The sequence below is a fragment of the Megalops cyprinoides genome, chromosome 22, assembly GCF_013368585.1.
Source record: "Megalops cyprinoides isolate fMegCyp1 chromosome 22, fMegCyp1.pri, whole genome shotgun sequence".
Lineage (NCBI taxonomy): Eukaryota > Metazoa > Chordata > Actinopteri > Elopiformes > Megalopidae > Megalops > Megalops cyprinoides.
Window position 1 is genome coordinate 24,725,222 of NC_050604.1, and position 72,089 is coordinate 24,797,310.

Consider the following 72,089-nt stretch of genomic DNA (forward strand, 5'->3'; position numbering starts at 1 on the left):
TTTCTCAAACGTCAGGTGGCTGGCTTTAGCTACCAAGCGCACTGCACCGTGTGCTAACAGGATTTCAGCGAACCTACTGGATGCGCAATTGTTCATGAACAATGTATGGATTAGTAGTTACTGGTGTTTGTGATCTCAACAGGGTTCTCAACAATGGTTTCATTCTACTGGCACCAGTGCTATATCGGTTAGCTAACATATATAGTCTTGTTGTGAAATAACGTTCACATAACTCTAGAAAGCTTAAATCAGCGCGTGGATTTACTTTACTGTAATGGTAAAATAGAAAACATTAAAACAGCATTTCGTGAAACCGTCGCAACACTTCTGAGCGCTACCATTATCTGTCTGAAATGCAGCTGACAGTTGTCTAAACTACTCCTTGGCGAGGAGAACTGGCCGTTCTGTCAGAGGTTTACCTGGACCTAAAAATATCCAGTCTTAACTGGTGATCTCAGGTTGATCACCTGAAATGACCGTCTATCTATAGTAACAGAGGAAGTTAACTCGCCTTTGGAGGTTTTTTAAAAAGGGGCGGGGGTGTTTCCAACGCTGACAGGTGCTTGTCTGATGAGTGGTCGATGTGAGTGGTGACGTCACAGGGCATCCTTATAATTGGTAACCACATCAAACGTGCATAATTGTAGGGTACTTTCACAAGAAGGTCCTTTTCAAGTGATTTGCATCCAGGTGCACTTTCAAAACGGTAAAAAATATTTTCTAATTTGCAAGTACTGCGTCCCTTGTTTCACCTGCTTGTTGCTGCAAGCACACCTGAGTTCTGTTGGTATTTTGCTCCAGCTGATCAGTCACAAGTGGTTCACTTGCTGTTTACCTGCGGTGGATATTTGGTGGAGAATATACAAATATTATGATGGATACAGACATCCTCGAAGCTGTATTCTTACTTTCCCTGTGTAATTCGGTGCTTTCGCTGGCAGGATTCAGTAGAAATGGAACACACTGGTAATGGTGTGAGGATCAGTGGAAGCCATTCTCATTTGTGAGTCATTTCTAAAAGCACATCGGCAAAATGTGAGATGTCTGAAGGCAAGGAGAAACTGTCCCTTCATGTGATGTTATGTGTACAGTTTGGCACCCTTTTTAAGACATTTTTGAGTGTGTGCCTTAACTTGGTACTGTCAACACAAACACTCAGTTCAGTTCCCCCACGTTGTCATAGAGGGCTGTAGTGCCTTCAGGATTACTCTACCCTGGTTCTGGAGAACTATGGTGTCTGTAGGGCTACTGTGCCTGCAGGGCCTCAGTCTCTGCAGGGCTGCTTTGCTCTGGTCTTGGAGGGCAACAAAGTGTGCAGGACTACCCTACCCTGGTCCTTCCAGACTGCAGTGTCTGCAGACTCTTCTTCTTAGCCAGGCACTAAAACGACCTGCTTCTGTTGGTGGTTTATGGCCAGCTGCAGCTGACTGGCCGTATCTTTGAACAGAGCCTTTGTGTGAGTGAGCGTCACATGTACAAAGACTGAGGAGACACTCCTGGCAGGGAAATATATGCAAACAAACCGCCACATTTGTTTCTTTGTAAACCTCTGCATTTCTGTAAACAACCACTAGAGGGAGCAGTATGTCCCAGATGTGTTTCAGCTTGGCATACTGTTTGATGAGTGGTCTAAGGTCAGACGAAGTAACAGATCAGCATTTCCCTCAGTATGTTTGTATGCTTTCCTGTTTATACCCAAGAATGGCAGTGATGGCAGCACTAAGCAAAACTCTGCATCACATCCCATTTTCAACATTTTCTTCACTATACTTCTAAATCAGTGCGGTGGTATCAGAGATGGTTATATAAGAAGGTCAGGGCTAAGGCGGCTGGTGATGAAGGCGGCTGTTCTGTGTGATACGCTGTCTTAGACTTTAAAACGAAGATGGAGACAAGCCTGATGACAAACTGAAGAGACTTAAATTATGAAGTTTGAGAGAGTGTGAACAGATGTCTTATTTCAGAACAAAACACCAACACTTCCTGTTCTGGGCATGTTTAATCATTGCCTCTTTTGTGTGGAAGGGCACTTAATGTTACACAGACTTCTGAAAGAAAAACTTTATTTTTTTTGCCAAGGGTTACAAATTTTACAAGATATTCATTTTGCGTTCAGGAGGTAAGCGCATATATTATATAAAAAGGGAGAATAGTACTTTAAGAATACTTCATAAAAGAGAGCCATCACAGATCAACCAGCTGATCTTACCACTCCAACGTAATTGGTTTTCATCTTCAGCTTTACCAATGTTTATGGTACAGTATATGGATAGGATATAGTGGGTACAGTAAATCCATATGGTTTAATGATCAGTGCATCCGCTCATGATCTGGGAAACAACTGTGCAGCATAAACCTCTACAGCTGAAGATAGGCTGAGAGCCACATAGTCCTTGCATTACGTCACATTTGCTGTGCAGACGCTCTTATACAGAGCGACTTGCACGTCTTACCACTTTTAAACCCCTCTATACAGCTGTGCATTTACTGAGGCAGTCCTGAGGGTGACGAGCTCTGCACTATACCCCATTGCCACACGGCTCCCCTATGGTGTCTGTAGACACATGCAGTTTAGATCTCAATCTGTTCCTCAAAAATGCCCTCTTCTTTTCCTGTTACCCTTTTCTATTGGCCATTGACACAAAACAGTCCTGGAAAGAACAGTATTTAAAAAAAGTAGCACAGAAGTGGCGTTAGTTATTTTCATTCTAGGAGTGGCTGCTCGTGTCCAAGCCGCTCAAAGAGAATGCATTCATTTTGAACGCCTTTCTTTTGGAATGTTGCGTAAAAGCATTGGCATTTGGTTATGCATTTCCAGTAATCACGCAAAGCCTCATTTTCCATAAAAATATAAGAAGTATAACCAATTCAAGCATTAAACATTGCAATGGAAAATGTTGGCTGAATTAGACTAGTTACAGAGCTTTTCCTTCTTTCTATGCAGTCTAAAAATCAGTTGCAAATACTGTTAGGCCTCGATGTTTTCAGGTTGAGATCCATTACAGTGTATTTGTACTAACATTTCCAAGGCTGACACCCCCTGCAGGTCATTTAGTATCCATTTTCTGTTACTGTTCTTAGTACAGTAACCCCATGTGTATTAGCACGCAAAACAATTCATGATGAATGAAATGTATGCATGTATGTATGTATGTATGCATGTATGCATGTATGTATGTTTGACAAGCCAACAGAGACGATGCATTTCACAGAAATTTCAATAGAAATTTTACACATTTGATTTTTTTTTTGTAAATTAAAATGTACTTTTTTAAATTCAAGTTTTTGAAATATTTTTTTCCAAAAATGCAAAATGCATCATTTTATTCCAAAGTCCTGGAGGTGCTTCATGACTACACTGTGCTTTTTTTTTTCAGGGGCAAAAACACTGCCACCTTGAATGGTACGGTAAGCTGTTCTCAGTTTTCACACTTCAGTCTGATTTACCGGGTCCAGTTCTGTTGTCTTCCACATCGCTCTGCGCTCTACCGTCTCACAACCCAGGCTGTGTCTTTCTGTGAGTAAAACGCATGGATACATCTATCACCCTGTGTCGGCCCACGAGAACAGGAGAAGGGCCAATCAAATGCCTCCCATGGCGGCACAGAGGCAGAGGATTGTGGGTAAGTAGCAGGTAGCCATTGAGTACAGAATCAGACTTCATTCGCTGTTACTCCGAGTGGGCTATGCCTGTGAAAAGAGACCGCTGGATTAATGGAGAAACAGAGATCAAAGTGACTCACCTGTGTATGGATGTCCCTCTACTAGTTGGTACCCTCTGTGTTATACATATACCTGTCCATGTAATATAGCATTCTGGTCAATGTTGCTTACATTAATTACTGCACGTAAAGTTCAATCTTACAGCACCAACGAAACTTGAATTGTTTTCTTGTTAACCATAATACATTTTTACTGGAGAAAGTGTCATTTGTCAGAATTACTGGGGAAAAAGAGAGGCTTTCATGCTTTCCAGTATGTGGTCATCATATGAGAGTGTGGTTTCTTTTTTCAGCCTTACACATTAATAATGTTTTTTTTTTACTTTCTAAATGTTTCATAGACGTAATGCTGAACATTGTTGAGGCCATTAAATATTCATATACATTTTTAAAGGAAAAAAGCAGGACTGCATCAACACCTGGGCAGATCTTATTACCACCAGCAGCCCTTTGAGTGTCTTTGACGTAAAGTGACATATCTGAATTGACTGGCCAAAAATACTGACTCAAGCAAATGGTCAATACAGACCTTCCAGATCCAAGCAATCCTTCTCCAGCCCTAAGTCTCATTCTCTATGGCCATTGCTGGATTACTTGTACCTAAAGCACAAAACAACAAAATCAAAAATACAGAAAATGCAGAAACATAATCCACATGATCAAATGGAGTTTTGACATTAGATAAGCTGCTGGTTTAGAGAGATATGACCCCAACGGAATGACTACTGTTGCCCTTTAAAGGTGATCATTTAATGCTCAGACATATTACCCATAATGCCCCTGTCATACCACACACACCACATGCTACACCGCAGTGATTCAGCATGTTTTTGGTGAACAGAGGCGACTATGTTCACTTTGATTTCTGTTTATCTTGTTTGCCATGGCGACCCAGTGGTAGTGCCGTAAATTTCAGCATTTAATCAGATGGTGTTCGATATCCCCGCTGCCCCGAGGCAACATGTTTTTCAGAAGAGAGGGATGCATTATTAACATGATCAACATGAGCAGGGCTGGTTTCTGAATAAAATATGACTTGTGAGGCTTTTACAAATAGCCGTATGAATAATTTGTCACATGAGAGCACAGCGTGTCTGTAATGACTTGTTTGGTGACACTATGTCAGCGGCCAAAGATGACATGCCCAAACAACACCTCTGCAGATCAGATGGGCTCTCAATCTAACCTTAGCTATGAGTTAATACATTTATTAACAGACACTCTAATCGAGAGCGATTTACGTTACATACATTTTACATGTTATTCACCCATGCACGTTGTACATGGATATTCACAGAGGTAACTCAGGTAAAATACCTTGCTCAAGGGTTCAACAGCAGTGCCCCATCAGCGAATATAACCTGGGCATTAGTCCAGCTCCTTAACCATAATGTCGCACAACCACATGGGAAGGTATTCATTTTTTTCAGGAAACAACAACTAGCAGCTCTGAACAAGTACACACTGTAACTTCCTCTCGGCTTCCTGAGCTCACAGGGAGAGATCACAGACTTACAATGCTGGTGAGGAAAGAGAAGCACTTGTTGAATTGTATTACTTGAAGTTAAGGGGCATTAACACACATGACAATTGGATTAAATCTGGGTCTGACTGTGTAAGATTTGTCTGTGACAGATGACTGTGACAGATTCTTGATAATGTCCCAGAGGCGTCAGCAGCAGTCATAGATATGCAACTCTATAGCATATCAATGCTTCAGGACTGCGTCTATTTACGGCATTGCGTAGCACTCAACGCAATCCACTCGGCAGTCTGGGCACTTTCTGTCCCTCAACAACTGACCTGGGATCAGCTTACCGACCCTAGTTCTAAACCCAAACCGTTTCAGAGTGAAAGGGGGACACTGATCCAAGATCAGTGAAGCCCTGCTCACCGTGCTGATCCTTCTGACTGGTCGCCTCGCTGAGCAGCTGAGTCTGGGACTCCCTCAGGGGTCTGGCAGGAAACTGGTGGGCTTCTCCCGTGCTGTGGACCGCAATCTGCTGTTATACACACTTACAGCCAGGAGAGGGCGCTCAATCTAATCTAATCTTTTTGTCCTTAAATTAAGTGGTGAATTTCAGATAGTGTTATGTTATTTTTTCCCCACCATTACCCCTCATCATGAACTCAAAGTTCATTGAAACTGAAAAAGAATTTTGTACATAAAAACTCCTCTACATTTTTTAAGAAAAAAGAGCCAAGACAAACTGGATTCAATTCCTTGTGTGTCACTCTTAAGGGCTTGGAGACACACACACACACACACACACACACACACACACACACACACACAGACAGACAGACAGACGCCTTTTTATCACAGTGCCTGCACATCACACACTGCAGCAGACTGGAGCCGTTTCTGAGTGAGAATGAGATTGAGCTCCTGGCAGAAGGTTTATTTCTGAGACCGCAAACTGACCTGTTGACCATGCAGTTGGTTCCGACTGACATGTTTGGCTGCTCAGGGTCCTGGTTGACCAGGCAGGTCGGGAAGGAGCAGCCATCTCCCAGACTGCACAGACCGTAGAAGGGGAGCGCTCTTTAGCATTTTATACTGTCTTACTCCAAGACGATATTCCAAAGCAACACACAGAAAAACCTACTGTTCCAAAATATACCTGGAATGTATTTGGGACCCACAACAATGCACATGAAATGTGTTAACAATCGGTAATTGGTCATGGTTACATACATCCTGACATAAACAGCTTGTTCAGAATCAAACACTCTGTGCGAGGTTGTATTTTGAATGCGGAGATCCCAAGAAAGAAAGCCTCAATGTTCTGCTGGTATTCCATTTTATAAAAGAACACTGGTCATACCTGTTTGGTGTGCTTAGGTAAATTAACTTGTGTTGCATGCAATTTAAATTAAGAGGTTAGACTTCACTCACCAGAATACTCACCAGATACTTCTGAAACTATGAGCACTTACTCATTGCAAGCAACTGGCATACTCATACACTGAATAACACATAATTCACAGACTTAAACAACAGTCATCTATGTGAAATATTTTCTCAGAATCTGCTGACAAAGGGTCAATAAAACTCTGAGACAAGGAAAGGAAACCCAACCGGTAAACCCCCCCACCCCCCCACCCATAACTGCCACGTGTTCTTTCATGCCTCACCTGGAGAAGACGGGCAGGGGCCAGAAGATCTTCTCGTCCCCGAACACCTGGCGGATGTTCTTGCTGAGCCCCAGACTGAAGCCGTTCTTGTCCTGGCCGTGCCGGAAGGCCGGAGCTCGGAACGCCTCTGAAAACAGGAAACGCCAACATCACAAACCCTCTCAGGGGTGTGTCAGACAGGACGGCTTTTCATTGGTCAGATAGACACGTGGCGCTCATCAGGACGGCCTTTCATTGGTCAGATAAGCACAGAGACACGTGGTGCTCATCAGGATGGCCTTTCATTGGTCAGATAGACACGTGGCGCTCATCAGGACGGCCTTTCATTGGTCAGATAAACACAGAGACACGTGGCGCTCATCAGGACGGCCTTTCATTGGTCAGATAAACACAGAGACACGTGGCGCTCATCAGGACGGCCTTTCATTGGTCAGATAGACACGTGGCGCTCATCAGGACGGCCTTTCATTGGCCAGATAAAGACACAGAGACACGTGGCGCTCATCGTTCTGTTCTCCCCCCCTTTCCACCCAAAGTGAGCTCCCTGTGACTGCCGCCCTAACAACCATCCAGGCACTGTTATTCCCCCAGGAAAAAAACATTACTGAAAGGGAAAAATATAAAAATCTAAAACACAAGGAGTGTTTCTAACTGAACAAATATCTAACTAATGTACAAATATGCAGCCTGTCTTACATCAAACAGATATCAATGATCTTCATAGCAATGTACATAATATTGCCTATACATCGTATAATATATTATAAAATTGCTTATCATGGAGAACAAAGATTCCGTTGACATTTTGCATTTTACAGAGTGGGGCTAGATGGAGTGGGAGGAGGGGAGGGATTGAGGCAGATATCTAATTCCAGAGGAGACAGCCACAAAAGTGGAGTTTTGGTCTGGTGCTCAGGTTTTACCCTTTTACACCCGCTTAAGGGCTAGGGGGAGGTGTCCTGCTGGCTCTGTTCAAACAGGAGAAAGATCCTAGCTTCTGCACACTTGTGTGTGAGGTGACCTGGGAACATTGAGGCAGCTCCCTAAAACCCAGTGCAGCTTCACTTTGCATCAGGAACCAATTGGCTGTCTGTTTTGGGGGAAGAATTTAACTGTGACACCAGTGAAGAAGAGAACTGCCCAAAGCTGTGACACTTTGCAGTTGACAGAGAGGCCGTGCTACTCTCGTGTCTCACAGAACCAACAAGTCAGAGTTAATTAATATGTAGGGGAACCAAAACAAAAGGCTAAGAGTGTGAGTGATGTAAAGATGTAGGGAGAGAGAGTGATAGTTAGGGGGAGATAAATAGACAGAGAAACTAAAGCAGGCCTCACCCAGAGTAGATCTGTTCTTACACACCAGCCAGCAGTGGTACCCGAACAGTGAGAAGAGACTGACGGAGAACATGGCGGCCGCGAAGAACAGAAACAGGATGTGGAACTTGGCCTGGGTGTCAGGCAGGCCATTCTGAGGAGAGGAGAGGAGAGCACACACACACCACACACATACACACACACACACACACACACACACCACACACACACACACACACACACACACACACACACACACACACACACACACACACACACACACACATACACACGCATACACACACACACACACACACACCACACACACATACACACACATACACACACACACACACATACACACATACACACACACACACACCACACCACACACACACACTGAGTGTCTGTCACTGAAAAGATCTTACATGGCTAATGCAAGCTGTGGCTAAGTTCCAGGACTGTATGCAGATAAATGCTCATAAATAATCTCCCCATCAAATCTACAACAAACCAGTTAAATACTCCAGTCTCACTCACTCTTCAAGGCATCATTCATAATAACGCTTATCATAGATTCGAAAGCAGTTTAGACTGTAAAATACACTCATTTTAAATCCAGACTATAGTGATGCTCCTAGTGGCAGCTACATATTTATCTGTGTATTGAAACACTAGAGCTACATCTATTACCTTGCACTATTTAATTATCTACTAAGCATTCTACGCTGCACAGTGTAGGAATCCTAAAGACTACAGAACGCGACACTGCACTTCTCCACAAAGGACATACTGTAGTCAAAGGTTCTGGATTTGGCAAGAGGGGAAGGTAGGCTTTATTCAAACCGGGTTTTATGTTTTCACCTCTGTGCTGCCTGGTATTCAAAAACACAATGGTTCATTCATGAATATTGAGGGGTGTGGTCCTTTTGAGGGACAGCTGTTATTTAGAGCTGTGGGCTGGTGAGGAAAGTATCCTGATCCCCTGATCCCAAATATCCTGATGAACAAAAATCTTTCTTTGAATACTTTTATGAATGTGGGTGGCAGTGTAGCACAGTAGTAAGGAGCAGGATCTGTAACCAAAAGGTTGCTGATTCGATTTCCCGCTGGGGCACTGCTGTTATACCCTTGGGCAAGGTACTTAATCTACAATTGCCTCAGTAAATATCCAGCTGTATAAATGGATACCATGTAAAAATTGTCACATATGTGAATTGCTGGATAAGACTGTCTTGCTAAATGACAATAACGTAATGTAATGTAATTGTTAATATTGGTAAGAACTGTTGGTAATCATGAGTGAGAGTGATTAAAGGGAGACTGGAATGACACAAAATGCATATTTCTTACCCCTCAGGCCCACTCAAGAACTTCATTACCCAAAATCCACCATTTTTAAAAATCAGTCATTAAGTTCTACATTCCCCTCTTGATCCTCACCCACTTTGTGGCAGCTAATCAGTGCTCATGGGAAACAGGCATGCTGAACTAGCCTAGAATTGTTTCTAATCAATCAGTGGTCACAATGCAAAATGCCACTGATTGGCTGAGAGTCCTACCAAGTATTTTCTAAGCTGTTTGTGTATTATACCGCCGGCCTGACAGGAAAATAAAGACATTACACAAGATGATGTCATTGAAGGAAGTTCAAATAACCTCACAGAAGCTTCCAAGCAAAGGTGATTTAAGATGAGCCCTTCCGTCTGCCCCCTCTCCCACATTTGACTGAGGTTCCATTATCATCACATGACCACCGACACTCGATCTGTCTTACGGCAGAAAGCGGACTTACGGTCCAGAAGCGGATGAAGTATCTTGTGTCTGTGGCGGTAATGAAGATGCAGTACAGGAGAGAATAGGCCAGAAAGAGCACGAAAAACTTGTAGTTGGAGAAGCCCACGCAGTTGTTCACCCTGAGGAGATACAAAGTGGAGTCAGGAGAGTGGGTGCACCCACAACCCATCTGTCTCCCGCCCGGCCGACAGCTCGCCCCATCCGCCCCACAGCTAGAGCCCCGCCCGGCTGACACCTGAAGCCCCGCCCAGCTGACACCTGCAGCTGTGCCCAGCCGACAGCTAAAGCCCCACCCAGCCGACAGCTACAGCCCCGCCCGGCCGACAGCTAAAGCCCCACCCAGCCGACAACGACAGCCCTGCCCGGCCGACAGCTAAAGCCCCGCCCAGCCGACACCTGCAGCCCTGCCCAGCCGATAACTCGCCCCATCCAAGCCACTGCATGCTCTGCCCGCCTTTCGTATCTCAGACATTGTTACTGCATACATAGCTTAACACAAGGAAACTACAGTAAATATACTTCATACATATGCAACCAGACCAGATTTGATGATGAAGAGAGAATTTTATACATACCAAGGGCAATGGTGGTCCATTTTTAATATGCACCTGTGAAGCACAGAGGATATGAAGGAGTTAATCAGGTCTGTTTTATTGCTGATAATTTATTATGAGAGATACTATGCTGTTTAAGGCACTATACTATCACATTTTACCACCAGTATCGTGTCCTTTTTCATATGTAATACAGGAAAAGCAACCAAGAGTTATGAAACAAATACGTGTCAGTGGCAGTTTGAGAGGTGTAATGCTTTTAACAGTAGAGCCAACTTAAATGCGCAAGGACAAATGGACCTCATACTTATCACACACAGAGCAGTGGTGGCAACGGTCGGGTTTAAGGAGCTGGCAGCGATCACAATAACGGATACCTGCAAGAACAGTGGTGTGTCACAGCGCAAGCAGCAAATCAATCAATCAATCAATCAAGCAAGCAATTAATCAACTAAACAACAAGCCAATTACTTAATCAATGAATTAATAATTCAACCAACTAACAAACTAATCCATCAATCAACCAACCATCCAGCCAGCCAGTCAGTCATTCAATAAATTAACAAAGCAAGCAATCAATCAGTCAACAAATCAATCAATCAAATACTGGATTGTCCCTCACTAGAAACATCACTCAGTCCTTTAGATATAACATGGATTTTACCATCAGCAATATACTCCTCATGGCAGATATGTTTAAAATAAGTAATGCACGTACGCCTACACCAACATAAATAGAGCTGTCCCTGTTGAGAAGGTCTAGGCAGTTCTGTATAATAACTACACAATAGCAGTTTAATCAGTGCAACCCATAATCACCTCAGTAAATATTCAGCTGTATAAATAGATAAAACTGTAACGTATATATAAGTCACTCTGGATAAGAGCATCTGCTAAATGATAATAATGTCATGTAAATGTAATAAGCAGAGCTGTCCCTAATGAGAAGGCCTGGCAGCTCTGTAAAATGATTTCTGCAGCAGTTTAATCAGTGAGGGGTGAGTGAGAGGAGCTCACCTCCGGACAGGGTCCTGGTGTAGATGGGCAGGTCTTTGGCGATTCTCTTCAGGACCTCCTGGTGGGCCTCTCCTCGGCCCTCCTGCTCCAGCAGCTCTCTGTCCGCGTAGGACAGGTGAAACTGCAGGCGCAGAGAGGAGAGCCATGAGCAGCAGCTCAGCGCATCTCATTCCAAACACACCTGCAGACAACACTGCCGTCTCCCAGAGTCTCCTCCCGGCTCTCCCCAAAGCCCGCTCCTCCGAGAGCCTCTGAGCGTGAGCGAAGGAACGTTCTTGGGATGTGTTTTGAACGTTGCTTTGATGTTCCCAGCGGGGAAAGGCAAGCCTGAGGCCATCTGTCAGTCATCGGTCCATAGATCCTTACTGTTTGATTACTGCTCCCCTTTCTAAGCCTGTTAACCCCCTGCTGCATGGCTGTTTTTGTCTGTGTGTCTTTCTGCTTATGTATGTGTTCATGAGTGTTAATCACCATGTTAGCTATAGTGCATGATGATATTAACAATGTTGCTGGTCGTACCTGAGACACCAGAATGACATTAATTAATAAGCTGACTGCTCTGTAGAGACCCATTCCTATTTCCACTGCAGAGTAACTGGCAGACAGCCAGCACCCTGGAGATCAGCTGTGGAATTCCACTCCACTTTTGCACAGTGGCGTGTGTAATACCACTGTTGTAACACACTGAACATGACGTGGGTTGCAGTTTAAAATGACACTGAATATTAGATTAGCATTAGGTCTAAATCAAGCGTAACATCCGCAAAGCTAAAACATGACAGGGGGTCTTGCAATCTAACCACCAATGTGCTTCATTTCCACACTATGTTTATATCCATGCTTACAAATCATCAAGAGTTCTGACCACTGAAATTAATTTCAAACTTAATTAGAACACTGTGGAAGGATTAAGTGCACTAACAAAGTTCCTTAAATCCATTAATTAATTTTACGCAAGTCCAGCTCCACAGCAGATAGGTTGCTAGATAAGTCCCCCCATCATGTTATCCCCAGGAGACGTGTAATGATCTCTGTAGGGGGTAATTACACAGAGGATTCCCGTGGCTGTATATGTGTGTGTTTCTGCTTATGCATGTGTGTGTGTTTCTGCTTGTGTGTGTACCTGTGAGTGTGTGTGTGTATGTGTTTCTGCTTATGTGTGTGTGTGTGTTTCTGCTTGTGTGTGTACCTGTGAGAGTGTGTGTGAGTGTGTGTGTGTTTGTCTTTCTGCTTATGAATGTGTGCATGAGTGTCAATCAGCACATCCAGCTGCTGTCAGCTGCATGATAATATTAACAGTGGGGGCAGTGGTACCTAAGCCACCAGTCCGATATTAATTCATTAACTAATAAACTAATTAATAAATTAACTGCATTTTCCTGCGCCTGTTCTGCACTGTCAGCGCGTGCTCTGACCTCTTTCAGGGGGTTCATCGGCTCCGTGAAGATGGTCTGCCAGTAGGCCCACACAAACAGGACGAAGATCACATGATATACCACCAGGCAAGTGACTACAATACAAAAAAACAGGCACACAGTAAGAGATGGCATTTCCAGCGGCTTTCATCATCATCACAAGACACACGGTCGGCTCTGGCTTTATTTGCCAAAGAAACTGTGGAGGTTATGTACTTATTTATTTTCCTGGCGATTTAAAACAAAAAGTAATTTGATGCACGACACCTTTCCCGTTGCTGCAGGATGCTTGGAGGCCTTGTATATTATTCTCTTAGTGTCCTCAGGGACAGAAAAGCAATTTTGGATTGATCTTATTAACAGTGCAGACTCTGCACTAATCTGATTGGGTCTTGACAGAGGAAGTCCTGAAGTCCAGGCAGGATGCAGGATTATAAAACAAAGATCATTCCATTTTAGGGCTGTTCCCATGATCTCTTTCACCACTGGATTCATTCAGCATCTGTGATTAACTTTTACTAAATCTGTTTAATTCTAACTTTCTTCCTCCTAAACAGCGTGTTGAGCTCAGCAATAACAAGCATTTATGAAGGAATTCAGGTGTTTGTATTGAAAAAAGGCTATGCTGGTATATGCTATACATGTAATGTAATGTTACTGGTTAGTACAGCCACTGTGTGGAAAATTTACACATTTTATGAATGATATCATGGAAAAACTTGATATACAGTATATATCACTTGCTGATTTTTAAGTTGCTCTGGATAAGAGCATCTGCCAATTTAATAAATGTAAATGTAATCATACATTTTGGATAGTTCTAGTTATGGTTTTGTATGACTTGTTTGAGCCTAAGAAAGTGTGGATTAACAAATTTTTAACAGGTTTTCTCCAGGTTAGTACCTGAATGAAATCTATCTCAAAAGGAATTAAATGTGTTTTTAATTGCCTCATTGACAAAGCAATAGATTCACTATGGGGCAATGCTGATAAGAGTCATTGCTACCTATTTTCTACTGGACATATAATGTACATCAATATATAGTAAAATCTGCAATACAAAACACAAATTTATTTCAGCTTTCACAGATGCATTGTAGAATTGATTTTAAAATAGGTATACAGGGTAACAATACCCCTATCAGCACGTGCATGAGATTGCACATATAACAGTAGGACATTGGGCAGGTGTTTTGCAGCATATGGTACATATTTGGTTGTATGTGTGATGTGTGTATGTGTGTGTGTGTGTATATGTGTGTGTGTGTGTATGTGTGTGTGTATGTGTGCGCGAGCGTGTGTGTTTGTGTGTGTGCCCATGTGTGTGTGCATGTGTGTGCGTGCGTGTGATGTGTGTGTGTCTGTGTGATGTGTGTATGTGTGTGTGTGTGTGTGTGCATGTGTGTGTGTGTGTGTATATGTGTGCGCGAGCGTGTGTGTTTGTGTGTGTGTCCGTGTGTGTACATGTGTGTGCGTGCTTGTGTCTGTGTGATGTGTGTGTGTGTCTGTGTGATGTGTGTGTGTATGTGTGTGTATGTGTGTGTGTGTGTGTATGTGTGTGTGATGTGTGTATGTGTGTGTGTATGTGTGCGCGAGCGTGTGTGTTTGTGTGTGTGCCCATGTGTGTGTGCATGTGTGTGCGTGCGTGTGATGTGTGTGTGTCTGTGTGATGTGTGTATGTGTGTGTGTGTGTGTGTGCATGTGTGTGTGTGTGTGTATATGTGTGCGCGAGCGTGTGTGTTTGTGTGTGTGTCCGTGTGTGTACATGTGTGTGCGTGCTTGTGTCTGTGTGATGTGTGTGTGTGTCTGTGTGATGTGTGTGTGTATGTGTGTGTATGTGTGTGTGTGTGCGCGAGCGTGTGTGTTTGTGTGTGTGTCCGTGTGTGTGTGCATGTGTGTGCGTGCTTGTGTCTGTGTGATGTGTGTGTGTGTCTGTGTGATGTGTGTGTGTGTGTGTGTGTGTATGTGTGTGTGATGTGCGTGTGTGTTGTACAGTTATGTGTACAGTTGTGTAGTCGCGATCTGTTCCTGCTGAATTTTGCTCTGACTCACTACTGCCCTCTACAAGGATGGATGGAGGGATATCCCTTACATTGAGCTTGTATTGTACCATCCATTGGCTTATTTGACTGTTAAACTGTACTAGTATTATTATACTTACTTTTCTCCCCGAGGTTGTCAATGGACTCTGAAAAAGAATACAACAGTTAGATTTAAAGGAGGAAACACTTCCAGCAGGGGATATTCTGACAGACCACTGGCTGTACAAAGTTGCAACGCTTTGTGCTTGGGTGCTTTGATTGATACTTAGGAAAAAAGACAAAAGACAAAAGAAAATTTTTAACCTGATACAGGACAGCTTGTCATATAAGCTGTAATTTTCCATCTCTCGAAATGTTTCTTTGCATAAAAAGGTTCTTGTTCAACACAGTGTCAGGTGATTCCAGCTGAAAAACTGGGTCAAGCTGAGATTGCTTGGGGTTATCATTTATCCATGGAGACAATACGATTAACTCTGTCACTGAACTGGAAGTACCAGCACTCCAACAATATGTTAAGAGGTTATTTTTTGAATAATTTCATATCTGAATATTATACGGCTTCCAAGATTTAATATTTCAGTAACTGGACGATCAAACTCAGTTTTTTTCCCCAAAACATCATATGACATTGCAGTTCTTTTGGTGTAAACAATGACTCAGGCAAACAGATCTGCATTCACTCACACAATAAGGGGGGCACAATAGATTTTTTTCGAGCAATATCAAAGAATTATGTCTTACAGTGATTTATGCAGGGCTCTTTCAGAGTACTGATAACAATAAATCTCTGGATTTCATTTTTCGTGAACAACCATTTGAATGCTGATCCAAGTAATGGATTAGTGATATGGTGAGGGATTAAAATGATGGAACAACTGATCTCATTATCACAGTGTGTATGATGTCACATCTTGTCACTCTGTGTGTGTATATGTGTGTTTTTGTGTGTGGTATGCTTTAGCACAGGCTGCTGAAGGATTGCACTGTACATTCACAGCTCTTGTGGATGAAACACAGTAGCTCATTGGGAACTGTCTCACCCCCTGCAGGTAGGCCCTAGTGAAATATTACAGTTCTGCATTTTCTTGTCCGATAAGGTGGTCTTTAGCCAGTAAAAGTTTGTTAACTCTGAGGCTGGAAATCTGGAAATGCACGCTGATGCTGTTTCTGGGGAGGGCTGTTACTTGAGCAGAGTCTGGATGTTTTGCTGGAGCCAGACTGACGATGCTCTGAACAGAGAGTGATGATAACACGTGATGTCATGAGGACATAAGCAACACCCTTATGCTTTCAGGACCCACGGGGCTTCCACATGATGTTCTCTGCCTGATGTCTCTCTCACACACACACACACACACACACACACACACTCTGTCTGTCACAGCGACAGGAAGCGAACCACGCCCGGCCACGCACTATCACAACCAGCTGAGCTGTTTGCAGCCCGGCCATGCACTATCACAACCAGCTGAGCTGTTTGCAGTTAGAATACAGCAGCTTTGAAGTTCATTTCTTTCAGCCTCACGTGCTTCAGTGAAAACGATCTGCCTTTTTTTTTGTACTCATGTAGGGGCAAAAAGAAGAAGAGAGAGAAGGTGGGAAAAGAGGCTGCAACCGCACCTGGATGTGATTTGCCCTCGCTGATCAGGAAGTGAAAGAAACAGCAAATGAGAATACAGCCTTAGAGGGGAACCAATCAGAGTGACCCACAGCTGTGGACCATACAGTGGCCCTCAGTCATTTCTCTCCAGGTTCATTTTACTTCTCTGGTATTTCACTCAGTTTCTAAACGATGAAAACTGTCACTGTGCACGAACCATACAAACTGCTCTCACAAGCTGTTATCCTGCATGTCTCCAGGTGTATTTGATGGCTCCGAGAGTTATTCGCTGAAAAAGAAGCTTCCTTGAAAATGGTTTCGATTTGCTCTGACAAGAAACACTGTCTTACAGTTACACGTGTGTCATCAGCTGGTCCCAGGCTTAAACCTTACTCAACTGCGTGTATGAGTTCTTCGTGCATATTATGAAACATATCAAATGATCATTTTTGACTGGACTTCCCCTTTGACAAACAGCCAGAGCCCTGAATTCATCCAAAGCTGGAACTAGTGGTAAGGAGCAGGGCCGGCAAACCAAAATGCTGCTGGTCTGTTTCCCAGGTGAGCCACTTCCATGGTACCCTTGACCGAGGCCCTTAACCCAAACCGTCTCAGTAAACACCCCTGCTGTATAAATCCGAACCATGTAAAAAAAAAATGTAAATGTAAAAATGTAAGCTATGCATAAGCGGAGTGGAATGCTCAGTACTTGTGATGTAACATAATGTGGATAAAGGGTCATGAGTTACCACCACTCTTCAATGCTCTTCAATGCCTCCCATTATCGACCTCCTGCCCCAAGTTCACGCTCAAGATGCCACATACACGCTACAACCCACAGCTCTCTGCTTGCTGAAAGGCCTCTGTAGGACTCCGGCCCTGCAAACAGCAGTTATCTTTGTGCAGATCCGTCCTCCTCTGTCTCACTTTCCGCTATTAAAACAGATTACAACAATAACGCGGCTGTCCCTCTGAGGGGTTTCAGGCTTTTACACTGCTCTACTTCAGCTGGTGCCGGCTGCAGTTGCAACTGATATTTTTTACATTTAAAGGGGACGGTTCCCTGAACGGCAAACCAAGAGCTGTCAGGCAGCTAACGATGCCTATCTGCTAATAGCATTACGCGCCCTGGATTTATTCAGCTCACTTTGTTCTCCACAGCAGACAACACAGCTTATATAATATTATTTCTCTCAGCCTTTTAGCTGCGGCATAATTCTCATGTTTTGATTCCCCCACAAACTCTCCTCTGCACATCTGCAGGGTTGAGGTGGTCCCTCTGTGTCAGTAATCACCCGGCTACACAAATGTCCTTTACCCTTCTGTTTAGAACTCTTTTACATGTACAGACACTGATGTGGAAGCATTACTTTTAACAATCCATTAGAGGTCTTTTACAGGCTGTTGAGAAAAGTCCCTTGGGAATTCATTTTAAGAATTTGAGTATCAGTGTGGTGTAGTGGTACGGAGCAGGGCTTGTACCTGAAAGGTTGCTGGTTCGATTCCCTACCAGAGCACCCTTGGGCAAGCTATTTAACCCACAATTGTCTTAGTAAATATACAGCTGTAAAAAGGATAGTGTGCTATGTGCTAATGTAAGCTGCTCTGGGGAAAATGTTTACTAAATGACAATAATGTAATGTAAAAGAAATCTTCGTAACCCAACTGTGCAGGTCACTTACCAACCAATTTTTGTCACTGTCTGCCAGATGGGAATGATCTTAACAACGATGAGGCAAAAAATCAATTTCTATGGCTGTAAAGAAAAAAGATACTGTGCAGTATGGCTTTGTTATGCTAACATAACTGAAACCTGAAGCTATCTCTGAGGAGCAGGCCCTCTTAAGATACGCTGGCCGTTCAGATTCACACGGAGGAGGAAGCCGACGTTGCGAGCATGCTAATTTAGCGAACGAACCTGAGAAGTGGAAGAGGTGTGGGAATAATGCGTTTGGTAATGCAAAATCAGGGAAGGGAGAATAAATCACCTCATATTCATCCCACATTGTGTCATACCGCCGTTTGAGCTCAGAGCACGATGACAGGGAGTGTATCTTTATAAACTGCGCAAGGGCTCCTTCCTCAAGGATGAGAAACAAAGCAAGCTTCCACAGGGAGACACAGCGGCACCGGGAGTATTGATCATCCTCTCTCTCTCTCTGGTGTTCAGTACTTAACCAAGAGAGGGAAGGAGAGAAGGAGGGAGATAGGACTGCCTGTTTCCTGACCACTCCTGGCTGAACACAGACTCCTCTATGCAGTTTAACCACAATGCGGTTTGTCCTTGAATCTGTACGTCGAATTTAAGCATGTGTTAAGTCTTTTCAGTTCTTCCACAGCAACACGACTTCAGCACCCACTAAACACTGAACACTGCACTGCAGAAAAGCAAAAACAAAAAGGATGAAATCTTAGGTTGTGGTTCAGCTGCAGATTGAACAGTGGCTACAGGTACAGTACGCAAAGCTTTTACATTACATTACATTATTGGCGTTTAGCAGACGTTCTTATCCAGAGTGACTTACATAGGTTACAATTTTACATGCTATCCATATATACAGCTGGACATCTACTGAGGCAATTCTAGGTAGTACAGCAGCAGTGCCCCAGTGGGGAACTGAACCAGCAACACTGCTGCAAGTCCTGCTCCTTGCTAATATGCTACACTCCTGACCCTTTTATTTCTGAACGTATTTTTTCAGTTTCAAAAATGACCAGACTGCACTGTGGTAAACTGCTCAGACCTCATCCATGACCTCTTAAAGGGTCAAGGGCTTTTTTTTTTTTTTTTTACACAGTTGGGGTAACAAAGGTAATGCCACATCCTCAAGGGATTTTGCATCTCAGTCATTCCGTACCTCCTCCATGCAGCTGATGGTAACGGAGCACTTGATGTAAAGTGCCTGGCTTAAGGGGCCATCCAAAATCCAAAGGGCTCTGTCATACGCTTGGCTAAATACTGCGTCCCACATGATTAGAGCTACCTGCTGGCAACCCTTTTCAGTGCCAGCACTGAGCAAAGCTACAGGCCTCTGGACACAACATTCAAGAAGGCCTCTGAGGGACATGAGTCAAGACCATTCACCTGATAATGTTTGGACCGTGCGGGACACTGGGTCAGCAGAGAACCGGGAGGTGGACATGAGAAGGCTCATGCTGAAAAAAAAAAAAACTCTTCTCACATGGAGGCCAGTTCCTTAAAAAAGAACAAGAACTGAACAACACTCAGTGTGTCCACAGCTCCACCCTGCGGGCCTTAAAGCGCCTCTAGTGGTGAAATACCGTTACTGCAGTAGCTGCTCAGTTGGTTAGTTTTTCAGGTGGGTCAATGGGTGAAGAACACTACAGTGTCTAGGGCTTCCTCTTCTCATTTGTCAACATATGAAACATATAAACACATTATATCCATAATATACAGAACATGTTTTACTTTCAATTTCATCTTATTTTGTGTTTCGTATATGAAGATGGCATAAACGTTTTTGTAAGGACTTGCAAATGTTTTGTCAGATTGAAAGGCAGAGGGGAAAATAATTGCAAACCGCGTACGTTTTCTGTTTGCTACATAATTCATAATTTCCCAACGGCCGTCCATGTGAACAATGCTGGCAGGAAGTAGAGTCAGCTGTTACAAAGCGGACAATTCCGGCAAATATTGTTACATCATAATAGCAACATTGTGAGAACGCATGGATTCGCTACGCAGGGACTGCTTCCCCGGCTATAGTGCAGGGCATGCCTAATTTACGCGCTGCTCCCGCAATGAAATAATGCCGAACAGGTGAGATCCCACGCTCTTTAATGGCTTAATCAACCTGAGTGCTGCTTTCACTGACCCAGAGCACGTCCTGCAAAGGTCTTGAACCCAAAGAACCTCAACACGCACAGACTGAGATAATGTGGTAAAATGTACATATTCGTCTACATTAAAAAGTGTAGTGGTAATTCAATCGTTCACGATTAAGCAACCGTCACTTGATATTTATACAGAAACAGCGCATTTGAAAGGAAACCGCGGAGGTCTTGTTAATAGCAGCCGATGCAACTTTAGACTTTATGGATAAAATGACCATTGCTGTAAAATGAGTATGGGAAAGATTATGTATGATATACTCAGCCAAAGGAAAGATACTCTTACATGGAAACGGCCTTGAAATAAACTCAGCGAACTCAAACCTGGAAAACTGGCTGTGATTTCCACTGCTGTAAGTTCCACCGCCGAGCAAAGTCAACACGGCTTAAATGTTACTTTTGACAGTAATGAGCTCTCATCTTAAAAATGTGCTTAATGTTGTTCATGGTTTTCCAGTGTGATATTAAACACGTCAACCAAAACAACACGACAACGTTACAACTGCGTTAATATTTGGTTACAATACGTATACGTATACTGACAACCGCTTATTCTAGGTGTTTTCTATTTAAATCCTTACAATTACAGCTTGGATTCAACCTCCAGTGAGACATGTTTGGAGGATAGAACAAATTCAGTCCAGAGCATGGCTTTCTACCGACCGCTGGCTGCATGTGGCAGAAACATTTCAAACACTTATATGTATTCCGCTCTGAGCACGTGCGGGTTCTTTTTTTTTCCTGCGCCCCAGTTTCTCGGCTTCCTAAATTGTGCACGCAAATCATATTGCCGTGACTCATCATTTTCCTGTTCCATCACTTTCCTCCCACCTTCACCCCGCTCCCTGTCACATTTATCTGCCGATCACTGGCTATGAATTTAAAAGCACTGTAGGTCCTGCACAGCACCTCAAAAAGCCACAGGCGTGGACCGCGCATTTCACACTGATTGCCTTCTTACCGAATAGCAGACAAGTTATCCCAAAACTACAGCATAAGCCAGAAAAAAACGACAGGGATGCTGCTGACGGAGCACGCGCCGCACAATCACAAGCGGGTCCGCCGGCGCGTGACCGCGAGAAACAGTATCGCCCCCTCCCCCTTACCGATGCAGAGCTGGAAGACATAGGCGTAGTAGGACCAAGCCACAATGACGGAGATAAAAAGGACCGGGATCCAGCGCAAAACTCTCCGACAGCACCTTTTCATCCCGCCCGGGCCCGGCGGCGCCATCTTCTATTTAGATATCATAAATTTGAGATAAATGAGAAGCTTTTTCTCCCCCGCCTTTCGCCAGCGCGGTGCATTTGTGCTGGAAAGCGCTGGAAAGCGGTCAGCACTTCAGCAAATCGGCTCGCCTTGCCCAGCTCGCGGCGCTCGGCAGCCTCGCGACTGCACTTTGGTAGCGCAGCAGAGCGCGCGACCGCCCCTTCTCTCCAAGTTGGCGTGACGTCCGTAAGATGCTGCCCCGCGCCGCCCAGAATGCAACCCACAGATGAAGCACGCTGAATCCAGCGAATTTAACTCTATGCAAGACGTAATTGCATAAATAATATACTCTGCTCATTTATAAGTTTAGATGGCAGTGGTGGCACTTTCAGCTATCAAGGCCTCCACTTTTACATTGCCTTTACATTTCAGATATGGAAAAACAAGCTAAATCTAAAGGTTTGATAACACGGGGTTGGACAATGGCATGAATCTTTCCATAACTCATTTATATTGATTCATTTTTGAAGATATAGGAATCACACCAGTCACTCAGCAAATTGTTTTAACGGATGAGGCTACCATCTCAAAACACTTTAGCAGTACGGGGCAAAGTGCGGGCGAAAGAACCACTCAGTGTCAATCCAGTATAACCCAATTACGCCTTCGGTCTCTGAGCCCCGCCGAGGAGATGGCACCCTAATGTGTAATTTCATATTTCAATTTGCAGAGAGACCCGCCTCCCCGCTCACAAATCTATCATTCAGCTTCGACAGCATCACGGAGCCGAAAGCCCCCAGGTAAGGACAGCTCTGCTAATCGCGGCACGTGGATCGATTGCCTTTGCAGTTCATCCGTCTGCCCGCGCTAATGATTTTATATATCGCAGTGGTTTCCCTTTCATGCAGTTTCTTTTTTACATTTCCAAATAATTTCTCCACATTGTACATGCTGTGACTGAAAATTTTACCTGTGCGTATCACACTAGGTCAGACTTTAAGTTTACAGATAAAAAAGACAGAAAACAGAGTTTTTTTTCCAAAATAATTTATTCATGCATTACACTTTATGAGCTACATTGCTGGTCATTCTCTTTAGTTCAATCTATTTCAAAACGCACTAATAAAATATTTTTCCTTATATGCAGAGCACGTAATTTCCTCTGTTGTACAAGCACTAAACACTTCTTAAATGCATGCAAAAATAGTTTATAAATGATGTGCAGAGAGCAAATGAGTTGACTAAAACACACCCATACAGTTAAGACTTCTTTTTTCTGTGCGTTTGTGTATTCTGGAGACGCAGCTGTTTTGTGCGTTGATTCGGAACAGTCTCTTTAAACACGTGACCTCTATACAGCCCCGTAACACAGCGTCTGCTGATCAGTGCTTGGGCCCACCAAAGGAAGGAGATTTCGGGCCTACAAGGATAAGCTTCATGCCCTGAGCAATACTTTCTCCAGCAGTCGCGTCTCAATCTTTCGAAAACTTTAAAGACATGACAACACAATGGTAAGCCCGCACAAAGAGGGGCCACCTTTAAAAAGAACAGTATCTCTTCCAAAAACAGCACAGTTAACGCATTTTCTTTTGGCCTTGGGTATATTTGCATATATAGATATATTTGCAATCCACATTGTTCTTCAAGATGCATATCAGTTAAAGGAACACAAGCAAAAGCCCTTTAGCCTGGTACGTTACTTTAGGAAAATAAGAACACACTCATTACAAGAATACATATCGCAGCGTGCGCGCGAGTGACCCATCCCAGCGGCGCTAAACTACTCTGCGCAGAGCGGATGAAGCAGTCCGACGTGGAGAAAGTATGTTAGCCATTTCGCTGGCTGTAGTATAAACAGATTATCTGGATTAGCGTTAACTGAGCACGGGAAGGAACAATGTAACGCCATTGTTGAGCACGGCCACACAGCAGCAAGGCACACATGACAGCCGGCCTCCTACGCCTTTAACACACACCTACAGCAAGGGTTATATGGGAGAGTACACTGAAAGACAAAATGTAATTGTTAGTAACACAACAGACAGTAAGACCCAGGGGCACCCACAGCAGAGTTGCATACATAGCAGATATGAGATGGAAATGATGTTTTAATATATATTCTGATAAAGTAATAATAATAATAAAAAAATTCTCAGGAAATGTCTCACGCATTTTAAAGCCAAATCCTGGGAATGTGTTTGGTTGGACTTGTGCATGTGGTGGTGGCATTTCTATATGGTACACTTGCTCCTAACACCACTAAGCAAAACTGATCTCTGGTCAGTGCTCATTGACAGCACTATGTGACATAACCTGCTCCCTTGCTGAACACCGACTGGAGATCAGGTATTGGTGGGTGGCTTGAACTGCCCAACCCTGTTGCATTTTCCTTGCAAGGCTAACTGATAAGTGCTGTAAGTTCAACAAAACACTTACCCCGGCTATAATTAACATCGACTAACTGGAGGCTCACAGCGACCTACAGAGGTGTGGCCCAGGTAATTGGTCCATGCAGGTACACCACAAAACCACACCCAGGGTTTTCGTGTGAATCCTGTCTCTGACCTGACAACTGCTTGGGTTTGGTAAGATTATTGCTTCTTCTAGAACATTAGCACATTCTGCTCCTGTATGAAGGAGTGTTTCTGCAGCTGAAATGTGGACTTTTAGTCTATACTGAGCAGCACAAATTCTGCTGGGGACCCCGTTCATGAAAATGACAAAAAACGTACAAAAATACATCGTCATGGATGATGTTCAGTGTCTTCTGTGAGCACTTGTAATAGTACTAGATGCACTTCCTTCAAAATATGAAAGCCACAACATGTGTTTTTTTTTAATACAATATAATAGTTATGATTTAATTACCAGTAATAGTATGTAAGAAAATAATGTAATGACATATATACTCACTAGAAGTACTGAGCTGCTTTGGTCTGTAACAATCTTGCATTCTCAAGGCTTTAATTCTCATGTAAACGGTAACAGAACATATTCATTAAAGTAATATATGCTTCTAACCCATGTAAAGCAATCAAATAAAGCAGCCTTTTTCAAAGCAAGCTCAATCATTATATTAGTAGCTTGTGTAGTTCTAGCAGCTGCTGAACTTTTGGCCTTCATAGCTGCACAAAACACATTTCCGCAAGAGACACAATTAGCTCTCTGAGCCAAAAACACGGGTCTCCTGTTTGGGGAGCTAACTCGACTCTTGCCTTGCCTCTAGGGGGCAGCGTCCCCCCTCAGAGACTGTCTCACACACGCCCCTGTGCTCCGCAAAATAATTAGACTCGTCTCCAGTGACGACCGGCAGCCTCTCATCTGAGCAACGTGGAAGATGTCTGATCCAAAGCCATTCCGCCACACGGAAAAACACAAAAGGGGTGTGTGAGACAAGCGATCATACGTGGATGTTAGCAGTGCTTTCTCTACTATGTGTCTAAAAAGGGTCAGTTTTTCCAGGGTCAAAGGCTATGGGTTTTGTGTTTTTACTGTATTCAGTTCTGCAGTTGAACACAGGAGAACAGAGGTGCTGCTATCCCCTCGTTACTGATGGTGCAGTTGATGGCGATCAAGGTGCAATTAGTTTGTACGCTAAATCACATATTATGTATTACATTTTTTGCAGGTAGTTTTAAAGTAAAAAGGAGATACTATATCCATATGCATAACTAGCTTAGACTTTTTTTAAGATTATATAGATACACTTCAGAACACCGAGTGTGCGGTTTCAGAAAAAAGGGGAAAAAGAAACAGAATGCCATTGTCATTGGAAGATGTGAGGAAGAGGAAGAATAATATCATCTGTGTGTGGTCCCGGATGTTTCTCCAGGGAGAAGAGAAACCTGAAACACCACAGCCTCACTGCTTATACGTATTCACTAGCAATGAGACACTTGCCGAATCTGTTTATGACTGTAATTGCTATCGATGTGCATAGCATTGCTGTGCTGTAGCAAGCAACCGTACTAAATCAAAAGAATTCCCAGGCTTGCCTGAACCCTAACATTCATGAGTATGTGTTTATTATGCATTATATGCTGATGCATATTCATGCACAAGCAGGCCTTGGGTTTGCTGTGATTGAGTTTGATTGCGAATGACATCACAGCAACGCTGAGCGTATCGATAGCGGTTCCGCAGAGAGAGGCTTTCGCCACAGATCTTTGGAACGGAAGGGTAGTGGCGCGGAGCGTGCGGTCGTGTTGTGGTCGATGGGCGGTCTTCCAGGCGTCGCGGCGGTCCTCGTCCCCTCGCTTCCTCTACGTCTTTTCCCTGAAGCTCTTCCACAGCTGCCTCACCTGCTTCCCAGCCTGGCTCCGCACGCAGGTGGAGAAGGACACGCCCCGCCTACCGCTCACCTGGTGGGGATCACAGAGGGAGGGGCCAAAGTTATGCAATGCAAGGGTGCAAACTCGCCCTGCTCCTCATTTTAGCATGTAGAACTGAGCAGCCACAATCTCTTATTTAAAACATGAGCGGCAGTGTAGTATAGTGGTAAGGAGCAGGGCTCATAACCAAAAGGTTGCTGGCTTGATTCCCCGCTGGAGCACTGCTGCTGTACCCTTTGCTAATGTACTTAACCCAGAATTGCCTCAGTAAAAAATCCAGCTGTATAGATGGATAACATGTAAAAATTGTAACCATAAAACAAATGTGTGCAGAGACCTGTCCCACCTCTGTAATTAACACAGGGTTCATCTAGGAAAAACTGGGCTTGGCTGATATTTTTAAAACCCAGAAGCTGGACATTAAACTGATATTTTACAGATTGATACACTTCTGTTCTTTTGTGCTGAAAGCGCCTCGCATAGCAGCACCTGCTAAACGGATATAATGTAATATATTCTGAAAACCTAGCAGCTGGGATTGAGCACAGTCGTGCAGCAATAGAGAGGCGTTAACAGCAGCACACAGCCGCCTCGGTGGTGTGTTCTGGAGAGGCTTGTGGGCGCCAGGAGGAGGTTATACTTATCTGCTGGCCAGCTCCTTCTTCAGGCACGATCTGAAGGTAGTGAACCGCTCTACGGTTTTGTAGCCCTGAGGTTTCGAGCACGGAGCGGTAGCATTGTGGGAAAAGAACGAGGGAGGAGAGATGTGTTGTCATCAGCCGCAGCCAGGCACGAGTGGGATGCAAAGTGATCAGGCATGATATTGCAGTTCGCCAAGCGAGAGAGACAGGAGAAGACAGCATCTGGTTAATGAGTTGCGTTGGTGCTAAAAGAGTGAGATTTGGAAAGAGTTTTTGAAAAATACTGACCCGAGTTAAAGTTTGGCAAGATTAAAGCATAAAGTGCAGACATGCTGGTTTTAATATTCTATTGATTCACTTTCATAAGTGATTCATTTAATTATAAACTAGCCGTTTTACCCACATAAGTTGACACCACATAGGAAACAAATCCAAACCAAACCAACCAAAGTCTACTTCCAACACTACAGGTCATGTTGTTCAACGTCCTTGTTGTCATAATTTCTTTCACCATTAGGTGGCAGTGAAGTACCTTGAACAACTAGCCTCTTCTCGGCTGGCAGCTTCAGTTGCTCATTTTTAATTCCGAAGCTTCGTATTATAGGACATAAACTGTCACATTCCATATTGCCCTCTAGGTCAGTAAATGAAGCGAAAGATATAAAAGGTATTTTATCTATATTTTATCTCATGTAAGGACCTAGACCTAGTATTCATAGTAACATATTGTCGATCTTGAAATCATATCAGGTATGTTATGTGGAGAGGAAAGAAAATTGGAAACAACATACTCTTCCAATACTAAATTTAGGAAGATGGAAAAAGGACTCTCACTGGCCACACCCCCTTCTCTGCCCACTGTCCCCAGAGACTTCCTCCTACCCACCACACTGCCCCTCCCCCCATTCTTACCCCATTCCCATCACTGGCTCCCCCTCTTAACCCCTGTCCTACACCTCCTCTGAACCCCCCCACCCCCCACCATTCTCACCCCCCAACCCCACCCTAAACCCTGACTCTGCCCCCACCCTAAACCCTGACTCCGCCCCACCCCCACCCTGAGCCCTGACTCTGCCCCACCCCCACCCTGAGCTCTGACTCCACCCCCACCTGAGCCCTGACTCCACCCCCACCCTGAGCCCTGACTCCGCCCCCACCCCCACCCTGAGCCCTGACTCCACCCCCCACCCTGAGCCCTGACTCTGCCCCCGCCCCCACCCCCACCCGGAGCCCTGACTCCGCCCCCTCGCACCCGTGTTCCTCGGTGCAGGCGGTCCTTCATGATGCCGATGAACTCTTTGTAGCTCAGCTGGTCGTCATGGTCCACGTCGAAGATCTTGAAAATGGTGTTAACCAGGTGGCGGGTGAGCTTTAGGCCTGTGGCCACATACACTGCCCTGGCGAATTCATCTGCGCGAGAGAGAGCGTAGGGACGCAGGTCTGACACACTGACACACACACTGAAAACTCACCACTGACACACTGACACACACACTGAAAACTCACCACTGACACGCACAGCACACAGTTACTGAAAATGCATGACAAACACCAACATGCACAACCAACGCCAATGACGCTGAGGAACAGACCTTGCCCGATGGAGCGGCTTGCAAAGTTGTACATCTGCATGGCCAGCGCAAAGTCCTCCAGGTTGTTCAGGAACTGGAAGAAGGACCTGAACTCCTCAAATGTGATTCCCTACAGGGTAAAAAATCAAAGCCTTACTCAAGGTAACCACAAAATATGGACCTCAATAGGTTCTCTGACATTCATCCTCCAATCTGGCCAATCACAGGAGGTAAAAAAAACATACAGGTGGTGATGTCATAATGAAGAGATCTGCTGTTCAAGTGAGATCCATCAGCTAAAGATGAACACACAGCCAGCAGTGGTGATGAATCTCAACTGTTATAAGACATAAAAAATAAGGTCTATTGTGCATAGCATACCACGTAGCATACCAGCATCACACTCTTCAAACAAGTAACCTCCTGCAATCAGTACGTGAGCACATCAACAGTGAATGAGGCCTCACTGACAGACACATATCTGGGCTCCGTAAATCAGACCTGACTGCAAGGAACGCCCGAAAAAAAAACCTTCAGAACGCCAGGGACAACACCCTCGAGAGCTGAGCAAACGATCTCACCAAACATGCCAGGTGTGCCCAGGGGTTGCCAGGTTTGTGAGCGGTGAGCCATCTCTACGGCTGAACCGTCGGGCGTTTTTGGATAAGAGGGCTGGCCCCCGCTGCGGTCTAGCTTAGTGTGATACTGATGACAGACAGGAACGAATGAGGGTGTTACCCGCCACATTCCAAAGCCTTGACATCTCTCTGATGCAAGGCCCCGTCTGCAGTCACTCACAAACCTCTCCCACACAGGCTGGATCTCGCAGCTATCACTCTCACTAGCTAACCATCCAATTTTACTGAAGTCCCCCTCTGCTACTTTCACCAGCCAAGCTTTAAAAAAAAAGCTTGTGATTGGTGTACCAAGAGTTGTTAATTCTGCTATTAGTAGTAAAATGCTGAGTACCTTATTACTAGTTGTTGTTGTTAAATGCTAAATAGCTAAATGCTATTCGCAAATGAATTGGTGTGTAGAAAACATTTGCATTCTAGCGCTGTCTCTGGAGTTCAATTCCAAGTACTTGCTGACTTATTCGGATAATTTAATTACACGTGCCAATTAGGTTTAGGTTTGAAATTTTAATTGCAAGGTAAACGGCTGGTAATGTTTTCAATGAGCACTTTAAGTGCCCTCAAAGCCAATAGCAGGCCCCATCGGATTCTGAAGGCCGACTCCCCAGCAGCTTTCTGTGAGTGACCGAGAATGCAGTGGACTCTTTATGGGTCTACAGTCAGCATGAGGTGAGAGGACTTGTAAAAAGTAAAATGGATATTTCGGTGAGGACAAACCTCTTGCATCTTCCACAGGCGTGAAAAAGGAAACAGAAGACATTGCATGAACACTACAGTATACACCACCAACAACATACAACCTCACATAACACACCAAAGTAAAGATAATTTAATACGATTAAAAAAACAACAACAGTTATCACGGCAGAAACCTTTGCACATAGGAGATGTTCAGTTACGCTAATTGCTGTATTAGTTTAAGTTGTGTAACATTCTGTGCATGTAAGGGTAAGAGCACAACATAAATGGAAAATGCTTAAGTTCTGCAGCTTCTCAATATTAAGCTTTAGAAAACTTGGAGATGGTGCAGACACTAACAGGTCACCCAGATTACAGCTGTCACTGAAAGCCATTCGCCATGACGTGTTCGCTAACAGTGGTTCGTTGAAAGGGTGTTGAGTCTCGCAGGCTTGAAAAGTACCATCACAAGCTGTCTCCAGATCAGTAAGCAGTGTGTTGGGGTGGGGGGAGAAGAGTGATACTGGGGTGGGGTCATGGGCGTGGTCAGAAGGAGGGGAGGTACCTTCTCGTCAGGAATGCTCTGCCGGACATTCTCAAGGTAGCTGCTGATATTCTCCACGTTGGTGTAGCGCAGTAGGATACGGGCGAAGTCCTCCTCGCTGATGGTGGTCATCCCCTTGGAGTAGGTGAGGAACTCAATCTCCAACATCTCTGTCTGCAGGTTGTCCATGAATCTGGGGGGGGGTTTGGTCAGCAGCTGATGCTAATGTTAAAGCGAACCTTATCTGCTACTATCTGAAATATTATCACTGCTCTCCGTTCTGCTTTTTAATATTGTTTTTTGGTTGGTGCTTCAATTTTAGTTATCAGGAAGTTCAGCAAGTATTTAACAATAACCCTTGGTGGAAAGATTTTAGTTGGACAGACCAAGCTCAGACTAAGTGACCTTTCCCATGTCCAGTCAAACACCCTCCCTGCATTTTGTGTATGAAAAGCAAATTTTTAAATGCAAAAATTATGCACTCATCCTACACATCACTGTGGATAATACAGAATGCTAAACAGCAAAAATATAAATATGAATGAAACACGGAGCTCTGACTCCATCCTCCCACGACATCATTAGAGCAGTGTAACATTTAGAATTGAGTCGCCATGAATTACCTGTAAAAGTCACTGAACACCTATAAAAGTCATCAGACCGCGTCACTGCGACTTAACTGTACATGTCCTGAAACCGTATCACCGTGACACACTTGTAAAAATCGCTGAACCGTATCGCTCCTCACCCTGTAAAAGTCGTATTACTACAACTTACCTGTAAAAGCACCAAGCCGTTTCACAGTGGCTCACCTGTAAAAGTCATCAAATGTCAGCTCGGCCTTCCCTTTCTTCCCGAAGAAGTGCACCAGCAGCGTCGTGTCGATCATCATGTTCTCATCCGCCCGCTGCGAGTGGGGGAAGAGAGAGAGAGAGGGGGGGGGTGATGGGGTGAGGCTGCCTCGCCGCTGCCCGGGGGCGGGGGGGGGGCAGACGACCGGGGGGCCACAGAGACACGCACTGCCGGCAGCCAATAGGAGAGCAGAGAGCCTGCCTATGAGCTGACGATGGTCCTGAAACAGCTCTTCCTCCACCCTCACCATTTTTAACAAGGAACCCCCCTTCAGCAGCTGATGCCTTTTCACTTACCTGCGTCTGTCCTACATCACTGTCGTTGTCCTGCGCTTTACATTAAAGCGCTCATGTTCTAACAAAGAGGTCAGGCTGCATTCAGTCATTTTCATTGCATCAAAGAGGTTTGAACTTAACTTTAAACCAGTTTTTGTTTTTGTTGTTGTTATGGCTAAAATTATTTCATTTAAAGTGGAAGCTGGATGCTCACATTGTGAGCAGTCCGGTGAAAGGGGATCAGCTGCTGCTGGGCGATGATGTTTTTTAAACAGGCAAACTAATCGAAGGCAGATTCAGGACAACCATCAGGTAAAGGTAAGATCTCTGCTTCCCACTGGCCGCCACCGGCGTGACGACATCGGGACCGACGGACACAAAGACGAGAGACACACAGAGAGGCAAGGACACCACTGCAGCCGGCCCACAACACAGAGCAGCTCATGTACAGACACATGCGCAGCGGCACACACAAACACAGAGGGAGAGGGAGAGAGAGAGAGAGAGAGAGGGGTCTCGTCCGAGGGCGCCGGGCTTCACCAAGCTCCGCGCGGGCTCACTCATCGCCATGCCAACGGGACGGCGATCGGCGAGCCTGCGCAGCGCCCCCCGCGCCCTCGAACCCGCCCCCCAGCGACACATCGACAGGACACACAAAGCACAAACGTGACCACGCCCCCACGCGTGGCCCTGCCCCCCATGCAGATCTGCGAGCCGGCTCCACCTTTTTCTCGATACCATGGAAACCTACGTCCTGATCCAGCGCTCGGAAATACCGCGGGACATTTGGCCCAAGGATAGGTGTTAATGAAATGTACCGGGACTTTATTCCAAAATGTATGATACACAATTCAATATATGCTCAAATTTATTACATGCAATGATGAAATATATCATTTACTGCCACTCACATGTATGTAAATGTATGCATATGTGGAAGAATATATTACACAATAACAAATGTGAAATATATACAACAATATATGCATATAACAGCATGTAAAAATGACAGTGCTTGATATATATTTTGTAATATATGTCATATAATTTGATATGTACTAAAAATACACTACTTGTGTATTTCCCATATATCGACATATATCACCTTTTCATAAGATGAATGTCCATCTCGAGGTACGTGGCATCAAAACTTTGACCCACTGACCAATCAGAAAGAGGACAGTTACTCCCACAAGAGAGTCCACAGGGGACATTTTTGTGATGGCAATGTACAAACTCCAAGATGAGCAACTGCTGTTAGATTTTTCCCCTTTCTGATTGGTCTGCAGATCAGTGAGTTTAGACTTGGCTCAAGATGAGGTGTACCACGCGTAAAAATATTAACAACGGTTTTTCGATCAGACATCTAAACCAATGAGATTTAACTAGTGAAACAAACAAACCAATAAAAACACGGTTTGCGATCCAGTACTAACCACGCTCGGTGAAGGAGGTCAGAAAAAGGTGTGTGAGCGGAGACTGGCCGGGTTAGAAAGAGGCGGCTGGCGCTGTTGCTGTCCCATGCCCCGCCTGCACGCTGCAGAAAGATCACTCATGCTAAACCGCACCCCCCCCACCCCCCCACACCGCCGAACCCCCGTCCAAAAGGCTAAGGTGCATTCAGGCTCCAGAACGCCATGCGGCTGCCAATACCTCTAGTCTAAAGTCCTACCGGGCGCAGGGATGTTTCAAATGGGAGAGAGAGAAGACATCGTTCGCATTGGCTGTTCAAAAATCAAGACTTGATTCCAGCGCGATGTTGCACGTTCAGGGGCTGGGGGAAAGCTGGCTGTCCCCGAGTGAACCCTGCACATCGCGCTGAGGAGCTGAACAGAAGTCAGACGGTGGTTGCAGTTTCGCTTACAGCTCAGGTGCACCTTAACGTTAGCGGAACAGTTACTTTGCCCCCAGTAACCATCCACACACGTTCAGGGTAAGTTCAGACAACTGAAACTTAACCTTGCAATGCTGCCGTTATCTTTTACAATGTTATTATCCTTTATCCTGGGCTGTAATGGAAAGTGTAACCAAGTCACTAGGTGACCATTACAAAAATGTCCTTGGAGACTGGCTCTTGAGTGGGTCACATTTGAATAAGCTCATTTGTGACCAGTTTTAAACGTCCAACAGGACATTTTTGTAAACGTGGCATCAGTATCTGAAAAAATGAAGTATCTCATTTTCATTTGATCTCATTTTCCACTTTAAACCACCTGCTCTAAAATGAACTGTCTTCAGAGGAGGGAAATCTTCAATACCTCGTCTGAGACATTAGGTTTCTACCTGAAAACACAGGTGTAATCTTTGGTTGGCCGTGCTGCGTTTTGTGCAGCTTTATGAGGCTTTCGTAAAACATGCGTAACAGACTCCTGAGCTTTTGTAACAGCCACAGTGCCCCAGAATAGCTGACATAGTGACTGGGTGTGCGTTATACCAAAAAAATGAAAACCATGCAAGTGGAACAATGTGGCATATCACTCTATGCCAGCTATCATTGAGCACAGTGTTTATTTATTGGTCATGAAAGTGTTATGCATGCATTATGAAGGCCTTATGAAGTTACGCTTGAAACATACATATTTACATATAACTTCTGGAATACTGACATCACCATTGCTTTAAGAATTGCCGGACTCTTCTAACATAAATTCAGAAGGAACAAAGCCACACCCACAGAATTCAAATCGACTTTGGACACCTTCTAAGCCTCTTATCTCTGACTTAACCCCCTGTCCCCACCCAAAAAAATACAGTGATGACTAATATTAACTACCCCATTTCTAAGATGAGTGACACTTCAGTTCCCTCACTTCAAAACTCCTGTTACATGGGAACAGCTACAGAACGACATGATTTCAAATTTAAAAATACATGTCGCCAGTCAGTTAAATTTAAATAATTAACATATTCCAGTCCCAGCATCTTCTTTTAAATTCTTTTTGAAATAAGGATGTAGATCATTTTCACAGCAGATACTGTATGTTAACTCTGCCTTTCTGTATTCACATCAATGTAGTGGTCAGGGTCTCAAATAAAGTGCTCACTTTATTTGCTTACTTTAGTCAAAATATTGCAGGATTATGAAGTATGTGTGGTTACAGAATTCACCCTGGATATGGGCGTTTGCTAAGCAAATAATGGGTCATAAAAATAACTCTTTGGTTTATTTCATACCCCTCGGTATGTGCTCAGTGTCACGGATGAGGCCTGAGCTGAACGAGTGTGCCTCTCCTGTAGTTTACTCTTGCCTGCAAAGTGACCGCGAGTGTGCCTTGGCTAACACATCACCGGCAGCCAAGCGGGCCCCACAACAACCAGATCACACAGATACTGTACAGGGACGACGGCCAGTCACAGGGACCACACAGAGATGCGACCTGGGACTCCGTTTGCCCTCTTTTTTTGGGAAAGGGACAAACAGAACCGGGTAACATAACTAAAAAAAAAAAAAAAAAGGAATTTTGGAAAAGGGAGTCCTGGGAATCTAGAGCTTCTGCTCTATGAGCCAGGTGAGGAGAAAAACCAAACGGGGCACAGGGATTGGCTGATGGGATGATGACATCACGGAGGGGGGGCGTGTCTAGAGGGAGGCCAGACTAAGGACAGGGGGGTACCTCTGCCAGGTCAGAAAAGAGAGCTTGGCTGGTGCTGCGTCTCAGAACGTCCCAGTAGCTCCTGGGCGCAAATTCCTGAGGCTCTTTTTTAAGAACCTGCAGAAGTTTCCAGAAGCACAGCTGTTAGCAGAGAGGAAAGACAGCTCACACAGAACGCTGTGTCTTAAACAGCACAACAGCACATGCTAATGCTAATGCTAATGCTTCTTTAGTGAATAATTCTAATGAAACTCTGTGAAGCACTAGGCGTTAAAGTAAAATAAAAAAACACTGCTACACATTAACGTAAGTGCAGTAAACTCAAAATTTAACTCAGAATTCTTTGACAGAATTGAGACTCTAAATCCTTCCTCTGTGTTACCCCGTATACAATGACACCATCGGTTGAAGACCAATGATTCTGCTTTTGGTAGGGTGTTTTTACACTTGATAAAAACACAAGACCCAAGCAGGCAAAAACATATACTTGGACAGTAAGGTTAACATCAAACTCAAATCATCCTGAATCGTTAGTAAAGGTGAACAAAATGTATGCTAACGAATGACATTTGACAACACGAGAAATCTCAAAGACAATCAAGATGGTAGATGCTGAAGGCTGACGGGACTGATGCTGTAGAGCACAAAACAGGCTATCTGATGACAATCTGTGCATCTGTGCTTAATTACCATTAATTAACATTAAACAACAGCTCCGGGCAGACAGCACGCAGTCTCAGATACAGAGATCTACAACGGCAAGCACCGAAACTTCCTCAGCTTTGATTCTGTCTGGGTTCTGAGGATGACAGGAGAATCAGAACAGCTGCACGATGATATCGGCCCCAAACCATGGCCCAAATACAGCAACACAGCCATAAAGAGAATGTGTTACGGCAAACTTCTTTTACTGACCATATACTTTTATTATTATTATTATTATTTTTTATTTTGTGATCATTAAGGGATTCAGTCAAGTGCAGTGGTAGAGCAGTTGCAGGTCAGGAAATGATAAAAAATAATTATAATAATTTTGAATATGCACAGAGTTTAGTGATGTCTCAATCCAGATTTTGTCTGTATGAACTTATTGGCACAGCAGTTCTCCTGTCCAATAAGAATTTAGAATATATAGTTGAGAGGGTTATGGAAAATAACGGTTATGCCGGAAACAAAACTACATGCATTGCAGTTTGTCCTTGATTGTAAGTAACAAATTTGTTTGATAATCACACATCACTAATGAAAGCTATTGTGTGAGGGGGGTCACATAACTTCTCTCCATACTTTACTTAAGTTTAAGAAAGTGGACCTTGTTCTGTTCAAATTTAAGTTTAAGAACACACCACTGTACCATTCGTACTTTATTTAAGCTTAGGGACATGACGCTGTTCATAGTTTACTTGAATTTAAGAACAAAGCGCTGTTCCATTTGTACTTTACTTAAGTTTGAGAACACAGTGCTGTCCCATTCACGCTTTCCTAAAGACAGGGCGCTGTAGTGATTTAACTGAACTCCCTCACTGTGTCAGCAGTGTCTTTTCCACTGAGACATTCCCTAACAGTGCTGCGCCCTGGGTCACACCCAAAACAAAAACACCTCCGGAGGGCCGCACGGGCGGCTGTTTGTGTTGGCCCGCAGCGACAGAGCGGGCCGTCACCGCTCAGATCCTCACATGCCGGGACGCCGAGGAGCGGAGAGGGGCGGACGTCAGCGCAGAGCTCCCCCGACACGTGCCTCTCGCTTGTTTTTCTTGCGTCGTTTCCTGCCCCTTATCTGCGCTCCCACTTCCCCTCTGTCTCGGGGGAGAATCCCAAACGCTGCCACACCCAATCAAAACAGCGCTCTTCCGAAACCCTCCCGGCAGGATCGGGACACGGATCTGTCTCCTGTGCGATCCCGCGGCTAAATAAGGGAAGGTACTTTAATGCACTGTGATATTCAAATCCAGACCCACATAACAGCTTTACATGTGACATTAGAATACACAGACCACAGCCAAACATGGCTGGTCTGAGGTCAGACCTCACTGTCTGAGCACGAAAAGATCTGCCTGCCCTTCTCTACCTCTCTCACCTTCAGAGCTGCTCCAGTTTACATTAGATACTGCCTCAGAAATGCAAAACATAATGCAAATAATGCCAGTCTTTCAGTGTCTGAGTACAGCGCAAAGGCCCGTGTACTTAACCCCGCCTGACGAACGCAAGCTCCTGTTCCTGTCATTGCTACCTCCACGACGATACCCTCTCCTGGAATTCCTATTTACTTTACGGTTAATGTGAAGGTAAAAGGAAGTAAACTTGTGACTCAAAGATAAGGTCCAATTGCCATGCGGTTGATTTATTTAAATTCCATCTGTCACAGTTCCGTTTTGTGACAGCGCACTGTTCCGGAATCTTAGCAGCACAGAAACGGCCGTTATGTCTGATGATGTCCACTGACGGGAGAGCTGAAACGGACACAGAGGTGTTAATTAGGAAGCTCGATGGTATTGTGTGCATCATGGCCAGAATATCGCGGGCTGAATTTCTGAATGCCGCATCTCAAAACAACATCCAGAGGATGACGAGAAATCCTAAATCTTATGTTTTACTGTTAGTGTGTCCTTTTCAGAAAATGGCAGCACGCCCTGAACTGCATTTGACTGAATCCTGTCATGACCACATTGACCTCCCTTCACAAGGAAGATATATGCTGGGGAGCTCAGGTTATCTTAACATTAAATATATCTTCAACAGATGTCCATTTATTGGGTCAACTCTCTTTTCTATTGGGTCAATTTTATATATATTATATTCTACATACTTAGTACATCTTTTTTATGCAAGTAATTTTATTTGTTCAAAGTGCTGGAGGACCCTGCAGAATTTCTTTCAAAGCCAAGGGTAAAACAGTCCAATGACACTCTGTGTGTGTGCTGTCAGATTACTAACACTGATTCAGAAATGTTGTCACTACAGTGTATTCCAGCTGTGTCTTTTTGTCCTTACTCCTAAACTATGGCTTTCATCCTATTTTGTGAAACAGCACCCCGGGTAAAATGCTAGCATGTGTCAATAGAGATCAGTATCTTTATCTCATTTTAACAGACACATGTTAAACGCAGAGCTCTTTCCAGGAACTGCCGTGGCACCTGTTTTGCTTATTTTATTTACCTTACTTGTGTAAAACACTACTTCACCTCCACTATCCCTGCTATGCCCTTGTTAAAAAAAATGTAGGAAGAATATCCAACCATGTATTCATCACAGCACAAGTTTTTATATTTAAGGTCAATATTTCCAGTTGCTACTTTGATAACAGGTCATTCACAGTATATGAGACCTGAAACTGCCCTAATTTAAAATACCCCCTGCCCACAGCTCAGGGATTGGTTGCTCAACCTCTGTGTTTCCTGTGCTGCCAAAATACGTGGCCTAGTTCTAAAAAAACAAAACAAAAGGTCACATGGCCTCCCTCTCTCTGTAACTACAGTTAGGAAAAGAGCCTTTAAAGTGTTTCAGCCCTGGTCCAGCTACCACACCGCCACCTGTCCAAATAGCTCCATAAAAAAGGAGACACATTCACTGGAAAAATAAATAAATAATCATGAACAAAAAGCATAAAAAACCGTGACCATGAGGGCTCAGAATTGCACTGATGCATTGTGGGAGACGGTAATGAGGATGAGAGGTGATACATACGCTGTTGGCGGGGGCAACCTGATATCCATACAGCTGCAAATTCTTTACACAGTGAGAGAAGGAGGGGGGCGATGCAGAGTTAGGTACGCAGCATGCCATAACCAGGAGGAGGAAGAGGAGGAGGAGGAAGAGGAAGAACACAACATGTTAGACACATGCATGGGTAGCTGTACAACTCAAGCACAATATTAACAAAGGGAACTCTGGACACATGAGCGCAGACGCTGCCTGTCGTTGGAACCGTTTTAACGTACAGTGAGGGGACGATGGGAGAGAATCCAAGGGCGCAGATATGTTTAAACAGAGCACACAAACATGAATATGCGGTTATCACACTGGAAACCGCATGAAAAAGGTACCGGATTTTAACTCATGATTGCAGAGTGAGACTTCATGATCCCCAGTTTGGGTAGAGTGACCATGTGCTGTCAGTCACTGAATAGTATTGACCAATCAAAAAACACTGCTCTCCATGACAACACACTTTGATTGGGCCAGATCAGTGAGTCATTGATAGCATGACAGCTCCATTTTGGTGTCCATGAGACCTCACTCATCACAAGTACTCAAGACCTTGAAGGCAATTGGGCTGTGTTCTTGCAAGTTGACCAATTAAAGACCGTGGTCAATACTGCTCAAGAAAAAATGATGTGAAGGTCACCACAAAATTAGGCAGTTCCCTGATACTGCTGAGACATATTTTTTTAAGGTTGTAAGTATCTTTAACAATGTTTTTTTACACATTGTCAACACTTTGTACATTCCTGCCTTGATTTAAAAATAATCCGTATCTGTGATTAAGGGAGGTGTCTCCCCAGAAATACACTGCTTTATTTAGACTGGTCTTTATTCACAGTCTAAAGATCTGATCTTTTCAGAAGCCTCCATAATGTACATTTTTCATTGAGCCATGTAGCAGAGTGTGCTCTGCTCAGGGTGACCAATGAACCATAGATTTATTATGTTTGCTTGGCCTTCCTGACTGTTTGCCACTGCTCACTAAGACCTGTATGCATCATGGTCATGAAGACCATATTTTTTAGTCAAGTGCACAAACACAGCCACAATTTACGTAAGACGTTCGGCCTGGACAACACAGACTGGCTGCAAGTTGAGTATAATAAGTTATTTTCACCTTAAATCTGTACAAACAGTAATTTGCTCCCCATAATTTTTCTATCCACTATTATGAATTAAGAACATGAGATTCATCTTCTTTGTTTTTCAATGATGAGAGAACTTTTTCATTGCTTTTTTTCTATTTGAAATCATCTTATTAAAATAAGAAAAGGAATCGTATTTTGAGAAAAATATTTGACACCTAAAAACATGTTTTTCTCAAAAAAAAATGTGTATTAAAATGAATGTAGCCCTATTTATGGATACATAATCTGAAAATCAGAACACACTATTTTTGCAGCATGTCATTTTTTCCTGCTGACATTCTAAAGGGAGAAGGGAACCCATTTATCTGCGTTTGCAACGTTTTGGTTGCAGGTGTGACATTAACACAGCTGGTGTTTACACCCTCTATGCGTGTGCATAAACAGTTTTGGTCACTCTGGACCTTCAGTGCAGGGGGGGTGGGGGGTGTGGGCACAGACCCCTGGCCCAGGAGACAACAGCCCTGTTATCTGTTAACTTCAGAGCAAAGAGTGTCAGGTTTTGAAATGACTATTGGTATTATAAGATTTCAGTGGATATCCAAATGTAGATATAAGTAAAATCCAAAATTCAAGGATTTTTGCTATGTGTCAAAGTATACTCTATATTTGACACAATATATTGATCACTGACACTTTCATGTATAGTCAGCTTACTATAACCACATATTAAATAACTGCATACATCAGTGGGTCTGCTTTTAAGACCATTTTCATTAAATGACCTAACTAACTCACGAACACATTATATTGCAAAGTGTACATAAAATATATAAAAGTGGTTTGTCAACATTTTGAACATTTGAAATGTATGCGGCATATTTTTAGATGTAACACTGTAACATACTTTGGTTTTTAAGTTTTACCATATTGAATAGTAACACTTTTTCAATGAGGACACGCCCACTTCAGCTTCCTCACTGTCATTGGTCGTGTGAACGTGTTAAGTCTACTTCCTGTTATTTCAGGGGAGAAAAACAACCACTTCATTTCAGAGTCAGTTTAAACAACATTCCAGAGTTCTCACGCATGCACAGAACGAGTCCATTAAATGTGCTTTAAGCTGTGTCTCTAACACAACAAAACCTAGTGGGGGCCCTTCTTATCATCCCTATCAAATCCGCTAGTTTACATTAACCTGCGTGCAAGGCTTTCGGCAGGGACGGACCCTAAAAACCTCGGGCAGAAAGCTACATCAGCATCGCTCTTTTCTAATGCACGCTGTCATTCTAAACACCGGCCCCTGCCACGTGTAGTTATTACAGCGTGTAAAAATGCATGTGAAGTTTCACTGGAGCTTCCATTCAGACGTGCTGTGCTTTGTGTGTGGTGATTAGTGACTCTCCCTGCAGTGTGCTTAGCAACAGGCTAATCTCTCCCGTCTCTCTTACCAGCTGCGCAGATTTCTCGGCATCCCCTTTCCGCCCCTTCTTCTCGTTCTTCTTGCGGAATATCTCCTGCAGCTGAGGGAGACGGGGAGAGAGAGAGAGAGGTGACATTCCCGCCGAACGACTCGCACGGGTGAAGCCACCATCAGTTTCTCTCTGACTGCAAAATGCAGGACCCTTTCATTCACAATTCTGGAGAGTGGTGATGTTTAAACTGCTGTCTTGTTTTTTGCAACTGCACCGATTCCTACTCTACGTGGATAGGTCGGCAACAGCTAAAGAGAACCAGCTGAGGTTTCATTCAAAGTTTTGCACAGTGTGTGTGCTCACAAGTGTTGATTCTACACAAGGGCTGCACAGATCCACTGGTCTGTATATCATCTGGATAGGTAAAGAGCTAGACACAAACAAAAACAGGCCCATCCATGTGACATAAATGTGAATCTGAGCAGGTCCAATGCAGAGGCGAGTGTTTTTTTTCATTCAAGCCATTCAGATGCTGTGAGAATTAGGATTCACTGATCCTTCACATCATCTGGATGGCTACTCATATTCACTGAGCCCACTGTATCAGCCAATTCACATAATATTGAGATCAATGGACCTCGTCAGCGTTAATGAAAAAAAAAAAGCAGAAGAGCACCCACCACCAGAAACTCTCTCTTGTCCACCATCTGGTTTCCGTCTGCGTCAAACATGTTGAAGGCGATTTTAAACCCTGCATGAGGCTCTGGGGGAGGGGTGTGGGGGTAGTGGGGGGGGGGGGGGGGTGACGGGGGGGAAACACACCAGCGCGTGAGAGTCAGAACACCCACGTCAAGTGACTGTACACACCAACAGAGGCTGCGTTAAGCAGAGCCCCGCAGCTCCTGTGGCGGTCTCTTACAGTGGGGCCTCGGGAGACCAGTCCAGCATGCGGTACTTAACTCATTCACGTACATTAAGCTTATTAGTCCCTGTCGGGCATATGCTGTTATCAAGGCAAACACAGCAAGATGCACTGACACCACTGGAGTAGCAGGGACGACACAAACATGTGAGAACAGCCAGTAACACTGTGAAACAGAATTCAGCTGAAAATCGGTGCTGAAATACAAACATATGACAGGAATGGTTTTAGCATACACACAAAGAGCCTCCCAGCTATCCTGTAACAGCCGGACTAATTTAATATTAATTTATTTTACTGTCTATCCTTTACGTAATTAGGAAAACCCCACCGAGATCTCTTTTGCAGGGGACAAAAAACACAGTTACACATAGTTACAAAGACTTCTGACATGATACATATAAAGAGGACAGTGAGACAATAGCAAAGGTAATCAAGATTAAAAATAGGTATATCACGCAAATACCATGCAAATAAGGCCTAATAATGAGTTACGCATTTACATACTTCTCAGAGTATTATTCTGTTAGCCCATGAATGATAAGGCCAAACCTGTGACCTTCCTGTCACCCTCCTTCCCATTAGTTACAACCCCTCAACTCGGTTAACAGTCTGGGGCAACAGCATACAGAGCACATTAGCTGTGAAGCAGGAAAAAAGAGCCATCTACTTTTTATAGCTTTTACAGTCAGACTGGTTTTATGGTTTGTTGTCCAATGCTAACGTGCTGTTTCCCGTCTTTGTGAAACTCTGCATAACCTCTGAATGGCCAGCGTGTAGGGTCTGCCGACCACGCGTGTTTGAAACAGGCTCTGACGGCAGGGGTGGCGGTCTGTGTGAGACGCACTCACTTGTCAGGATGCAGAGCAGGAAGAGGTACTCCGTGTAAGCGATGATGCCTGTAAGAGAAGAAATCAAAGGGCTCTATCAGTTCGCCCGGGCGTTCAGAACCCACAGACCCGGCTGCGTCAAAGGCCCTCCCAGTTTAGTCTTGAAAGGGCTCGGAAGCTTTTTACTGAAGTTGTGCGGGTGGGCATGGCTGAATCCAGGCTTTAAAATGTTTACTGATGTTCAAAGCCAGCTCCTTCGAGATAAATCGGATGAGCAAAAGCCGCTTCCCGGGACAACTTGGCACGGTTTGAGAGAGACTGTAATCCGCTCTTTCATATCGATAAAATCTAAAAAGTGCCTCTGCGCTCGTGGGTGGCGTGCTCCGCCTCCTGCTCGGACGCAAGTTTCCCCTGCCGCGTTTAAGTGGCCCGGCGCGGACGCCAGCCTAAACAGCATTAGTGCCGGCCGCTGACTTCCCCCCTGGCCGGACGGGAAGCTTCCTCTGTTTGGATAAAGAGGTGTTAGACATTCTCCGGCAATCTGTCAGCGATTGGAGATGTCTGACTCGGGGACTCGCTGTCCTCACCTTTCGCTGGCAACAACTCCTTTCCTTGTGTGACAGATAAACCGCAGGATGCGAGGGTGTTGTGTGGTCGGTTTTGGGGCAAACCGAGATGACCCTGCCTCACAGGCCCTGAAAGCTTTCCTGCCATGTTGGTATTAAGAAGACCTAACCCAGAATGCACTGGGGCCACAGATTCTGAAATGCAGCCACCTTCAGAGAAAATCAAGAGAGACTTCTGAAAAAAGGCTATGAAGCAGATATGTACATTTACATTTACATTTATTCATTTAGCAGACGCTTTTATCCAAAGCGACTTACATAGGTTACAGTTCTTTACAATGTTATCCATTTATACAGCTGGATATTTACTGTGGGTTAAGTACCTTGCCCAAGGGTACAGCAGCAGTGTCCCAGCGGGGATCGAGTCCTGCTCCTTAACCACTATGCTACACTGCCGCCCATGTCCTATGTCCAATCAGATATGTATTCACAGCAATGTCTATCTAGATATGAGAAAAACACATTTGTGTTAAGAGGACCCAACCCAGAATGCACTGGGGTCTCAGAGTATGAAAAGAAACCACTTTCAGAGAGAATCAAAAGACACTTCTAAAATTATGGAAGCAAATATTTCTAGATATGAGGAGAACACATTTTCTCCTGCTTAGATTCATCCTGAAGTGCATTCCTCCAGCACTGTTTCTTTCATGTTTAAAAATATATGTGGTAATAGAGTCAGCGCTACCCACTGGAATGCACTCGTCAATGGCTAAGAATGCATTATATCTCCTGCTATACGAATTGCATCAAAAGGAATCAGACTGTTGCCTTTTTTTAGATTTTTTTTTTTTTTATGGTCGTTTGCAGAAGCTAAATGTTATCTGAGAGCTTTTGTAACGAGGCAGACAAAAAATGTTTATGACTGAGGCTGCGTTTCTGTACCAGTGCGCACGTTCCCCCCCCAGAAAGTCACAGACCTCAGTCCTTCCGCTCCCCCCCACCCCCCCAAGCCAAAACGCCGTCAGAGAAACGCAGTGACCATCACTGCAACACCTTGTGCAGTGCATCCCTGGCAGAGTCGTCAGTCTCACCCTGTCTGCCCTGTGCAGGTGCACGGAGGTCTCCACACCGGTCCAATCAATCCCATCATGCCTTTCTCTTTTTTTCTGAGGGGGAGGGGCTTTGACATGTAATGCCTGCGTTATAAAGAGCGTGCCGCTGCAGGATCGGCACGCATCTCATGCGATAGCAGAGAAACAGGAAGCGCAGACAGCGGTGCATTTAAAATGGAGGTGTTAACATGTTCTGTTCATGTATTTATTTTTTATTCATTATTACTTTGAGTTTTTATTGACACATTAATTAAACTCTGTAAGTACAGAAATAAAATTTGTGTTCGTATGGCTGAAATTCCTAGCTTCTTGCTAAAATGGAGGAAATATACACTTCAGTCAGACTGAATAGGGTCTTGACTTCTTCAAACAACTGTATTCCTTAGGAACACTAAAATATGGAGGAAAATGAAAGTGAACGAATAATCATGAATCATACAGTCATGTTTGTCATGACTCATAGATATATATTAATCCCATTTGATAATTTGCTGTCATCAAAAAGTTCCCATTATGATCAGGGGAAATTAAGGTAAATGCAGTATCGGTGGTTGTAATCAACTGCAGATGTGATTAACATAAATGAAGTAATTTTCACAGTAGGGAAGGAATAGTTCATTTTTCCTGCTGTTGTACTGTGGCTTTGTGAAGAAGGGCTCAAACTGCAGGGAAATTAACAAGTGCAAGATACAGGCCCATGTCAGGCCCTGAAAAACGAAGCTATCTGTCTGCTTCTTTAGAACTGTGTGCCACAAACTGCAGTCAAACCCTTGTAATTGCACTTAATAATTATGCTTCTAAATGTGCAACTGAACCATTTTCCGGGTCACAAATAGCTGTTCATGAAGATGAAACAATAGAATACTCTTTCTGGTTTAGCCACCGCTTGCACACTGAGGGCAAAGCAAAGATACAAGTTGCATGTTTGGAAAGGAGAGTGAGGAGTCGAGTGTAATACCCCTTTCCCTTAAGTTCCGGAACAGTTTCGAAGTTCCTTTCCAGACGGGGGGTGTGTCCGCCAAAATCTTCTCCAGCTCCTTAATAAAAAATACAAAGAGGCAAACAAACAAACAAAAGGAAGAACAACTGCATGAGAAGCTTTGTGCGATCTGCGTAAATCAACAAATTACGCTTACAGAATGAGAGTGAAAATCTCAAGCGTGACCCCCACGAAAACACGCCTTCTGTCACGCGACAGCACGGATCACACACAGACACACGCGCGGTTCTGATCCAACCTGTTTGGTGAGGGACCTCCATGGCTTCTTATCTGAAAAAAAAAAGAATGAGCTTGGTAAGAAGATATGTTTCTCAAATACAATCGGCTGAGAGGTCAGGGCCTATGATGTTGCTATGTAATAAGCCATTTGCCCAATACCTCTACGCCTTCCTCCAGGCAGACAAACATTTACCCACAGTCTAAACACTCTCAGTGTTTGCCTTTTGGTTGCTTTTGCGAGAGCAATCCTTTCAAAGATGAAGCAGGACAGAGTATCTACACTGGTGAAAGCCTAAAACCAATACTACTCAAAATAGAGGCAAAGTGCTATCTTGTTTTCATAGCAACCAGCCATATTGAACTTCAGGGTGTCTAGGGGTTGCCTAACAGCAAGACTTAAAACTAAGCAACCATCCTTCCAGCAGAATATACAAATAAGCATGAATTTCAAATCCCACAAGGAAGCTTGATTCAGTTTGGCCCCTAAATGCATTTAAAAATGTATTAAGACCACAGCCGTTGATATTATAATTTATTTAATACTTTGAAATGCATTCCTAGCTTCCACATTCAGAGGCTAGCCATTGTCAAGGACCTTCAGTTGTGGAGAGAAAACATATTCATTTCAGGTTCCAATGAGACATGTATCTTACCTGAAAACATGTCAGGTAATTCTTGTTTTTTTTTTCAGAGAATAGCTGTTAATCTCCCTAAAGATCTCCTGACAGACCATAATATTCAGAGAATGGAAATGCAGTGCCTCTCTCTCCACAGACAGTACCCTGCAGACTTACACTGATGGCAGCTAAGTAGGGACATCCATGCTGACACAAATTTACATCTTAAACACAATGTGGTTTTTAATCCAACGAGACTGAATTAATTCTAGTGCTTAATCATACTCGGTTATACCATTCAGAGAGATTTGACTTAAAAGGCATGCAAAAGATTATATTAAAATCATTTAACACTGAAGGTATAATCATGTTTGAATTGAATTGCAGAACAAAGTGGCTGAAAGATTATACCAGTGGCTGGCTGGACTTCATCCATCGGCTTCATTTTGAATAATTTATTTAGCTTCTTTCATGATATTGCTACTGCTTATAGAAATGGTACAATATGGATTACATAAATGGCATATAGCATTTTGTAATTTGCATTCTATCACATTAATATTGCATTGCATGTTTGTAACATTTGTGTTTTTTCTAGCTACTTGCTCCTGAATTTACTAAATGTTTTGCAATACAGCAAACAAAGCAAACTTCATTGGAATACCTTTTCTCATTGCAAAATGGTTACTTACACCTGAGATTAAAAAGCACCTGTAGTGACAATTCTGACAGTTTAAAACTATCTGATTCGTTGTCGTAGGTGAAACTTCTTTGTGCGCTGACTGAAGCGTCCCCCTAAATCTCCCAGCGGGAAGTCCAGTAGCCACAGTAAAATGTAGAGGAGAGCAGGGGACAGTTTTGGGGGGGGGTGGGGGGGCGCGGATGTGGTACGTACTCTTGGGCTCGCTCATGGTGACCGACTCGATGAAATTCAGCGGGGTCATGTAGAGCTGTCCCTCATACTCCACCGAGCTGAACAAGCGGAACCGGTGCTCGTGGGACGACATGTACACGTCTCCATCCTCAAAGTCGAACGGCCGGCCCTGCAACGCAGCCGAGCACAGGACAGGCGCAATCTGTAACCTCTGCCAGCTCACACGCGGAAAGGTACTGTCAGCTTTTTCTGTGGCTCCTGGAGCTCAGACTGACTGTGCATGAACGCTCTGAAGTTGAGGTGCAGAACCTGCAATGAAAGTGAATGGTAGAGGAAACAGCCGATTGCAGTGGAGGTGAATGGTAGAAGGAAAGGCCAACTGCAGTGGAGGTGAATGGTAGAAGGAAAGGCCAACTTCAGTGGAGGTGAACAGTAAAAGAAACAGGTGAATGGGGAAAAGGGTAGGAGAACCACAGTAAAGTGAGCACAGACAAAGCTATGGCAACTTTTACTGAAAAGGACTGAATGTTTTAACCCAGACAGAAGTACTGCTGTCAGGGAGATGTCACCCAGAGAAACCTGGAACAGCAGCCCGAGAGGGACTGACTGTCTATGGGCAGAGGTGACCCCTCTCATGGATAGCACATCACCAGGGCAACCAGGCACAGTCCAAACCCCCCGGGGAACACTGCCTTCTTAATACCCCCTACCCCCCCAATCAGATGTCACCCCTGATGCTAAACTGCTTCCCTCTGTAACTCGACCCCCGGCTTCCTCCGCAGACAGGGGGCACGTCCACCCCGGCCTGCCCGCGAGACCGCAGGCGAGCCCACGGCATTGGGGAGGGGGGGGGTTTGAAATGAGAGACGAAGGATCCCCTCGCACCCTCGCCTCTCCCAGGGTGACTCAGCAACCCTCTTTAAAAAAAAAAAAAAAAAGACAGAGCGGGGCTGAGGCAGAGCCGGGGAACACGCCAAAAAAAGACTGCGCCCCTGAGAGGACCTCTGTGCCGACCCCCCCCCCCCCAGCATATCTCATTACACCTGCCAGGACTCACCCTTGACTTTGAGGGTTTAAAGAGACACAATGCACCAAAACTAAAGCTGAATCATCTTCTTTCTCTGCCTCAAAATTGATTACGCACATTAAATTGATGGCATACCTTCGATTCTGGCTAACTTTGAGAAACGACCAACACCTGGAGATGTCTCTCCACTGCATTATATTTACTCACCTGGGTATACAGGTGCATGTAGTAAAGCAACATGAGCAGCAGTATATACAGACAGTAACAGAGGACGCCTCAACATGTGTCAGTCCATCACACAACCAAATACATAGCAAATACAGCTTAAGTGCTACAGTAACCAAACAGGACAACAGCTAGCATCAAATGCTATCATACCCTACAGTAATGTATGAGAAAAGACTAGATTAAAGAGTTATAACTGGTAAGGGAAACCAGAGTACAGTCTGAAGAGGTGGGGATTAAGTGTGGAGATGGACAGTGACTCCACTGTCCTGAACACTATTAGAAGATCATTTTAGAGAAAGTAAGAACTAATCAATGGGGCATTTAAAGTATGACAACTTAAAGGATCAGTGCTGTTCAACCATTCATAGAGTTTAGAATGTTTGTATGAACATTCCACGACCTGCACTTACATAATGTTAAAGCAAGTCTATGTGCTATAGAATGATATATATTTGTGTGTGTGTGTGTGTGTGTGTGTCACAACAGCAACAGTACATAGAAATAAAAAGGAATCAAAATATGTTGTTGAAACAGTGTAATACAGTGTGGGGAAGTACTGATATTGATAATCACAAGAGGAAGAGGAAGTCATGGCATGATACAAGGTGAGATTAGCATAAGAACAACACAAAACTGGCTTCAGTTTTTCAACATATTGCCCTTTGCTTTCCCAAGTACGACATACACCTTATTCCCAGTGATTCATCAGTACAGACTGATCTTAGCAATGATGCATGTTAGCTTGCTGTAATGATATGGGAGAAAAAAAAAGTGCTGGTATCTCAAGGACGTCTGTAATCAGTTATCTATGTTAGTATGTTCTGAGCTGCTCACAGCTGTTCTACTGCATAGCAATTAAAGGCAATGACTGTGTCACTCGGACCCGTGCTCTAAGTGCAGATTATTATTTGTTCTCGAATTTAACACCTCAAAACATTTCCTTAGCTGCAGTTCTATTTCTGCGTTTCACCAAAAATAGCTGTACCTCCTGTACATTAAGCTCAGTGTGTCGACAGCCTGGTGATTAAAATACAAAAAGAGGGCCCAGCTCAGAGCGCTCGGGATGTAATTAGAAATGTTGCTAAAAATAAGCTGCTTCAGCTTGCTCATTACTGGTGCTACGCTAGGAAATCGGCATATCATGTCTTAACCTTTCAGCATCTGGCCGTGACAGGAGCAACCGTACTTCAGGTATGTTCCTAAGGTGACAAAAGCAGGCTTTTGTCATGTTTTTACACGTGAGACCGAAAGCTCAGATTGCAAGTATAACCCCAAGATTCTTCAGCTCAGGGTCTTCTCAGGGTCTTGATGACAAGGTCATGTGTACTGCATTAAGATAAACCATCAGTTTTTCTAGTTTGTGTGACAATTACATCTAAATGTTCACATTGTTAGGGGCTTGTCAAATGTTTTGGCATGCCATTAAACTTTAATTAATAAACAAAGATTTAAAAGTGGGTGGAAAATTGAAGTTCCATATTTTTGTCTAAGAATGGGAATACTTCAGAAAGTTAATTACGTTTCCCTCTTAAAAGCTGGCACTCTGCCAAACATAGAGGTCAAAGAACAGCGCAACGAGAGTGTGGGAAAGACTATACTTAAAGCTGTGCCAGAACAACCAGAAATAAAAATACGAATCGCTGCCAACAAATGAAGCTGAATAAGTGGCTTATTTTTCCCGTCGATCATCAAAACTTTTGGGACAAGTTTACATTATGCTTATAGTTATGAAACCGAAAGGTTTCAATCCCAAGTGATTTGAGAAAAGCACTTAACTCTCTGCAAAGCGTCAGGATGTATAAATAGATGTAATTTAACAAAATGCTACACTGGCGTGCGCGAATTGATCTGAATTTACTGAATCACAGGTAAAAAAATATTAAAACCTCATTGCTATTGGCGTTTACACGGTTTTCTTAATCCTTACTCTCAAAAACAATTGAGCTGTGCAACAACAGAGCTTGCCCGCAGGAAAGCGAAAGCTGAGAGGAAAACGTCAACGGCTCGTTTCCATCCGATCACGTGGTTTCCAGTGCGTTTAGTCGTAGTTTCCTCGCAACGACAGCAACTGCCACGCGCCAGAGCCGCGCGACTGCAAGCGCCGTTTAAGGAAGCACGCGACCACAGCAGCTTTATGCAGCCCAAAATATACTGTCCAGCTTTGCAGATAGGCGCACTGTACAAACACAGGCAAACAACTTCAGCAAACAGGAGCATCGTGTTTCAGCACCCACTGACAGCGGAGAGCGCCCTTCCTGAAAATGTGTTATCGCACCGATGCTATCTCTTCGGTGAGAACAGGCTGCTAGGTTACGTTATCTCCGTATTTCTTGGTTGACAAAAAATGCACCCATTTCCTGGGAAAAGAACAAGACTGGACCCAGCCTACATGCTAATGAGAATCGGTTCATGTACATTGCGTATGAATTCGAAAGAAAAAAAAGCTTTTAGATAAACATAAACTGCCTCAATCAAAAGGCGTGTCATTCACAGTAACCATCAGAAAACACACTGCCGTAGTAAATTAGAGACAAGCCCGTATCGAGCGAAGCGCTGAGACACAGTCATACGCTGCAGATAGAGTACCTTTTCTTTTGCAGCTACTGCGGGGAGTGAGGGAAGCAAAGGTCCTCTGTTAGGTCTGTACCCGAGTCGCCTTCTGCGTCTGTCGTCACACATCTCCCGGTAACAGTAATATGCCACGGCACCCCCGGCAGCGAGACATATCCCGGCCGCAATGCACCTCTGAACACCCGTTTTCTTGTTTGCCTGCGGCCCGAGGCGCTCATTTCGTAGCACGGATGAGAAATTAAACCCAGCAGCCTTGTTCACGGCCAGGAAGAGCCTCCGCAAAGCGGCCATTTCTGTTGCTGTGATACTGTGCGGGGATCGTATTCCCACGCATCGCGAGAAGTGGACTTCGCCCCCGGTTCATCTGACCAGCGACGCAGAGCGAGGTCCGAGGAAAACCTCTCGCTGCGTTATAATGCTTCATTGCGCGCTCTAGTAAGAAGTATTACAGGTTCGAAATTTAGATTTTGCATTTACCATATCAGTACTGTGTTATATCATTCTATTCGTATGCAATGTTGAATATATTACTTTTCTCCCAGAAGCATTGGCTAATGGTACATAGGGTTGCTTACAAATGATTAAACTCTTTCTCACTAATGAGTCACGCGCTGGATGATTAATTAAACCCTCTGTGAGTCTGCGAAAAACAAAATGTTCAAAAAATTAAAAATGGACTTTGCCACTCCTGTTAAATTGTTTTAAAGGCAATAGCAGTCCAACTTTTTTAATATGAAATGATCACAGCCCTGTTTTGAACTAGGCTCCACGCTAATTATAATTGCGTCCAAGGGCAAGTGGGGCATTGAACAGACGATACACCAGCAATATAGTTTCACATTTAAAAATGGACGGGATTGGGATTCTGTACGCGGTGATACTTTTAAAGTCTTAAGTAATAAGTAGGCCGCATATGCAGTGTCGTGGTGAGTCTTTGTAAATCGCCTGAATAAATGTGTGCGTTTTCTTTGCATGAGAAATTTACGGAACAAACAATTAAATGCCGTTGCCATTTCAGAATTCGGCAATCAATTGACGTCTTCATCGGGGGTCATCGATCAGCAACCGGATTGATTGTGCCTTCAGCAGATCCATTGATTTTCTTTTAAGGTATTTTTGGAAATCATAAATACTAATGAACCTGGGGATGTGAAGGGGGGGCAAACGTCCACAGAGGTTTCGGTTGATGAATCACCGGGGCGGCGATGCAGTGGCTGGGTTATTTGCAGTCAGTCGATTTGCAGTTGGAGGCAGCACCGCTATAACGCCGTGATAGGGAGGCCTGCTACGCTCCATCAGGAAATGTTCAATAAGCGCACGAAATATAAATTACGCCAGCGGATCTCCACTGTGCCGGAGTGCCGGAGAACTGGCATGAACTGAAAGAATTTAAATGGACAAAGAGGTTTTTTCCCCACACTCTGGCTCAGTAGGAGTGATGAAAGCTTGCACGGGCCCTGACTTTCCCAACTTTGATCGCTCCTCTTTGATATTTTTGACACCACGATTAAGAAGATCTTGTTCAAAGCGGAGAGAGATGAGGTGCAGCTTTGACGTTGAAGAGATCGCATTTGCACAGATGTACTCTGACGTCTTCATTATGGTTGTTTTTGGGCCCACCACATGACAGCGCTTTGGTATAAAAAAGGGCAGATGAATTAACATCAGGGAGCGAAAGAAGTTATAGGGGAATTTCTGTTAGATTTGTTCACCTTGTTCCTTTAATCCGATTTATGTTTTGAGGGGCTGTTAATACACTTTTATGTCGTAATATTTTAAATCATTAATAAGTGACTGCTTTACAGTCTAAAGCAGTTCCTCGTTAAAAAGGCCACAGTTTCGCTGAACACTGTTTCACATGCGTGAACAACAGTAACGCACCGCAGCATGCTGGAGACAACAAGATGCGATTTACTTCGGATTTCGTTTAAAAACAAATAAAGCGAAATTAGCCCGCAGTGGCAATGTCTAACATGTCATAGCGCCGCCCCCTTCCTCGCGGTTTCCACCTGCCACACGTCTTCCAAACAGCCACTCTTACGACACCCCCTCGCGCAGCCAGTCGCATCAGACCCGGGAGACCGCACCGAGGGTGGCGCATCCATGCGACAAGAGGCGACGAGTCCGCTTCACTGAATGCCAGGGTTTTTTAAAAAAGCCAAAACTCGCGCGCGCCTGTCTTTTTTCGCGCACGCAGTACTTTTTTTTCTAATCCACCTTTGGAACGATTGTATGATCCCGGAGAAATTAACATCAAAGGGTTCTGCGGACATCAAGGATCAAGGAGTAATGTTTCAAAAAGAAATCTATAAAGAGCTTCATTAACATATGTCAAGAGGGCATTTAACCGGGGAATGCATTTAAACGGGCGCTCAATCTGGCCCCTTCATTTCAACACGGAGTAAAACCAAAGTGGAGCGTTGCTGGAACCGGGTCCACGGCTCAAGGAAACCCACAGCGCACTCAAGTCAGTGGGAATAGTCCGTGGGATAGCGAGAGCGCGAGCATGTGCTAACGGACGCGGATGTGTACATGCAGTAAGCGGCGATCTGGTACTGCGCAAAGGTGTTTACTCCGGACATCTCGCTGCAACTTTTGCGATTTGAAAGCGGCAGCGCGGGGCGGTTTTGGGATGGCTTCCGCGGGCGAAGTGGGGAGCTTCGTACACGGCCTGGACAGCTTCGGTCACGGATCGCATTTTGTCCTGACGCCCGCAGGGGAGAGTCCGGTGTTGCTGGGAGATCACCTGGTCCCAGCGGAGAGGCTCTCTCGGAGTACCCCCGCGGATTTAACGCATTTGAAAGGGATTCTGCGGAGGAGGCAGCTGTATTGCAGAACGGGATTTCACCTTGAAATACTACCGGATGGCACGGTGCAAGGAACACGGAAAGACCATAGCCGATTTGGTAAGGGTATTAATATTATTATTATTATTATTATTATTATTATTATTATTATTATTATTATTATTATTATTGTTATCATTGCACATTCATTGATGCTATGTTTTTCAGCGATGTTGTATACAAGTCTGACAGCTTACTTACATCTTTGAATTTTAATAACTCATAACCACTCAGTATTTTACCTGTATTTTCATGCATTTTGCGGGATTTTTCTCAAGAGCACAGTGGGTACAGTTATGCACGTGAATACATCACATTTTCGTTGTGGATGCTCATTTTACACAGCGGTTGAAATCAGAGACATGCGGCACAGCGACCTTTGCTTTACTTTCTTGTCTTTTGGCTGTAGTTAAGTCACCTGTATGGATGCCTTAAAGACCTTTATACTTGTGTTCGAGTGCACTCCGATGGCAGTTTTTACATGTTCACATGTATTTTAAAAAGATCTACCGTACCCCTGAAAAGATAATCAATAAGATGTATGATGACACAACTGTGTCATTATATACGACTTGGGCGTAGTTTAACAATCATTAAACATGCATTCCCTGGTAAATATATACCTTGAATTGTTCCTTGGACCCCTTGAATTGTTGTTTATTAATAATGAGTTTTATGTGAGAATGACTGAAAACACTAAGTGAGCTAACTCTTCTGTCTCAGGTATTTTGGAGTTCATCAGTCTTGCGGTCGGAATGGTGAGCATCAGGGGGGTGGACAGTGGACTTTATCTCGGAATGAATGACAAAGGAGAACTCTACGGCTCTGTAAGTGTCATCTGTCAGCAGTACAAAACTACACAATCACAGAAATATGCTACTGCGTTTATACAATTTCACAACCTCACTCTGTGTCCTGTGTCCCGTATTGACGTACGCGTTTTGTGAATCAAAGTCTATGCTGAGTGTGACGTCTGTCATCTTAAATGAAAGCGCGAGTTACGCATTGATTTGCTTTCAGAACAACTTGTACTTATTAATGACCAGCAGAGGGCGCATATACTTTCTTCTTCATATCAGGTCCCTGCAGGGGAAAAATCTGGATCGATTCTGCATCACCCAGACAGCATTATCAGATTGTACTGAAATGCGTGTATTCCCCCTTTTAGAAGACGTTGCATTGTATCTATCCAATCATTAACACAGAGAATGTGTGTGAACTGAACACTAGAACTGATGTACAATATACAAAATATGAATGCATTCATGCATCACAATGTGACAGAGTGTTTAAGATACTCAGCTTGTTACCACATGGTTACAGGTTCAAATCTGGGTTGGGGGTGCCATTAACTCCAACTTCTTCAGGAAACGTCCCAGATGCATAAATGGGATATACATGTCTGCTGGTCTGGTTAAGGACATCAGCTAAGGGAATTCATATTTACATGTCGTTTTTTTGTTTTGTCCTCTCCAGGAGAAGCTGACTGCGGAGTGTGTCTTCAGGGAGCAGTTTGAGGAGAACTGGTACAACACGTATTCCTCTAACCTCTACAAGCACGGGGAGAAGGGAGACCGATATTTCGTGGCCCTGAACAAAGACGGGACGTCTCGGGATGGGACGCGGTCCCGGCGCCACCAGAGGTTCACGCACTTCCTGCCCCGGCCGGTTGACCCGGAGCGGGTACCGGAGCTGTACCGGGAGATTCTAGGACCCAGCTGACGCATGCGCACGCCGGCCCTGGACTTCCGGGTTTCCGCGGAAACAAGGACGCACGCTCAGTAGCTCCAAAGAAAAGAAGGAGGCCAGAGAGGAAAAGGGCGAGGTGGGGTTTGGGAGTTGGTGGCGGGGTGTCCGGGTGGGTGGGGGGGGGAGGACGTCAGGGTTAGGGGTGGGTGGGAGGGTGGATTTGGGGGTTTGGGGGTTGTTGGCCACTCTCCCTGAAAATTAGAGGTCAAGGTAAATTCAGGAGCAAGGAAGTGTTGAATTGCCGGACGGCTGTTTTTTCATAAGGGCCGTGTGAACTTAGACTGAGCTGTGGAGGAAGGGATTGTCCTACAAGCTGCTGACGTCACTTCCCCCCACGGCACCCGACGGCACTTGGCTCGGGTTCGAGCATGTGGACGGCACTTGCGCCTCTGTGTGTCAGAGGACTAGAGGAAGAAACAGGAGAATCTGCAGGATTGTCTGCTTTACTTCACCTTGTTTTTTTGTTTTTTTATTTGGTACCAAAACGTAATGGACTGCTCTGCAGAGCGTTCCGGAAGAACTGTGAAGGAGTTGTGCTCTGGTGACTGATACCTGACAGGACTTAACCCCCGAAGACGGAATAACCTGAAATTATCAGCAGCAGACGTTATCGTTCAAAAAAAAGTTTTATTTATGCATCGCTGGAGACATATATTTATTTTATATATTTATTTATTTGAGAATATATTTTTACAGGTAAATATGCAATTAAAGAAAAACCTCGAGAGATTTATTTTGTGCCAATATTTACACAAACGACGTAAGAACATAGAGATCAAACTATTTCTGTTAACCTGACTGAAGATAGTATTTTCTTATGTTGTTTCAAGACAATGGTTTAGGTTAAGCTGTCTTGTCATGATTCCATGCTATGTCTACGGAAAGCCTCTAGCCCTCTATGTTTTGAGTATCGTCTTCTCGAGAAAGAGCTCCACGTTCAGTGGGGAAATTAAATGGCTTAATTTAACTGAAACTGGTGTGTCTCAGTTATTTGCATGTACCGTTTATGAGCCACGCGCCTCCCGAAGAGCTTCGATGCAGATGCACATTAAGTGTTTGTTTCCCGGTTTTGCTGGAGGGTGGTGTCGCTTGTGAGTTTGTTTGCTTGTTCAGGGCCTGGAATTCGGTGACGTCGAGCTCAGCGCTATGAAGCGGGTCACGGTTCTGTCCCAGATGGGGGCCCACCAGCGCTGAGTCGCTATTCGGTGACCAGACCGTGGTGTCCGTTTACTCTACCCCCCTTTTCTGTCCAAATATAACAGCTGACCCCCCCAGTCACATTCCCATGTAGCCCACCCCCTGGGAAGGGAAGGTTCCGAACATGGACGAAACAAAAGACGCAAGGTCTGTCCAGTTCAGATTCACAGCCATATTCAGGCCAGATTGACTGCCCTCTTAAAGCGATGATCTCCCTTTGGGTCCATCCCGCAGTTATAACCAAAACCAGAAGATCAGCCATTGCAAACAGATGATGTAGGACAAAGTCATTGACTGGGTTGTGATCTTGTTATAGTCTAAAAAAACAAATCTCACCTTTAAACCAGGAAAAAATTAATATCTCTTGCCCGCTCATACATTTGGCAACATCTAGCATCACCATACACAGTACCTCTCTACATTAGTACAGTAGAACTTCATAGGTTGATATTGAGTAAAACTTGTAATAAATATGCTGAGATAATATACACAGATAACCTTACATTTCATGTCTGAACTCTGAATCTTATTGCACTTTTGAAAAAAATATTTTGCCCACCAAGGGCTTTTTATACATCTTGTATTTCACTCAACTGACCTTTTCATGTCTGTAAAATCTCAGGTCTACGATGAAGCATGCTGCTGAAATGTTATTGTGCCTTTTACAAAGGTCAAGTACGTGTGTGCTGGCCACTCCTGCTCACGGAAGTTTTTACAGTTCTCTTTAAATGACTACCGAGCTGAGGACAGGGAAACCTGGCTAAAAGGCTTCATTAAGGCAGTAAGTCGTGGAGTAGCGGGCTCTGAGAGATCAGGTATAAAAGGAAACCACCTGGACTGAAGCCACTCCTCTCCCCTGTTTTAGATGGCTCTGTTGGCTTCCACTCAAGCAGAGAGTGTTTAGACAAGTGCTCGGTATTGATACATTTACTTTGTCGAGGGGATCATCTTACAGCACAGTGCCGTTTTGCGCGTAGGGGTTTACTTTAGAAAACGCAGATGTGCTTGTCTAAGTACCTGCATAGGATAAAAAAAAGCTACATACTGTCAGATAACACAGACAGTGAGTACGGAGAGCGGAACGTGTCCGCGGAAACAAAGGTGCGCTCTCCGCCGGCGTTACCCCGAGCGAGCGCGGGTATCTCTCTGCATCGCTGCGCGAGCGCGGGGCTCGCGGATGGATCCCGGGATCCCTGTGAAGGCGAGCCAGCGCGAGCCGTCAGCTGCCAGCTCCTGCCCGCATCCTGCGCGTCTCTCCTTCCTGCGGGGATTTCCCCCCGTCTCCTAAACTTAGCGTACACCTTTAGAAGTGGCAGGAGGAGAGCGGAAAAAAACCCTCATGAAAAGGTGATACATGTTAAAATAAAAAAAACCTCCCCCCGAAAAGAGAAAACACTTTATTGCATGTCTTTTATTACAAAGTATGCTGTATATATTACACAATATATCAGCTACTGCCAATTAATTTATACGGATATAATTACTTTTTTCCTTGGAACCAAGGGACTCTACAATTAATCTTAGATTTACTCACAATTACCTCAAGACACCAGGTCTTATTTTCATGTGAAACACACAGCTGAAGCAATAAATACCTCTCGAAGAGGTAATTCATATACTCATTATTCATTATTATTGTTTGTGCTTTTCCCCCATTATATTGATCTCTACAGGATCCCTACAGGATCAATTAATTGGTAACGAGGGCAGGATCTATCACTGGCCTGACACCTTCCAGTCTTTGGAATCCATCACTGAGTGTTGTACTATGAAGAAGATTCAAACAATCCTGAGGTATGATGGTTATCCTCCACATGCAACTTTCGGTGAATTGGGCAGTGTGTTTCGTAACCATCTGGTAACGCCCTACTGCTCAACCAGTTGGTTCCACAGATCCTTTTTGCCTATTGCCATAGGGTATTTTAATGAACGTAAAAGCTAACGTTTAGGGTTAACAGCACCGATGAGGTCATTTGACTGCTGTTTCTTTATTTATGATATTGTTGTCAGTGCTGTGTAAATCTATTGCTCTCAGTATGCTGCTGGTGTTTTCTGTCGTGGTTATTTTGATTTTACCGTCTGTCTTTTTGTAAAGACGGTGACCAACCAAATTTCCCCCTGCAGGGATCAATGCGGAAATCAATCAGTCAATAAATCTGTGTAACCCCGTTAGGAATCACCAGTTGTACATTATGCTTGTCTCACAACAGCATGCTCCACATTCATGCAGAAACGCTGAAGCAAGACTGAATGCAATCCTCTGAAACGCCCGCATGCAGAAAAAAAGCTGTTTTTCCACACAAGTCACATAGTGTACTATAGTGAAGTGGGCACCAACTGGATGACATTCACTACTCCACTGATTATCATCTGAGGAACTCACAGGCACCTAACGAGTTGCAGAGCGATGAGACGACACATTGTCCTGGCCAAACCACCCACCTTATCCCCGGGAGCACAGAAATACGTCATTGATAATTTCACGAGAACGCAAACAAAACCAAGGACAGCTGCACTGGAAACCCGATCTTCGTATGGCAGTATCTATTGTCATGAACTTAATTTTGAAAAGAAAATAATTGGGATTTAAAAAAGAGATCTGTTTCAAAGGCTGGGTAGGACCTGAATAATAGATTGATGATAACATTTAAAATATCCCTGGAGGAGAAACAAAGAGGCCACTCTACTGAAATGAACATTATTGCACATGTCCATCTGCCTGGTGACAGAAGCTTGCATCCTATGTCAAAGCCTCTTAAGATGCCCATACTTCCACTCTATGATCATGTGACAAACGAAGGTGACCTTTTAAGGTTCCACAGGCAGTGATCAAAATTCCAGAATTCTCAGTGTCCTTAAGACACACCTAAAAACTTGCATATTTCCTTAATGCAAGCATGTTTACAACAAATTCTTCAAAAAACGATCAAGCACTTAAACGCATTACCCTTTAGTAAACCTTTAACCCAACCAACAGGGAAGATTAAAACAACCGTGAGATCACACAGCTTTAAGTCAGACAGTTTAGGCCATGGGTATTTTCTTTCTGATGTTGAAAGCTACTTGGTAAGCCATCTCAGGAATTTCCACCACCAAGTACAAGCGGTGTTCTGCATGAAAAAGTAAGATGTATTTCGAAGAGGGAGTTCTCTCCATAATTGTCCTGCTTTGTGCTGACATCAGTGACATGTTGGAGGTCACATGTTTGATGGCCTAATTCAACGATGACCTGAACTGCTCTTGGTTACTCTGACTATTGTTTAAGAGTGTGGGCGTTTTTTAAATGACTGGCTCAGCCAGAGGCAGGGACAGAGAGACTAACTGTGTGTGTGTGTGTGTGTGTGTGTGTGTGACCGTATGTGTGTAAGTGAAGTGGGGGGGGGGGGGGGGGTCAGAGGCAGGTGCAGTCAGTCTCTCTGTGGTCCACTTCAGCAGTACAGGTGTTTTCCCCTTGTATGTTAGTCCCTCCCCACCCCCCACCTGCCTCTCTGATCTCTAACCTGTGGGGAAACACGGAGAGAGCTGGGGGGGGTGGGGGTGTGGGGGGATGGGGGTTTGGGTGCCGGTGGGAAATTTACCTGCCTTTGCTGTCAACCCCTATGAAAGCTGTGCTAGTTGCTATAATGTCCTGATGAAACACCTTGCACTCCTATATAGTTATTGTGTATACGTATCCTATGCACTTAGTATATCAATTCAAACCAAGCTTACATATCAGAGAATATAAAATACTGTAAAAAGATTTTAAATGGTTCCACCACAATTCAAGCCAAGGCCTTCTGTTACATGGGAATAATGGCAAAGTATGGCATTATGACCTACTTGGAGAACACTTTATATTGAATTCTAATCTGCAGAATCCACAGTATTCTAACTGAGGAGCAGCTTGAATTGGTAGTTTTTTCCCCTCTACACACTCTGTGAGATACAGTGTGTTCAAAACATTGCTCAAAGGTCTAAAACTGGAGTGCTCTTTCATGTTGAACAAAGCTGAGAATGTGAATAGAGCTTTCTGCAGTTGTAATCAGATGGTAAAACAAACTAATGCATAAAAGGCAATATGAGGGTAAATGACATATCAAAGAGTTATTGCAAGTCACCAGTTGCCTCTGTAATTAAACACAGAAGCTAACGGTTCAAACGACGAAGGCACGGACATCAGTAGAAACGAGCTTGCACTGCAATGTCAAGTATTTGCTTGAACACAGATTTCATTTTTTTTTGTTCAAACCCCCCCAAAATTATCTTCATATGATCTGGACATGAGGGGAAACCCAAAAATAAACGGGACGTGCCTGTCGGAACGATGACAAAGCTTGCAGGAGTGCAGAAACACCAAGCGCAGTGTGTGTGTGGTTATTGCCCATGAGAGGGCCTGTTGGCTCTTTGTTGCTCATAGATCAGGTGGAACATTGCCAGCCTGTTTGTCATTGGTACCATCATGTTTAGACCGGGCGGCAGATTCCTTAATGACAGGCCTTTCCAAGCGGATGTTTTTTTTCATCTTCCTCTCAGAGTCTCACCCTTCCACACCTGGACGTCCAGGTAAAATAACAAAGCGAGAAAGCAGTGAGCGGGAGGGAGGGAGAGAGAGCGAGAGATTAAGACGAAGAATCAACAGGGGAGAAATTCATCACGTAGCCTGTCACGTCTGTATTCCTACTCTAACACTCCGACTGAACTCATTTTACTCTCAGTACGCAGTGAGAGATTAACCTGCCTGGCTAGCTTCCAGGCTGGAAGAACTTTAGAGCAAAACTGTTCCTGCATGTTCTTAAATGTTTATTGCGTGCTTGTAGGGAGACTTGGAGTATTTAAGCATTCCTCATCAGAAACATGTATTTTGTTTGTAGATTACAACACTACAGGGATCAGAGCTAAATTTCCGGTGCCTTTTATCACACATTTTTAATACCTAATTGCGGGATTTGGAGGCAACTATTGTAGCTGTTGAAGTCGTATTTGTGTGAGCGGCAGTGTGACATCGTGGTAAGGAGCAGGGCTTATAACCAAAAAGTTGCTGCTTCGATTCCCTGCTGGGGAACCACTCTTGTGTCCTTAGGCAAGGTACTTCACCCAGAGTTTTCTCAGTGAATACCCAGCTAGATAAATGGAAAACATGTGAAGAAATTGTAAGTTGCTCTGGATAAGAGCATCTGCTGAACAACAATAATGTAATGTGAATAAAAGTGAAAAGTGTTTGATTGGATAAACCAGGCAGTAATAAATCCTACATTATCGAGGTGCTTTGAATGTCCAGCCAAACACCTTCAATTTTTTTTTTTTTGGAACCACGGTAGTTGGTTCTTATTCCCACTATTTAGAAATGATAACAGTGTACTAGGAAGTGCAGAATGTTTAGCTGGATACTCTGGAAACATGTAAATTGTGATTGTGAGTGATCTTGCTATGACCAGCTCAGCACTTCTGCTGAGGCTTGCTTTCAGTCACTTGGGTTTTCCATTTGCAAAGCCATTATTTCCAGCTTTAAGCAATGCTGCCTGATGAGCGGCGGCTGTCACCATATTCTCGGCGGACTCTTTTCTCATTCCAGGTCCGATTGACGTGGCCTCCTTTGGACATGGAACGTCGATGCAGCACAGACGACCCACAATTCCCCTTTAGATTACTAATACTCAAAAAGGCATCCGTTACTGTTAATGAGTGAGGTCATGCATCCAGTGGATTTCCCAGGTTGGAAAGCTCTTAAGGATCTGCTGTCTTGGGAAGGCATTTCAGTCCAGTATTGTTTTAAAATGCTGATGAGCATTTGTAATTTAGTGCACTCTCTTACCTGAGGTGTGGAATCAGAGCTCAGATTTTCACACATCATTGCTTTATACAGCTGGGTGTTCACTGAAGCAGCTCGGGTTGACTGCCTTGCTCAAAGATGCAAAAGCCACACCCCATAACTCCCCAGCCTCACTGGTCACTGCAGTCTGTAACTCAAACATTTTCTGACTGTTTTACCAGTTGCCCATCTCTTCAACAAAAAACTTCTAGATGAAATACTGCTACTAGTTATTATGTTAAATTATTGTCACTTAGCAGACCTTCTTATCCAGAGGGTCTTACATACAGTAGGTTGCAAATTTATCCATTTATACAGCTGCATATTTACTGAGGAAATTGAAGGTTAAGTACATTCAGCAAGGGTACCACAGCAATGCCCCAGCGTGGAATAAAATCAGTGGTTACAAGTCCTGCTCCTTACTGCTACACCACACTGCTTACAACTACACCACACTGCTACTAATTGTTAATATCACTATGATTATTATAGTCTTACGATTTCGCAACGTATACATCCTCCTCAAGTAAAACAAGGATTTAGCAAGTGCCCTCTCTCCTACTGGACCAGAGAGAATGCAAATCCATGCATATTGAGTGGGTCCCTAATGCCACACTTCTGCCGATCGATTCCACGCAGCCAGATATTGACGGAATGGTGGAATTCTCCGAATTCCGTCTGCTCTTGATCTCTGAGAAGCGGCAGCGGAGGGACAGCAAGGTTCTGACTCCGCCCATGACCGATGGCCTGTCGTGTAATGGCAGATTCCCTTCCAGTGGCTGGGCCTTTTGCCTATCTGCCTCATGATTGAGTAATGATTTTTAGCTAAATGAGAATCCTTTGCACCACAGATGGAGCATCAATACTCTTCTGCGCTCATCAGACACTCGAAAACGCCATCCGACGACTCGGTCGTGTGACTTTGTCTACGTTGCCTGAATGAAACGACAGTTGTGCTAGTGCAATCTTACGGAAGAACGGTATTCATGATGGTTTCATGTTCATACATATTGTGTGAGCAGCAGGGACTGTTCATGAACATTAGTGTTAAAACATTATTATCATTGTGGATCTCTCTTAGAGCATAATGCAATGTATGTTGTGCAATGTAGCGCAATGCATGTGAATACGATGAAAGAGAACTTGGGAAATGAATCAAAGCAAATTATGCTCTGATTGTTGAGCAAGTTATGACATAACAGCCTGGAAGTTTTGTGCTTGTGTGTTGTTCCAGGACCGCTGATGTTTTTATGTTTTAGGCCGGCTCCATGACACCTTCACCTTTAAGAATAGGGAGCAGGCTTTATGAATGCGAAGCCCTGAATACGGAATGTTTAAACCGGTTCTGTTAAGGCTGAAGACAGTGGTCATCATGCACAAAAGAAGTCTTCTGGGTTAAGCAATAGCCATGGACCAAACAACACACTTGCAGTCTTAATTATTGAGGTTGTCCAACTCAACATGCACTTGACTTTTTCTCAGATAAAACAGCTTTGCTGCCCTGTTGCTACTTAATACAGCGCTGTACACACTCATATACCATGTCTGTATGAGACAATAGAACCAGCTATGACAGTTTCCGTTGCCATTCGGGTTTAATGTACAATGCAGGTGGGTTTCAGCAATCAGGACAAATGTGTAACGATACCAAATAACGATGCAGTGATGCCAACTTTTCCGATTAATATCAGTATGGAGAGATGAATGTCACAGATCAATTAATAATAATGTCTGAATGCTGATCTTTCGATGTCTGAGTGGGAGGTAGTGTACCACAGTGGTAAGGAGCAGGGCTCGTAACCAGAGGGCTGCTGGTTTGATTCCCCAGTGGGAAATAACAGTTGCCTCCATAAATGTCCAGCTGTATAAATGGGTAGAACTGCAACCTATGTAAGTTGCTCTGGAAAGGAACATCTCCAAAATGCCAGTAATGTTATGTATTCAAATGCAAAGACTTGCAACGTATTTACTGACGGCACATATTCCAGAAGATTCTTCCATCAAACGTTGTCTCCTTTTTACTCCTGAAAAGACCTATGACACAGCCTTGCCCTTACATCATCTGTAGCTCCAAAGCTCTCCATGATCCATGTGTCATCCCACATCCCTCCCCCCACCCCCCCCACCCCCCCCACCCCCCCCATTAGGTGAAATCCCGAGCGCCAGGCTCCCTTTGCTCTGTCACTGCCTGCAGTCATCTCCTTTTATGAGATCACAGCGTGGATATCAAACGCTGGGGACCCACCTGCCAGGGCGTAAATCAGCCATTAAAACTCTCACATCCAGACGTCAGATAAATAACAGGGCAAGACGCGGCAGGCCCCGGCGCGTGGGGGGGGGGGGGGGGGTGGGGGGTGCGGAGGCTGCGCCGGAGTCAGAGCTGTCTCAAACCTGGATGGATATCCTGCACCGGGCTATAAAAGACTCCATGCAGGGTGAGAAACCGCTGCTCCATCTAATGCTTCCCGTTTATAGCGATACATCACCTTGCAGGTGTGGCTATTTCGGGGTTAGCCACAGAGGACGTCTGACAATATCTGTGATTTATGATTTACTATGTGGGTAATTAAGTGGTTTCCTTGGTAATTACTCAAATATACTGTATAAATAACCATTTTCCCAACACGCATTGATAAAAAGTAAAAGGTAGCAATGGCTTTGAGACATTACTGAATGGGTTCTCAAAACTAATGGGTGTAAGAGTTCTGGTAAAATTAAATTATTAACCAATGAAATGAAACGGAAACAGCTTCTTGGCTGCTCTAGCCAAACAAACACACACACACACACATACACACACATACACACACACGCACGCACATACACATACACGCATGCATGCACATACACACACACAAACACATGCACATGCACATACACACACACACACACACACACACACACGCACACACACACACACACACACGCACACACACACACACACACACGCACACACACACACACATGCAGGCACACACACACACACACACACACACACACACACGCACGCACACGCACACACACACACACACACGCACACACACACACATGCAGGCACACACACACACACACACACACACACACACACACACGCACACACACACACACACACACGCACACACACACACACACACACACGCACACACACACACACACACACACACACACACACACACGCACGCACACGCACACACACACACACACACGCACACACACACACATGCAGGCACACACTCTGCATCCTCAGCTGCAAATGTTGTGTTGCGTCACCTTCTCTGAAAGCGATCTTTTTGAGAGAGGGAGAGAGAGGGGGCTGACACAGTGCTGGATGCAGTTGCCATGACCTGCACTCGAGTAAACAATCCCTGATGTGGGGGGGGGACTTCAAACGCGGGCCGGGGACCAGAACACAGCCGTCTCTGTGGTGATTTAAACGGGAGGAAATTCCCTGGTCGGGAAAGGCGAGGATCACTCCTGTTTTGATCATCTGATAACCTACACTGGTTCTGTGTGTGTGTGTGTGTTTTTTTACATTCCCTTTATCTAAGCAATCTGAAATAGTAGCGTATAGTAACAGGTTTCCATGGTTTTCAAGCAGCATCAGCGAGCTGGAAATGAAAGTTAAAAAGGGATCTCATTACCAAGTAGGGGAAACACAGTGAGGGTTTGAACTTTTTGGTGATGGTGATGCTTATAGGGTAAATGGGACATCCTTAACAGTGAAAACAATGAACTGAGATTGTTAAAGATCTTTAAGCTACATCAGTTGTGCACAAAACATTAAGAAAATATTTCTGCACACGTTCTAAAATTCTCTGAAAAGAACTGTTCGTGTACGCTGTTATTTTGATTCATTCAAGAGTTAATTCAGCCCGTTGGCTTTTGGTCATTGGTCTTGTGATTATAATCCCACGAATTGTAGCTGTGATTTCTAAATGTTCCTGAGATTTAGGCCTAAAGCTTATCGGCCTAAGCAGCCTATCTGAAGCGCAACTGAAAACCACCTTGCGTGAATCTATGAGACCATAAAACCCAGGGAAATCGTTTGGTGGGCCATGCAGTACCGATCATGTTTAAATCAGCCTGGCAAAGCCAATTCACTTATCCTTGTTTTGTCCAAGTCAACACTTTCTCTGTGGTTAATGTTGAAATAAGTCATGACTGCTTTTCTACCAGAAAAAAAAAAACACTATTCATTACAAGTTCCTATTAGTCATACGTGTTTAACAGTAATTTAACAGTAATTGGCAATTAGTAACTGACAACGTTTCAGGGGAAACCAAAAGCGTCTGTGTTAAGTCTTTGTGAATTCATCTGGAAACGGAGCTGTGGAGCCGGGCGGCCGCGTGCGGACGAAAACTCGTTCCTGAACGCGCTGCTATGTCTGCACGTCAAAAGGGAACAAAAACAACCGTGACACACTCACCACAATAAACGCATGTCACGGTACAGGCGTGTCACGAAAGAAAAGCTGGAGAAAAACAGGCAGTGTGTGGGGGGGGGGGGGGCGGACGCGGTTTGTGTTGACAGGCGCAAATCTGTTCGACTGCACACGCACAGAAAACAAAAACAGGATCAAAGTCCGTCACAGATCTTGGAAAAGAAAATCCACACTTTTTTTTTTTTTTAGCATTTATTGTACCCATCCTTCAGACTAATCCACAGCTAAAGAACGTTGCCCGGGGACACCTTTAATTTCCTTTGAAAAATGAATGTTGACATGGTTAGATGGCAGACAAATCAAACTCATACCAACGGCTCATCAGAGGAGCTTGACGTCCTGATTCTTGGCTCATGGCTCGGTGGTTGCAATCTCCACATAACTGTACAATACCAGCTTGCTGTTCACACTTCCTGTGAATTTCTTGCATACAAAACTTTCAGAAACTCCTGCCGAACATCCCAGAATATTTTCTGGGTTTTCCATTTCTGGATATCGGTTTTCAATAGTAGTGATCTGAGAGTGAAAACGTGTGAAACCCCAGAATGGGCGGAGCTATCCTATGGCATCAACAACTTGCTGATTGATTGGTGTGGTCATGCGGTGTCAAGTAGATATTTTCAGTATAGTGGGTCACTCTGGCTTGGTTTCACACTCACCTGTAGGAAATAACCTTAAAAAACTCCACATGACATTCTGATAATGCTAAATGAAATCATAAGACCAAGCACTGAATTACTATGGTAAATATGGGCCCCACCCTGTTGAACTCTGACCTTTGTGTAACTCGCAACGTTAACCTGTTAGCCTCCACTTTAGAAGAGAGAGCAGGATTCAAGTGGTGAGCTGAGCATGCTTTTGATCATTTCTGCACCTCCTCAGAGGCCGTAACAGCACCAGGTATCGAGGTCATCTGAGGGAACATACAACAGCCCCTTTTCTCCACAGACGCCTCCATGGTCTCCAATATCAAAGGCAGTGCTAGCCACTGTACCATAACAAGATGTTCCTGAGGGTGCGGAGACACAGACCAACTGATGTTCAAATGGGCTTCTGCAGAAAAAAAATAAGAAAAGGTGCTGTAGGATGTGCTTTCTGGGCCCCTTCAGACACTTAACATGACTGGACCAACTGAAAGGCACTGAGCATCAATTGCTATAAAGCCTGCATTTAGTCTTCATAGCAATTGGCACCAGCATGTAAGAGCATTTGACCCCTCTTTATAATTTTTTTTGGCGACAAAAGGCACAGTATTTTGGGTTATAGAGGGTAATCTTACCTGCATATCTCTCAACTCCAATTTAAATTCAGTTCCTTTGCCTCTGCTGTGTTTAACCCAGACAAGGGATGTGTTTCCATACCGACCCAACCAACCAATCAGAACACACACACTGCTGTGGGCTAAAACGCTTCAGCATTCAATCATTGGTTCACCACCTGTCCGTCAGAGAACATGGCCTGTAAGGCTTGTCATTGGACAGAATGACAAGGGTTTATGTAACCAACGTGTGATCCTCAAAATCTGAAAATCCTCATACATTTTATATTACCACTTTAATATTACTTTATTAAGATTGCATATGGATACCCTTTGCACCCTTTGCATACAGTAAGACAGTAAAAATAAGACACTGCAGGTTATAATAGAGAAGGCACGTGCGACCAGACAGTACAGTCATTAGGACAATATTAGCAAGCACCATGTTCAGAAACAAAGTCCGTTCACTTTTCACCCAAAACTTTGTGACAACAGGGGTGAAAGTCTCTGGAGCAGTTGCACCTGGAGACAATTCTTCCCTATTGCTTCGCAGAGAGTTCCCCAATAATGACGCTGATAACCTGGACATTAAGCCCTGAAACGTTTAATGCTCAGAACTTTTCAAACCTAAGTAAGTAAGGGGAGCTTGAGGCAAAACTACACCGTTTCCCGACTTCAGTGAAAATCTGCTTGATAGATTTCCACCTTCACCTACTCTGAGAGCGTGGTTTCCACAGGGTGACAGGTTTCCATTAGGTAGACATGATAAAGACATGCTGTGGGATATTTACTGCAGCGGAGCGGTCTTCTCTCGGGCCGAGCTCTCGGTATTTCATCCCCTGCGTCCCTGTGTGTTGTTTATGTTGTTTTTTTCTGACACCTGGGAACCCGACCCTCCATGCCAGGGAACGAACACGATACCCTGCTATAAAATAAAGCGGAGGAGGATGATGGATCTCTCAGAGGGGAAATTCCAGCTGCCCTGGAGCTCTGTGAAATGTAATGACACAGAGACACTTTCCTTTGTTAGCTCCGATGTTGATAAAAACCGAGATGGAGGATTGGGGGTTTCGTGTTCTAGCACAGTGCACCAGCAGCACCCGGACAGAGTGCTGAAGCAAACAGGTCCAAAAACGTGTGTGATTGATGTGTTTGATGAGATTCTCACAACATGAGGGGCATTGGCCTCTTCATCTGAATCTTTAGCAAGAGCCTTGGTCATACATCAGTGGAGATAAATATGAATAACGAATCTGCACCATTCAGGATTTTTGGCTGTTGAAGCCCCCTGGGGGAAATAGAGGGAAAGCACTCCAGTATTTTCACAAATACTGGAGTTAGGGTTAGGGAAAACTTACAGGGTTAATGTTAGGATATCCTCCCAAACATACACAATAAGAACGTTGGATGAGCAATGAGGCCAACTCCACACCAGACCATTTAGGGCGGAACACCAGCTATTATTGTGGCTGTGATGTCATGGCCTTCTAATTTAGTATTACTGTGATTGTGATGTCACTGCCTTTTAATTTGGTATTACTGTAATTGTGACGTCACTGCCTTTTAATTTGGTATTACTGTAATTGTGATGTCACTGCCTTTTAATTTGTTGTTATGGCCATTGTGGTGCCATTGCCTTTTCATTTGATGTGCAGTTGTTCATGGTGCAACTTTAAATGACAGAGTAACAAAGATTCTATCCTCACTTCCAGAGTGATGCATTGGCTGTCCTGTCCCCATTAACTGCAAAATGTAGTCCCTTCAAGACAGTAACTGGCATTTCGGTCTCTATATTTATCCCATTAATTTTATTTGTCTCATTAATATTTATGTCAAAACTCAACTCCAACTGAACTCCAGCAACAAAAAAAAACCAAACAACAACACCAACAAAAAAAAAATCAGAAAATCATGTGAGTATAATTTTAGGTTGGACAGGTCTGAGAAAATAGCAGAGTTTATTGTAGGCATGATTACTGGGCAGTTCCCACAGTTATGTATTTCACTGTCATGAGTCAGCAGTGGTGAGAACGTCCTCTCTGCAGGCTTTCTCCTCTGGAAAAAGCGCTTGCAAATCAAAGGTCGTTAGGATGGCTGAATTACGGTTAATCTTTTAATACCTGTCCTGTGTAGATCCTGCGGTGATAGAAAGATTGATCTCAGGATTAGCTGACCTGCAGAATGCAGTTTCCATGGTCTCATAGGTATGCACTATTAGATCTGAGGGAGATCCTTTCCTTTACCAGCCTGTGTCCTTCTCTCTCTCCCTGTTCGTATGGATGTATCTCAAGCAGTACAGGGGTGTTATCAAGGAGATGATATTAAAGTCCATCTAGAACTTTCTATCCTATTTTATTCCTTACATTTACTGCAAGGTAAACCTTCATATCTACTCATGTACAGTACATATGCCTTGTATTTATGATAATGTATTTTAATTATAACAAATTGTATTTTTGTTAATACTTTTAAGTTTGAAAGTCCTGCTCTGTAAAAGGGCTTGAGCCTAACGGAGCGTACTGCCTATGGATGCAAAAAACACTTTCTCTGGGTTTTATTTTCATATATAGTATCTAAATATTGACTCCCAGAAAACAGAACATCTCACTTAGTTAGATTTATGTGAGAAATTATATACTGTAAAGGTAATCAACGCAGCGAATGGTAAACACCTCTTTCAAGGACCAGCCAAAGATCTAATTATTAGATAAAAAGGCAAACTAAAGTCCTACCCAATCAATTAAAGTAAGAAACATCGATCCTGTATATAATTATTAATATTGGACAGACAGATATCACATTCCCGGAACTCCTGGCCCCAGCAGCCTGTGAGGACGGCCCACCTGGTCTGTTTCAATGCGATCCAGACAGTTTCCTGGAGTGCACCACAGATTTGCAAGGTTAAAAAAAAAAAAAAAAAAAAACAAGCAAGCTGTCCGTGAAGTCAGAACATCAAAGCCCTCCGAGTCATATCCAGACAATGTGCTTACTTCCGCTGCAGGAGGCCTGTGGCTTATTTGGACGTGAATAATCCTTTATCTTTAGATTTTAAGATGTCTTTCGCATGAAAGTATTCACTAATGGTGCCAGCAGACTGAGAACTAAAAACAACATCGCAATACTGCTGTACAGATGTAACTCACAAGGAAATGGCCTACTGAACTACATATACACATACAGTGTGTGCATGTTTAATTTAATTCACTTACAACATGGGCTGCACCAATGAATATGAATATAGTTATAAAGCCTCCTGCAGACCTTTATAAAGAGACCCTGGGAGTGCGCCAGCATGATGAAACCCATCACTATAGCTTCCATAAAACAAGATTTGCTGTTTTGATGGCTTCCATCCACAGAATGCCCAGAGCCCAGTTGTGCAATCCCCATGAAAATGCAACTTGCTAGAGGATCTATGGACATGACAGCACTTTAATGACCTGGGAATTCACCTCACCAAACTCTTCTTCAAAACACCCACTTCACAGTCATTTGACTGCATAATACATAAAAGCCACAGACTTTGATTTACAAACTCGATGGGGATTGTTAACGCTTCCCTGAGTGTAACCCTTCCCTGAGTGTATGTCCCTGCATTTTAAAACTCCTACATGAGTAATATATGGTCATTGAAATATCCTGGGGGCTAAGGCAATTTACAGTAGTTTAAGATGAGGCAAATGTTTCAGTTTTGTTCTGAAAGTATGGATGCATTTGCAGTCATCATCTATGCAAAGCTGCATTCTGATTTCATTTTTTTTTTATAATCATGACATTAGCTGAATACTGGAACTGTAAAGCTTTTCATTGTTAATTGTTGTCAACAGTTAGCAGTTGTGTGCAAGACTGACAGGAATCT

The 72,089-nt window shown here is 44.0% G+C and overlaps 3 protein-coding genes across 11 annotated transcripts; 1 reads left to right on the forward strand and 2 right to left on the reverse strand.

Annotated features, from left to right (window-relative positions):
- Positions 1–3,348: 3,348 nt before the first annotated feature.
- LOC118769621 (palmitoyltransferase ZDHHC2-like) lies at positions 3,349–21,838 on the reverse strand. The gene is made up of 13 exons (XM_036516823.1): positions 21,558–21,838; positions 15,119–15,145; positions 12,958–13,052; positions 11,543–11,663; positions 10,833–10,902; positions 10,547–10,579; positions 9,970–10,090; positions 8,196–8,328; positions 6,861–6,987; positions 6,148–6,240; positions 5,617–5,708; positions 4,252–4,322; positions 3,349–3,690 (listed from the first exon to the last, which is right to left on the reverse strand). The coding sequence occupies exons 1-12, from the start codon at positions 21,682–21,684 to the stop codon at positions 4,282–4,284; spliced, it is 1,080 nt and encodes a 359-aa protein (XP_036372716.1). The 5' UTR covers positions 21,685–21,838; the 3' UTR covers positions 3,349–3,690; positions 4,252–4,281.
- A 3,600-nt stretch (positions 21,839–25,438) lies between these two features.
- On the reverse strand, positions 25,439–51,271 carry micu3a (mitochondrial calcium uptake family, member 3a). Of its 8 annotated transcripts, XM_036516687.1 has the most exons (16): positions 50,964–51,271; positions 47,144–47,291; positions 45,651–45,682; positions 45,371–45,449; positions 42,756–42,803; positions 41,663–41,745; positions 41,019–41,090; positions 38,465–38,506; positions 34,802–34,897; positions 30,873–30,967; positions 30,082–30,253; positions 29,556–29,564; positions 28,225–28,333; positions 27,885–28,042; positions 26,636–26,700; positions 25,951–26,024 (listed from the first exon to the last, which is right to left on the reverse strand). In XM_036516687.1, exons 1-16 carry the CDS (start codon positions 51,237–51,239, stop codon positions 26,018–26,020), a joined length of 1,491 nt encoding a protein of 496 aa, XP_036372580.1. In that variant the 5' UTR covers positions 51,240–51,271; the 3' UTR covers positions 25,951–26,017. The 8 variants fall into 8 exon arrangements, with proteins under 8 accessions (XP_036372578.1, XP_036372583.1, XP_036372579.1 ...); XM_036516685.1 differs by lacking the exon at positions 26,636–26,700 and having other exon boundaries at positions 25,439–26,021; XM_036516688.1 differs by lacking the exon at positions 25,951–26,024 and having other exon boundaries at positions 26,632–26,700.
- A 1,729-nt stretch (positions 51,272–53,000) lies between these two features.
- Positions 53,001–55,596, forward strand: LOC118769834 (fibroblast growth factor 20-like). 2 transcript variants are annotated; one of them, XM_036517176.1, is made up of 3 exons: positions 53,001–53,854; positions 54,518–54,621; positions 55,271–55,596. In XM_036517176.1, the coding sequence occupies exons 1-3, from the start codon at positions 53,473–53,475 to the stop codon at positions 55,514–55,516; spliced, it is 732 nt and encodes a 243-aa protein (XP_036373069.1). In that variant the 5' UTR covers positions 53,001–53,472; the 3' UTR covers positions 55,517–55,596. The 2 variants fall into 2 exon arrangements, with proteins under 2 accessions (XP_036373069.1, XP_036373071.1); XM_036517178.1 differs by having other exon boundaries at positions 55,274–55,596.
- Positions 55,597–72,089: the final 16,493 nt, after the last annotated feature.

Coding starts and splice junctions, on each gene's coding strand:
- LOC118769621 (XM_036516823.1), bottom strand. CDS start 21,684: ATGGCGCCGCCGGGCCCGGGCGGGATGAAAAGGTGCTGTCGGAGAGTT. Junction 13,053..15,118: donor TGACAACCTCGGGGAGAAAA/GTAAGTATAATA, acceptor TTTGTATTGTAG/TCACTTGCCTGGTGGTATAT. Junction 8,329..9,969: donor ACTTCATCCGCTTCTGGACC/GTAAGTCCGCTT, acceptor TCCTCTCCTCAG/AATGGCCTGCCTGACACCCA.
- micu3a (XM_036516685.1), bottom strand. CDS start 51,239: ATGGCCGCTTTGCGGAGGCTCTTCCTGGCCGTGAACAAGGCTGCTGGG. Junction 41,091..41,662: donor ACAAGAGAGAGTTTCTGGTG/GTGGGTGCTCTT, acceptor CGTCTCCCTCAG/CTGCAGGAGATATTCCGCAA. Junction 26,022..27,884: donor GCCTGCACCGAGGAACACGG/GTGCGAGGGGGC, acceptor GATCCCCACCAG/GTGAGCGGTAGGCGGGGCGT.
- LOC118769834 (XM_036517176.1), top strand. CDS start 53,473: ATGTGTACATGCAGTAAGCGGCGATCTGGTACTGCGCAAAGGTGTTTA. Junction 53,855..54,517: donor GAAAGACCATAGCCGATTTG/GTAAGGGTATTA, acceptor CTTCTGTCTCAG/GTATTTTGGAGTTCATCAGT. Junction 54,622..55,270: donor AAGGAGAACTCTACGGCTCT/GTAAGTGTCATC, acceptor TGTCCTCTCCAG/GAGAAGCTGACTGCGGAGTG.